Source organism: Hippoglossus stenolepis, chromosome 18 (genome assembly GCF_022539355.2).
Source record: "Hippoglossus stenolepis isolate QCI-W04-F060 chromosome 18, HSTE1.2, whole genome shotgun sequence".
In the NCBI taxonomy this organism is placed as follows: Eukaryota; Metazoa; Chordata; class Actinopteri; order Pleuronectiformes; family Pleuronectidae; genus Hippoglossus; species Hippoglossus stenolepis.
Genome location: NC_061500.1, coordinates 17,757,562 through 17,818,509, shown reverse-complemented (window position 1 = coordinate 17,818,509; position 60,948 = coordinate 17,757,562). Strand labels below are relative to the sequence as shown.

The 60,948-nt window shown below is 41.9% G+C and overlaps 4 protein-coding genes across 10 annotated transcripts; 2 read left to right on the top strand and 2 right to left on the bottom strand.

Annotated features, from left to right (window-relative positions):
* Positions 1 to 1,509: 1,509 nt before the first annotated feature.
* cwc27 (CWC27 spliceosome associated cyclophilin) lies at positions 1,510 to 35,327 on the bottom strand. Its single transcript, XM_035141809.2, has 14 exons — positions 35,096 to 35,327; positions 34,650 to 34,746; positions 34,305 to 34,417; positions 34,027 to 34,170; positions 33,804 to 33,902; positions 33,612 to 33,715; positions 33,245 to 33,314; positions 32,196 to 32,275; positions 32,076 to 32,112; positions 31,775 to 31,953; positions 15,661 to 15,764; positions 8,545 to 8,654; positions 8,331 to 8,437; positions 1,510 to 2,085 (listed from the first exon to the last, which is right to left on the bottom strand). Exons 1-14 carry the CDS (start codon positions 35,135 to 35,137, stop codon positions 1,923 to 1,925), a joined length of 1,449 nt encoding a protein of 482 aa, XP_034997700.1. The 5' UTR covers positions 35,138 to 35,327; the 3' UTR covers positions 1,510 to 1,922.
* A 233-nt stretch (positions 35,328 to 35,560) lies between these two features.
* Positions 35,561 to 40,636, top strand: ppwd1 (peptidylprolyl isomerase domain and WD repeat containing 1). Its single transcript, XM_035141807.2, has 11 exons — positions 35,561 to 35,930; positions 36,055 to 36,157; positions 36,834 to 36,937; positions 37,129 to 37,249; positions 37,358 to 37,805; positions 37,885 to 38,075; positions 38,415 to 38,604; positions 38,693 to 38,874; positions 38,966 to 39,047; positions 39,143 to 39,325; positions 40,425 to 40,636. Exons 1-11 carry the CDS (start codon positions 35,798 to 35,800, stop codon positions 40,566 to 40,568), a joined length of 1,881 nt encoding a protein of 626 aa, XP_034997698.1. The 5' UTR covers positions 35,561 to 35,797; the 3' UTR covers positions 40,569 to 40,636.
* A 105-nt stretch (positions 40,637 to 40,741) lies between these two features.
* On the bottom strand, positions 40,742 to 48,340 carry trim23 (tripartite motif containing 23). Its single transcript, XM_035141808.1, has 11 exons — positions 48,178 to 48,340; positions 47,274 to 47,436; positions 46,438 to 46,559; positions 46,084 to 46,362; positions 45,823 to 46,005; positions 45,525 to 45,740; positions 44,553 to 44,687; positions 44,303 to 44,432; positions 44,073 to 44,183; positions 42,543 to 42,667; positions 40,742 to 42,454 (listed from the first exon to the last, which is right to left on the bottom strand). The coding sequence occupies exons 1-11, from the start codon at positions 48,274 to 48,276 to the stop codon at positions 42,275 to 42,277; spliced, it is 1,743 nt and encodes a 580-aa protein (XP_034997699.1). The 5' UTR covers positions 48,277 to 48,340; the 3' UTR covers positions 40,742 to 42,274.
* A 538-nt stretch (positions 48,341 to 48,878) lies between these two features.
* On the top strand, positions 48,879 to 54,371 carry mzt2b (mitotic spindle organizing protein 2B). 7 transcript variants are annotated; one of them, XM_035141815.2, is made up of 5 exons: positions 48,879 to 48,993; positions 49,184 to 49,393; positions 49,509 to 49,669; positions 52,250 to 52,387; positions 53,688 to 54,371. In XM_035141815.2, exons 2-5 carry the CDS (start codon positions 49,218 to 49,220, stop codon positions 53,834 to 53,836), a joined length of 624 nt encoding a protein of 207 aa, XP_034997706.1. In that variant the 5' UTR covers positions 48,879 to 48,993; positions 49,184 to 49,217; the 3' UTR covers positions 53,837 to 54,371. The 7 variants fall into 7 exon arrangements, with proteins under 7 accessions (XP_034997706.1, XP_034997703.1, XP_034997705.1 ...); XM_035141812.2 differs by having other exon boundaries at positions 48,882 to 48,997; positions 52,253 to 52,387; XM_035141814.2 differs by having other exon boundaries at positions 48,883 to 48,997; positions 52,253 to 52,387; positions 53,691 to 54,371.
* The last annotated feature ends 6,577 nt before the right edge of the window (positions 54,372 to 60,948 follow it).

Sequence of the window (60,948 nt, the reverse complement as noted above, 5' to 3'; positions counted from 1 at the left end):
ACCATGAGAAGTCCAATGCAGACTGAAAGTATTGTCAGACGGTGCCTGGGCCACAAGAGACTCGATACTAAACTGGCATTTATTAAAGAATATTCTATGAAATAGCTTGTTTGGGGAAACAACAGTGCAGCCACTATTTCCTATTTGTTCCATGCATGATGAATATTTGATTGGAATATCAGTTATGTGTCATATTTTGGTGTTTCAGCAGGAAATGAAGGCCACGATGATTTCAGTGACGACGAGAGTGAAAGGAATAGATTCCTCTGCCAAGGAGGTCATTTTTTCATTTTTTGTTAGACAGTAGGATTACACAAAAACTACTGTACAGATTAGGGATCCAGGATTTTATTTTTCACTTCCTTTTTTGTGAATTTCTCAAGAAATAATCCAGACATCTTTATGAAGAACAATCAGGCATGTGCAGAGTGCTAATATCAATGAACAGGTGAAATTTGGTGTGGATCCAGATAATGATTTGGATTTTGTGAATCAAAATAATGTTATTTATTAGGGGTTGTTCTCTATTCAGTTACTGTGCAGTAAAAAAGATTCCTTTCAACTATATCAGAGAATGGATATAGTGCTTGAGTTCACAGAACATTTCTGTAAACATGTTTGTATCTGATCTCAATGTGACGGAGGAAAAAGTGCCTATTTGCATCTTAGGCAGAGTTAGCTGGATAGATTGATACCTCTCATAACTTTGTTGAATATAAATACAGCAGCTGGTTAGTTCAACTCAGCCTAAAGCCTGGTAACAGGTTGGCCTGTTACCATTATCTCTAAAGCTCACTTATTAACACAAAGTAGTTGCACAAACACCCACTTATCTCTAAATAGACTTTTGTACCGTTTTTGTTTCAAAATGTAATTCACAGGGAACAAAAGTGGTGCTGCTGGTTCACCTTGAGAAAAACTGAAACCCTGAAACCTCACAGCAACTCTCTGCTTCTCGCGGTATGAGACAAGACGTGTTTAACGCAATAGGAAAGATCAATGTAAGAGATTAAGAATCTCAGCATATGAAACCGTGTCTGTGTCTGAAATGAAATCCCTCCCAAAGAACTGCCTATAGTGCTCTGCATTTACTTTCTGCCATTTTATTTCGGAGTCATTGGATTTTAGATTTTACACTTTGACTTCACCTAACTGATGAGCTCCCTATAGAAGAAAGATTATTTTTTTTATCTTTAGGAAAATTTGAGGTTCATTTAATAATTTTATTGGGCTACATTTCTGGGTCAATTGTCAACAATGTGTGGTTAATATTCAGACTAACACAAGACACTGGTTGGGTAGTTTTAGTGCATCAGGAGGAACTGGAACCCAATGGATGCTGGTTATAACTCTGGTGTGATGGGGTTGATCTAATGTTCTAAAGTAAAATGAGGTGCTTCTTTTATCTTTTTGGCTCTAAAATGTCACCGTACTTCTTTTTGTTAAGGTTTGTTCTTTTCCATTTTTGTGTATGTTTGATTTAATTATATGCACAAAGGCAATAAAGACTAAAGTGGGAAAATTTTAATTGAATAGAGTCAGATCATTACATGGTGCTTACAAATGTTGTTTATTTTTCTAACAAAGTCTAACGTTCACATTTAAGCTTTAGACGACATAGACAGAAGGAGAATGGCGTAAACAACATTAGACAAAATCAGGTCGCGACCTTAATCATTACTGCGACTACAGTCTTAATCCTGTTGAGTAACTGAGCGTTTGTCTGTGTGCAGCTGTTCCGGGTGAAGAAGCCTTTCCATCACAGATTACAGGGATGGTATGCGCTCAGGTCAGTATCCTCAATCCAGATGTTGGAGCCAGGAGACTGTTCAACAAAAGCCAGGTTTGAAGTGGTGGACAAGCGGACAAGCAGAGTGCTGTATGAGCAGCTTGGGCAGGACCTGACCTCCGACCTCGTGACCTCACCATTTGGCCTTCTTCTCCTTCAAGATCCTCTTGCTCTCCTCTCTCCTTCGTTTATTGACCGGGTTGCGTGGGTCGTGGATCTCAAAAGTGTCCTCGTCCTGGATGGCGGCATCCTTGACTTTTCTGGATTGCTCATCAAACTGCAAAACATGGGCCATCCTAAATCAGACGAAGAGAAGGGGGGGGGGGTGGGGGAGAGTTCAAAGAACTGCGGGACAGGATCCACTAAATCACTGCTCGGTACCTTTTACCTAGAGCCTAGTCCCTTGTTTTTGCTTCGAGCACTTTGATTTCCTCATCATTACTCTCGACAAATGGGAAAACCTTGGATTTGAGGAACCATTTATAAAATTCTGATCGCTGGTAATATATTTTCAGAAGCAAATAATGATTATCATTATCATGTTCATGACAAAGAAGATGAAAATGTGGAAGCTGCAGATGGAAACCAAAAGGGGAAGAACAGAAAGAAAAATTAACAGTAAAATAATAATTTAATCCGAAACTCAAAAGAGATGAAAACACATCCAACAGACGTGAACAAACACATAATTAATTTTAATGCTTGTGTCTATCTGATGGTTACAGGTACAATATTCACCCTCCTTTCAGCTCTGGGTTTGGTCTCCACCAACTCCTGAGGGAAACAAGGGGTTCTTTTGCGGATCTGGTTAATCACAACATTTGCCACATCTGCTGTTTAGTACGGATGAGTATTGGGGCCAGGCATAAGGACAACAAATGAGATGAGGAAGACTTTTTTTCATTTTGGCCACAAAGTTAAAGGTTGAGAATAAAATAAAATGAAATCAGGGCAAGGTTTCTTTTTGAGAATACATTTTAAATGTTGTGAATAAAGTCAAAATATTGAAAATAGAGTCAACTCCTCTGGGTTCATTAACCACTAAGTTAATCATTGATATATTTGCATTTGTTCATTAGCAGCTATTTCAGTTTTTATTAATGCGACCACCTCTTCCAACATTTGTATGGGCCAAAACAGAAACAGAAAGACTTCCTTTGTTACCAAAACCAATTCTGATGAACAATTTCACCAATTTATCTACACAAGGCATTTTGTACAGCCAGTCAGATTCCCTAACGTTAGCAGTTTGATATATTCATAAAACAATCTGAATTTAATCTTGAAATGTTATTCTCAACATTTGTACTCAAATCTTGAAATGCGAAATAAAAGAAATTAATCTTCATATTGTCATTTTTTTTATGCCTGGCCTGAATACTTGGTGCTGTTTAGTTTAGTGCTGAGAATGTGGAGTACAGTGTTTATCAGAGCTTTTCCTGCCTGCTGACAACAAAGCTGATAAGACTGATGAGACTCCACCAGAAAACCTAAACAAGGAGCTAAAGGAGGCTAAGCCCTCTGTAGAGGTCTGAGGAACTGCAGAGGCAGGTTATGTTCATCACTACGACCCCTTTAACTTTAACATATGGTCGTAAAATCTATAGTAAGAAGTATTAATACGCGCAGCTTTTAATGACTTCTAAAAGGCTATGATGATGAAATAAATCAGTACACTAAAACTACTTTTAGCCTTGTAGGATTTCAAAGACACTGGGGTAGCCAGACCAAATGGTTAAAACATGATTTTGATTGACTGACTTATTAATAGCGGTGTTCAAGTTGCAGCAAAGTGGAGCTGAATGGGTCCTCTTACCAAAAGTGGGAAACACAGTATTAGGCTCAGACTCTTGAGACATCTTAGCAGTTAAAAAATGTTGAGTGAAAGCCCGAGTCCCAAGAGAACAGACGGTCATGTGTCTTTCATTTCCCAAGTCAGTTTCTGTTCCCCCGAAGAGAGATTAAAGAATCAGGACATTCCTCACAGGAGATATCACTGTCAGACACTTCACAGATAAAACACAGTTTCTCCCACTGACAGGATCTCTTCAGCTGCTCCATGAATGCTCACAGTAAATCTAAACAACAAAGCAGGAGTGACTGATCAATTGTTAGGAATCCTTTTTTACAGCCACGTCACAGATTACATCTCCCACGATCAGGTCTAAGATCAACTATTGGATACGAGTGAAAGGTGATGGATATTGTTGTGGACGGGGAAAATATTTGGCCATGAAAGCAGCATGGCAGAGTCAGTCGCTCCGTACGCTGCTTTGGTCCAGACCAAAATACCTAAACAACCACTGGACGTCATTCCATAAATATTTGTACAGTTAATGTTGCCCAGAGGATTATGCCTAATGACTTTGTTGATTCCTGACCTTTCATCTAGCGCCATCATTGGGTCAACATTTTAATTTTGCTCTTCTTCTTAATCCACCTTCAGGTTGGCATTTAACATGTTGAGAATAAAACATCTGTATTTGACGGGTCACCGTAGAATCTGGTTCAGACATTCAAGTCCCTGCCAGGGCGAATTGTAATCGCTTTGGTGATGTCCTGACTTTTTTTCGTTTAGCACCATCATCTTGCCAAAATGTCAGTTAGTCTAATGCACTGGTTTACGACCATTTTTGTAACTTCATGAAACTGACAATCCAATATTCATAACCACATGACCACAGCGATTGGCCCACTGTGCGGAGTTGAGAGAGGAGCCAGGGTCTGAAGTTCTCTCTCTGGCTTTCCTTTTATGTTCGTGACATAACTACTACTGTCATTTTTCTACACTTTCTACAATCGAGTGCAACATTATGAAGGTCGTCAGGGCAAAGACTGTCTGAAAATGTGTGCCGTTAACCCCACATAAACACATCTGATTCCCCATGTGGTCGGAAAACATGTCATACTTGTTCTTTTCTAGCGTAAACCCAACAATTAACCTTGTTTGAATACAGCGTCAAGTTGTTCTTCCAAGTATTTTTGGGGCCTTGTTCGAAAGATACTGGAAGAGGAAATGGGGAGAGAAAAAGGGTCCCCAACGTGACTCATACACGGGACCCCTTAAATTGTTTATCTGTTCTCCTCTTCGTCAGTTAGTGGAATACTGACTTCTGGAGGGAAGAGTGACCCTTGAGGATGTCATTGACAGACCATTGATGGGTCATTAAGTAATAAAGAACTATTTTCAGAGACAAGAAGAACAAGGAGTCTTGCTTAAAGTTTTTCAACCCAGTTTAGATGAAACAACAACTTTCGTATCGTTGAGGCCTCGTTAAGTCAAGGCCTTAGTCAGAAATTGTTTTCAGACATAAACTCTGCAAACAACGGACTCTCTCCCGAGTTTGACTTTCACTCATGAACAACTCAGAAGGTGATTTTCCACTCAGTCATGTTCACGACACAGAAATCTCCGGAGCGTTCAGGTGAGGGGTGGAGCAGCGTGTTTTTGCTTACAGCACGTCGACACCACCCCTTATCACCAAAAGCTCTACGTATATAACATTTCAGAGAATATCCGGAGGCTCTCACTCAGACATTTGCGTTCTCATATACAGCCCTTCTAGAGAACTTCAGGAGATAATCTGGAGTACAGTGCAAAGCAGCTACACAAAGAGCCCAGATCTCTACATCTTGAAGTCAGTCTGGGATTATTGAGGAGGAGAACTGGTCCTGTATTAAAGGGGGCAGTTGCAACACATACTAATTTAATAAAGGTTTTTCTGTTCACATCACTTCATATGAAGTTAACTGACTAATAACAACTAGTATTTTTGAAAGCCTCCTAACTTTACTTAAGTACTGTACATGAGTCCCAGTGGGTTTACTCATACTGTTACATGTCGCAACCTTTGAAAATTCTCTTTAAAGTTAATCATCTTTCTTATCTGCGACAGAAAAAAAGACACAACCTTGTGCTGTATTTGTCTGAGTGTGCAGAACTTAGACTATGCATTTGAAACTGGCTCTCCTAAGTCAAGAAACTGTATTTTCTCTATTGTGTATTTTAAGATCTTTCGGGTTTGATGCCTCGTCGACTGTGTGCAGCATGTGGTATGTCTGCTCCCGTCTCTGGCTGAGTGCACACTTTGAGTATGTTTGTGTGCGTGCGCTCTCTGCACTCTCTCCTGTGTTCATTTGAAATCGGCAGGAGTTGTGACAGCTCATCTAGAATGTCATGGCTAGACTCTGGCAGACCCTGTGGACTCCTGCTGCGTGAGCGGGCCGCCTCTGATAATTTGTCTAGCAGTCTCAGTGATGACAGTCCGCCGGCCGCACAGCCTCTGAGCCCCATACAGCTCGGAGACGTGATGTGGAAACCCAGGATTTAGGCCTTATCAAAACCACTCTGTGCTGCCATGATGCAAGGCAACAGAAGCTCCTCTGTTTATTTTTCTGGCTTTTTCACTCAAGTAGGTGATGGAGATTAAGGATTGCAGGAGGGATAGTGAGAGCCGCGGCGGCCTCTTTGCATTGAGACTGTGAACCCTATGAGGTTGTGTGTGTGTTATGGCCCAGACCGAGGGGAGGAGGTGGAGGGGGCTGCAAAATTTGTAGACACAGACACAGATGGAATAGTTTACCTCCTCTGGCCCAGACTTGACTTCCAATGTCTGATCTGTTGTAACCCACATTCTGCTCACAGTGCTCCTAAAGTGGCACAGACTTCCCACTGGTGTTTTTCTAGGACAGCTATGCTACTGCCCCTGTCCCTCCCTCCCTTCTCACCATACCTGCTGGTGGTGGTTGTGGTGGGGGGCACACTGAGGCGACTACGACCAGGGGAGGCACCAAACGTCAGCCAAGGCTTCTCTCAAATTCATTAGGGCCCCCACACACAGACTTCAAGGGGGCTTCTCGAGACTAATAGCAACTACAGATTTTGTTATTCTACATCTCTCACACACAGACACTTTGCTCAAATTCAAACACATGGTATTCATTTCAAACCCTCACTCCGTGTAGTTAGACTTTGAGATCTTTGGTGAAAAACAGAATATGAGAGGAAAACACAGCGTCAGGGCCGATTTCCTGATGGCCAATCTGGTGGCTGCGGGGTGAAATCCCACCTTGACACACACACACACACACACACACACACACACACACACACACACACACACACACACACACACACACACACACACACACACACACACACACACACACACACACACACACACACACACACCTTGAACTTTCACACACATTTATCCGAACCTGGTGCGAGCTCCCGATCTGACAAAAGGTCAGGTTCATCGGTCCCAGCAGAGAAGGAGGTTTTGTGACCAGTTTACTGTCTCATTTATGGTGGTCTGACTATTAAAATAAAGGGTTTCTTTCACAACCTCTTACAATCCAGTGCATCAATAGAATAACACTGTAAACCAGCAGAGGCTGATGAAAAAGGCTTTTTTTGTGCCAACTCGTCGCGCTTGACGTTCATCCTCTATAAAACAATGCGTTTGCCAAACTGCTTCTTGAACTCTGCAGGAGCACCCGGGACTCTGCTACCAATATTTGCTACGGTGAATAGTGATTTAAAGTTGAGCGAGGCTGCTTACACGACAGCGATCTTATTCGGCTCTCTTTGGTGATGCAGTATTTTGCTCCAGGGGGTTTCTGCATTTCTTTGCTGCATGTTTATCATAAAACTACTCCCAAAAATGTGCCTGCACTGAAATTACAATAATTACAAGTAAGAAGTGTTCAACTTTGAAAAGGAAAGTAGTGTCAGACAACGGTGCCTATAAATCTGACCCGTTAGTAAGCATCAAAATCTGATGTCAAACACAGCTGTTGTACAATAAATAATCTCAATTCAGAGTCATGACCTCCTCCTTTGACTCGGCTGGGCTGTGGAGGTCTGGGGCTGTGGCAGTAAATTTGTACTTAAGTAATGCCAGCTGACCTCAAACAGGTTAATGCAGTGATTTAGTTTTGCACTCACGTAAAGCTGAAGGACTTAAGAAATACAGCAAACAAATAATAATCATTTTGGACAATTGGAGTTGATGATTAGATGATTATTTGACTGAAAGATGAATTGACATTGCGGCTCTTTTTTTGTGACCATTTTGACACCAGTTTCTGCTTAGTTTTTTCTTGTTTCTTAAGCTACAAAGCCCGACAAGCCCTGGTTACGCAAAACATTAGCAATCATCAGAAAATGTTTAGAGCAGAAATGATACAGTGTTGCCTCCTCAGAGTGACGATCAGAAACAGGTCCAAACACGGCTCTACCAATAGAAGATTTTTAAGACGGATACTAAAACATCTGATAACCTGTTGGCAAACACATGACATACAACATCTCGCATCTATCCCGTAGATTCATCTCTTTTTATAAAACTGTGACCAAGATTCACAGACTTCCTGTATTAATCACTCTCTGTGACAGACATCCAGGAAAGATCTGGCCTTAAATTTGTGGTCGGGGTTGTGCACGTCTCACTTTCTTTGTCAACAGGCAAATACGTTCCAACATACTCAAGAGTGATAGATGAAATAAAGGAAAAAAGACGATATCAGGCTCACTGACCATCCTTTGTCATCATCTTCTGCCAGCTCCTCCACGTCTACGTCCGCTGGAGCTTCGGTGATGGCCGACGACAGCTTGGTCTTGAAGCGATTGAGCAGGGCCAGTGTCTGCAGGGCAAAAACAACAGACACTGTTCGAACTCGCAGTGCAAAATCAACTATAGCAGGATCCCAGATCAGTCTGTTGAAATGATTTCAAGTTCAGTTATTTTTACCTCTGCCTCTCTGTTTGAGCTCTTCTTCGGTTTTTGTTTCCTGAGATCATCGTACTTCTTTCTTCCCTCCAGGTACTCAGCCACCGCCTCACTGCTTGGCTTTGTGTCCGCTGGACAGGACAGGGGAAACATCGCGGCTGGTTATGATAAACTCATCTAAACTCATCAGAACTGCAAGTCCTTATAATTTATGTTTACACATACTGTTGACTTTTCACATTCAAGAATATTGTCAGGCTGATTCTTTGTGTCAGAGAATCTGGGAGCTTGTAATCGGGGTTGCCTTCTGACAAACCACAACAAACAGTCCTGCCTAAATAATCTACTTTTTGATTAACAAACAATTTGGAATATATATACATAAATACACACAGTGTTTTCAAGAAAAACTATTTAAAAAGCCAATAATGTCATTCATCACATTTATGGTTTCCGAGGAGCAGGGAGTTCAGCCATAGTTTACTGACCATATATTTTTTAGATGTGCAATTTTTTAAAAAGGGGAAATCTTGTGCTCACAGAAATGCAGCCTTCCTAAACCTAAATGACCTGGAAACTATAATATCTATAGTTAGAAAAAGACATACTGAATCAGGATGATTATCCGATGCAATATGTTGACAACTTCTTGGAAATAGAAATACCCCTGCCTCACATGTTGTGCAACTCTTGACTGATGAGCTGCTAAAAATGGGCAAAACATGATCAGAGAGAAAAGACAGAAGGAAGTGAAGCTTGTCAAGCTGTGAAAGTGACAAAACATGATAATAAGAAAGGTGAAAAGATGAGGCAACACAGGGAAGTCCTCTTGATCTCCGATTGAGATGCTCTGCATGGACCCATACTGCTGCCAACATTCGCAAAGATGTAGTGGACTAATGCCCCAACCTAGTAACCTAGTAAGATGTAGTGGACTAATGCCCCAACCTAGTAACCTAGTAAGATGTAGTGGACTAATGCCCCAACCTCTCACTTTATCTTACTCAGAGATGACCTACATTACTGCTGCTACCTTATACATAAACCTTATGCAACAGATCGGGGGTAAGGAAGGGGGCAATGTAAGGCCCCTTTAATCCTCAACCGAGACAGGACGCATGAGCATATGTGCACTTCGTTCGCTTGGTTTGAGAAAAGATTCAGCGAAAGTCACTACGCTACTTTGAGAAAAAATTAGAAGGGGATTGGTATTTTCACAATTGTGCAAGGAATGTCTTTAAAAAAGATTTTTGTTTGAGAATTATGATGTAGGAAGTAGGGCTCCAACAACGAGTCGGTAACAGATTAGCGCTTCAGCCAAACAATCAATCTAAAACTATTTTGTTGCTTTGATCTGTGTGGTTCTCTGTGGTGCACACAGAGTCAGTAAAGTCACAGGACTGGAGGCAGCGCTAGGAATCATTTCCCACAGCACTGTCGTCCTGTGCAGTGGCTGAAAAAGTCTCATCATGGCTGAGCAGAGAGACAATCAGCATGCTGACATTGGTGTCTCATGCTGTTAATGTGCGTCTGTAAATCTCCCAGCTTAGACACTCGGGCAGTGAAGTCACAGAGTGGCAGACGGTGAGCATAGTCTGCTGGAGCCCTTTCTTTCCACAACAAAATGTGATGTCACACACACACACCCCCGGGACAGCGTCACCTCTCGGGCCAAACTAGGCCACCCCTTGACTGGATTCTCTGACACATTCAGCTGCACAAAATAAATGATGCAACAGAGAAAACACTGTTATTTAGTAAGAGCAGTCAATGTATGATTATTGCCCTAACCCCTTATCACAAGCCTGGCTGTGAAAAGTGCAGTGATTTACAATATCTACTAATTACGAAATACAACACAAAACAAAGCATAAGACACAGAAAATCTTTTGGAGGGAAAAACCTAAACTAACCTCAGCTTACACAGTCTGCCTCGCCAACCAGAGACTAAACAAATCCTATTAGAGACAAATACAGTATATGAACTTAAATCAGTAATACCATTAGACTCTAGACTGTAAGTCTATTTTCACTAGGCTGCTCAGAAAAGTACAGACACTAGGATATTAAAGGATGAGGTCAAGATCTTGGGAAACCTGTTTATTTGATTTGTTTTGGAGCTTTAGATGAGATGATAGATAAAGCTCTCACATTTGTGTGCTAAATATAAAGCTACAGCCAGGAGACAGTTAGCTTAGCCTAAACATTGTAAATAAGGGGATCTGTCCAAAGTAAAGCAAAGTGGGAAAAAAGGCTCCTCTTAAGCTACCTCTGTAACACCTTATATATATATATACACATTTTTTTTTTCATCAATACAAAAAAAAGGCCAATATAAAATGTGAAGTTTATTGATATATATGGCCCTTTCCATGGTTGGAGAAATTCTACTTATGTAATAAGTTATTTACCAGAAGTCTCACGGCTTTCTGAGTAGAAATAGTAGTATTTTAGGAAAAAGTAAGTTCACCTCAGGAGAAACGTAACTGAAAAAACAAAGAGCCTCAGTTCCACGGGGTGTTTATCATTTCAGAAAACCATGTAATTACTCTTATTTCTCTGGGCTTTTTGGCTGCGAATACTCCAAATACTTAGCAGTCGCAGCCCTGGAAATCTGAGTTCCACACTTTCCCCACTTCCCTCGGTGTCCTCACAGAAGTCTGCTCTGCCGCTCGTGGGGCAAATCTTTTTCCAGGGATTTATGAGACCAACAAGTGATCTCCCTCCGTCCCTCTCCCACTCTGTTGCTCCGCTGCAGCCTGTGACATGCTGGATGCTGACTGATGATGCCCTGAGGTCCTACATGGCGAACACACATCACCCTCTCCAGCTGTTGTCACTAACTACTATCTTTGGGTTTGATGGCCTTTCTAACTACATTCCTCCCCTCTCCTGTCACCTGGGTTCAAGAGAGCTACAAATCAAGCTGCTGATGTCGTAGCAACCCACGGCTATTGTGCACGACCAAAGCCTCTCGCGTAGGATAAAAGGGTCGCCTTCTCTCTTAAACAACCAACGGCTTTTACAGAAAAGTCAAAGCAGCACGGTACCGCGATCATCAATCAAAAAAACATAAAAAAAACGTTGTCAGGTAGTGCTTTCACGTCAACACCAACTAAATCATCTTCAATTATGCAACAAAGGAGACCGTTTATGGACATATTTCAGAGGTGGCCGATTAGAAATAGCTATACTTGTCAAAAACTGTCAAGTGCTATATTGAAATTGCAAAATAACAAGCTAAACCTAATCACGGGGTAATTGGCATTTCAAATACCACTCTGCCGCAACATTTCTTCTAGATCAACAACATGACTGGCACCAGTGGAATAAAACATTCAGAGCAGAACCTGTATAATATCTAAATGGGATAAAGACTGTCGCCACATAATTTAGGTTGGGTATAGAATGGACAGTGGTTTCAGAATGGCCCTCTTATTTTTGGCTGTGGTACCCGGCGGCCATGCCAAGAAAGAGAAACCCAGACTACTAGAACATGCTGTAATTTATGTGATGAAAAGTGAAGTGATGACGGTTGAAAAAAGAATTCAAAAAGGTTATAAGAAAAAAGAAATGAAATGTGTACTCTAGCCAGTGGTAAACTCTGAAGAGACTCTTTGCCTTGCACTCCAAAATCAAGAGGACTGTTATGCACATACCAGCCATATGGAGAGGGGGGAGGGCTGCATCCAAGGATGGGGATTGGACATGGACTGCCCTCAAGCAGGAATGTCGACCATATAACATGTAATATTATATAATATTGCAACTATAGAAAGATTGTACCATTGCAGAGAAAAATCATGATTCTATACTTTCTCTTCTATGTTTATTTTATGTACCCACAGGCTGAGAACACAACTACCAATTAATTTGCCAATCAATGGTTTCCATAGCACAAGTTGACATTTCGACGTTCATCCTCAGATTGAAGGAGCAGGGACGAGAGAAGGCTTCTGCATTTTTGCTTGAACAATTACTCCAATTCAGAGGTTTTCAAAGTGGGAAACTGCAGAGTGCTGCCTACTATTACATTAGGTATTACATTAGTTATCAGAAGGAGATTGTGTACAATAGCATTAATGTGTGTGATATAGTTAAATAGACAGTTTGGAGATTTTAGTTGTAGTTTTTAAATTGTACTTTTGGGGAATTTGACAATTTTTCCTACTTTCCCAGAGTCAGAAACTAAAACAAGCAATAGAAAAATATTTCTTTTATGTCTTAGGTGCAGTCTGAAGTTATGTCAAACAGCAATATTAGGCTGCCTCTGCTCAATTGTTGAGATCAAAAAAGATCATCACCATTTAATTAAGGCATGAGAAACTAGGCAAGAAAACTGATGTGGGGTGGGGGGGCAACCTTTTCAAGTTCTGTCTGAAGGGGGACCCACAGGCTCAGACTTTGACCTTGGTCTTTAATCAACTAATTGTTTAAGCTATAAACTGGATTAAAACACAATAACAAGGGAATCCTAGTACTCTTTGAAAATCCTGACCTCTCACTTTGCTGCAGTGATGTACAGGTGTACCCCAGAACCCTGTGACATCACTGCTGGGTGTGGTTACAGGTGAAGAAAGCACAAAGCAGCATCAAGGCCTCAGACAGCTGAGAAAAAGATCACACATTAGCTTCAGTGGTGCTTTAGCCTGAGTGATGGGCAACCCGTGTGAAATAAAATGGACCTGTGTAATAGAATGACATAAAACAGAATAAGTAAGAAGATTTTTATGTGGAATAAATCACACGCTTCTCCATGGGCTAAAGACCTTGCAATCTTTCACTATACATGTATGCTTTATATACTGTATACTTATGTTATAAACTTTATGTAACCTTTTTAAATGCACTGTCCCAACCGTGGGAACCTTTGTCCTCGGTAGCCTTTCTTTCAGCGTGTTTTGGTCTGGGTCGGACTCGGTCTTCACACAACCTTGACAAATTATACATTGTTTGAAAGCTGTAACTCTCCTGATTCTATCTGTCCAAAGCATTTTAGGATCCACATATCACAGCAACAGCTGTTGACACAGTACTGGTTTAGACTTGTGGAGCTACACTGTTTTCCACAGAAGAGGTGCAACTTCAGTCCTTATCCCCTATTGTTTATACCAAAAAAACTGATTAGACAAAAAAATACCTTTCTACCACATTTTTGCTTCTGTAACAGTGGTTCAGTATCTCATTCTGAGTTTGTGGTTGTAACTTTTAAGCAGTGTAAGTTTTACACCATTTGAAGCAGATTGGTGTAATGACTGGAATATGGTATGTTATAAGAATAAAGTATGTTAAGAAAAATGTTTTTGAAAATCTAAGATGCTACTATAGTTTTCTCTTTCACCTAGAAAAAAGGTTGGAAAGAAAACCAGTTGGCAACAATTTGGTAATTGATTAAATAATTTTTCCCAGGAACAAATCCCCACACTCTCTAGTTTCAGCTTCTCAAGTGCTGAAAACCTTTAGTTTGGGTTGTTGCTGTCACAAAATTCAATAACTCTCGGGCTAAAGTAGAAATTGTCATCCTATTCTATCTTCTGACATTTTAGAAAGTAAATCATTGATATCTAAATGGAAATATGAAAATTAACCTTTTTAATTCAAACCTACACTGACCAGATGGAGAGGAATGTGAGTGAAATGATCAGTGGTTGACCTTCACAAAGCGGTCAGAGCGGAAGCAGGAGAATGAGTAAAGCTTTTAGGGACGTCAGTGTCAATGTGATCCTTAATGTGTCTGTGCAGCTTCACCAGAGGGACGAGATAAAACGAGCCCTCACCACAGTGTTCTTCTGCGGCTGAGCTGGGATCCGAGATTTATGGCAACTGAGTAGACATCCGTCTCCCCTGCAGTGGCCATTGGCCCATGACATCTAAGAATTACATCTAATGGAATTAAGTTTCGCTTCCAACACCGAAATGTAATGAGGAACTCTTAAAAAGAAACTCCTGCCTGTGGCTAAGCTACCACTGAAGCCCAAAACAAAGGTCCCTGGCAGAGGCTAAATACCTTGTAAGATAATGGAGGGGCTTAGGCTATTTGCCACTTGGTGTAACTATGTGGTGCTGCTACGACCTCAACACTTGAGTTTATAACTCGATCGGTTGAGTTGTTTGTAGAAACTTTTAAATCTGTGCAGATATAACTATGGGCAACATGTCGAGTCAGAGACACCAACAGAATCTTAGCTAATCTCAGGATTTTGTTTTGTGCTCTTTCACCTAAAAGCAGCACCAAAATCTTGAGCCATTCAGCAGCGAGCCATGAGCGGACTCAGTGTCTGTGTTGAAAAACATCAAACCATCAGTGTTCACGGAGACAAAAACAATGTTTGAGCAACAAAATCCCGTCATGGTCTCCAGTAAATATTGGCTGGTAGTAATCCCATAGTTTGGCTGGTCCCTGCAGAACTCCGCTCATGAAAACTATTGTGTTTGTTGCACAACAACACTCTCTTACACTTACACACTTTTACACACACACACACACACACACACACACACACACACACACACACACACACACACACACACACACACACACACACACACACACACACACACACACACACACACACACACACACACACACACACACACACACACACACACACCTCTGTGCCTAAGTGGTTTTTGTCATTTTAAAAAATGTGTTTCAGCAACAGCAAAAATCCAAAGATTGACGACATCATGACATACTGCAGTGTTGTGGGGGGTGATAGTGGTGGGGGGCAGATTTTTATGGAATGACACTTACCAAGGCTGTAAACTCACAAACACACAAACAGTTTAAAGTGCAACTACAGCGGACACTCAACTATTTCTTCACCCACGCAATTTTCTGCGAGCTGTAACACAAAAATGCAGACGCTTGGGGGGGAAAAATAGACGTCTGCAACTAATTGACAAAATCAAGGGGTTGCCTGTCTTAGTGTCCATTAGCAGGGAATGTAGCACAGACCACCTTCTTAGAGACTTGGTTCACACTTATAGCAGTCAAAGAAAATCCTAAAAACATCTAGTTGTGTTAGGAGAAGTGTATACGAGTGCATTATCAAACCACAGATAAATTCACAGTATAATGGGGAACAGTAAAACACATCAGTTAGTAAAAACAGGGGAATAATCGTGCTCACATACCATCCTTGACTTCCTCGACTGGCGGTTTTAAACTTTCCTCTTTCCTTTGCTTGATGGCTTGAAGATCCCTCTTCAACTGTCGTGACTCTTTACGTAAATCGTCACTGTGAGCAGAGAAGTCAGGTTTAAGGTCAACATCTACATTGTTACTGTTATAAAGACTTACACCTGTAACAGGCTCCTGCTGTAAAAGATGCATATACATGATTAAAAAAACACACACAATACCCTGATTGTTTCTGATCTCCAAAAAAAAACATGAATTGTTCTGAAACATTTAGATTCTCTACATTTAATGCTCATGGCCAATTATGTGGGCATGTAAGTGTCAGAATGAAGAATGTACATTAAAACGCATGTTAATGAATTTGATGGAGCCTTAACAAAATAATTGTTACCTCCTCCAGGCTCCTGGAAAGCGCTAGAAGGGATGTTGAGGTTGAGCACACTCAAGTCAGAAAAATGTCAATGTGTTTCTTGTTTAGGGACAAGTAATCGTCCATGTAGCGCTGCTCACTCAGAACAAGGGAAATGACTGACAGCGGAAGACATTTCTAACCTATTAAAATGTTGCCACTCAGTGGTGGTAATATACTGTATATAATTACTCTCGTGACCTTATTTCATGCTTTTCCAATGTTTAAAATAATTTTCGAACTTGTTTAAAATGTATTAACTCCCCAGACGAAGTTATGTTTCACCTCAGTCTGTTTGTTGGTTTCTTGGATTGTTTACAAGCAAGATTAGATTAAAACCTACACGGATTTCCACAAAACTTGGTCAAAGGATGTGGTATGGGTCAGGGATGAACCCGTTTAATTTCGGTGTGGATCTGGATCAGGGAGTGGATCCAGGAATTATTTTTAACATTGTGAGATAGGGTGTTTCACAACATTCTCACCATTTTCCCAGGGAATATCTCATAGTAATTAAGGGAACTGATATCTATGAGTGTGTGGAATTTGGTGCAGCTTTATGACTGTGACTTGGAGGAGGTATGTGCTCTACTAAGTGCAACTCTATTTAGACATTTCTCGCAAACAAAACATTTGGAATCGTTACAGAGGTTTTGAGGTCAGAAGAAAGTACAAAATCTGGGCTGTGAAGTCCTGAGTCAAGTCCAACATCAAGCTCCTTTGTTTTCCGTCCCAATCTGTGCACTCTACACAAAAAGAACTGCAACTCAATTCATTTTATTAGTCATGAATTATTGCTGCCTAGGTCTAAACACAGTTGAAAGTCTTGTTTGAGTTTCACATCAAGTCTTCAGGTCGGATCAGATCATCAGATTCTTTAGTCCCAGTGACTTTGTACAAAAGCACATGCACACACTGAATATAAAGCAGAGCACAACCCTTTGGAAGCCTCGGGATGTTATTGCAGTTAATTGTGTGCAGTTAACTTCATAAATGTCTCGTGATACTTGAAATACACAACCGTCAAGTGCTGTTAGTGACAGCAGTAATGAAAAACTTTATACCTTTCCCAAAGTGGCACTACATTAAGTATTACAGGCGCCATAACCTTTACAAACCCTTATAAAACCTTTAACTAGATGACAGGGGGAGGCCAAAGCACATCTTCGCTTCCTTGATTCAAGGTAGCATCTCTTGGCTCGAAGCCCAGCACATTCAAGGCTAAATGCAAGTCTGAAGTGAGGCCAGCGATGCTGATTATTGTTCCCTTTCACATGATTGAGCCTACTGCCAGTTGCAGCGCAGATCTGTTATGTTAGGAAATGATAATATTTTTGTACTGCCTGACAGCTCTGTTTTTGTCCCATTCTCTTACGGAGCCACAAAGCACAGGTAAGCTGCACAGTCTGGGCCCCTGGCCTAGAAACATGTGAGGCGTCTCCAGACCAAACAATGGCTGCCTTTGTTTCTTACATCTGCTCCTCTGGACTGACATTCACTTATATCCATCTCTCTCTTTTTATCTGGAACTTTCTTTCTCGTGTTTGTAGCTTTCCAACACCCATGTTATCTGACGTTGTCTGTGGCCAAGCATGGAGGCATCAAACTGAGTGACATTTTAACTCTAAGTGCCTTTACAAATATTAGCAGCTGTGGCTGACTTGATGTCATGTCTCCTGCTCGTTAGCTTCCCCGCTGCTCCTGAAGATACACATGAGGAATCAGTCAGACATGCAGTTGTTAGTCCTCTCCTTTCCTGAAGAAAAAAAAAAAAGGTTGCAGCTGAATCCAGACTTGAGCTGCCAAGAGCAAAAGTGGTTGGCAGGGTCAGACTTGGCCTGTGTGAGGAAGTCTCCTGCTCAGCTCTGTCTAGAAGCAATGACAACAAACCTCCTCTTTTCTGAGACATATTTTTACATACAGTATGGTAATGTGAGGCAGATGTGACAAACCTGAGGTGGGCTGAAAAACATAGTAATTCAAAGACTTCAAACTGTCATTCACAGTATCACATGGATAAAGAGGTGAAGCCTGGCAGGGTTTTTTTCTTTACTTGTTACACCTTGATTCAAGACAGAATATTGGCATCCATATTAACTACATATGGCCACTTTCTCTTCTATTTTTAATGTGTAAATACTGCTGTAGGTGGGAGCTCAGTGAGTCTGTAACGTTATGCTGAGGCACTTCAACTCTCTTTGGAGTATGTCGTCATCATCATCTCTTAAACTTTTTAAGGACTTAATGTGTCTCTATAAAGAACAATTTGTTCTGTAGGATACTACACATCTTAGCCAGTTGGGAGAACACCAGTTAGACGTGTTTGTCAGCATCAACAAAGGGTGTACACACTAATTTCTTTAAGAGAAAAGTTGTATATTGCACCTTCATTCATTTGGCGTGAGTCATATTATAAAAGAATAATCAGCAGAGGCAGAGATGTCCTGACTTTCAGCTCCTAACATGGTACAAGCTTAAAAAATGCTGGATCCTACACTTCCCATTGTCAGGGTTTCAACAAGGTAAATTCAAGGCTTTTTAACATTATACACCCATGTCAAGTACGAAATATATAATAATATTTTGATAATATCTGAGTCCCAAAATTACTTACACTTCCCCATAATTGAAGGTAAGGTGAAGCAGCTGATTAGACTATAACCATCGAAATGCCACATTATCACACGAACTACAGACAGAGACAGAAGGTATCCTTACTCATTCCCACAACCAAGTGTACTGTGATCAATTCTCTTTAAAAAAAAATGACACATTAAATGAATGGTAAAATAATTAAGACCTACTTAGAACATAATATATCTTACATATCTAAGACTTTAAGGCCTAACATTCATGATATTGAATTGAATTCATAATGTTGAATTTTAGGCTTTTTATGACAGTGGAAATCCTGTATAATGCAACTTTCTGGTTAAGATTTGCTCTCCAATTATCAGGCCCAAACCTGACTGCATTATCAAAGAACAATGGTGGCTGTAAGTGGTTATATAATATTGGATTTCTGCTCACAAACTATGATCTCAAAAATGACCTGAACTGACATGTCTGAATTTCTGAAAAAACTTGAAATAAATACTAAGCAATTTTAAAGCTATTGTAGTTGTTGAGTTGTCAATCCCCTTTATATAAAGTACACTGCATACACACACCGTTTTGATTGTTTCATCTTCTCCTTGGAGGCTTCTGGGCATGACTTCTGTGTGCCCTGTGTGTTAAATTAACTCGGTGTCAAGTATGACTCCAGGCTCTTACTTGAACAGAGAGCTGCCTCTTCTCCAGGACTGAGAGGCGAGGTTTTATACACACACACGTATATTCTGCAGAGAGGAACGCTTTGGACTGAGTGATCATTTTCTGCCTGCCTTGACATGCCGCCATTCAGAAAACAAGAGACGTATCCAGGGCAACGGCCAAACAATCGGCTCCACAACCCCGCTGCCAATAAAGAGAAAGAGGCCAGAGAGGACAGGAAAAGCCCCAACAACACCTGTTAGGACACACCTTGGGGCTCAGAAAATTCCTCAGGACCCTCACATCACAGCACTGCAAATTATTTTGCTTCCAAACACTTTGACCAAACTGGATAAATCACGTTTAGTTGAAATCCAGAGTATATATATTCCAATTGTTCAGGCAGTGACAGTGATTTTTGAGGATAATACCAACATTATTGTCAATGTGAAATGACATTCACACTTTTTTAACATTAAAGCTAGGGTTGGTAATCCTGGAAAAGCAGGATACACTTTGAATAAATGCAAGTGATACGTCCCTCCCATCAACCCTCTCGTCAAAGCTACGCCCCCAAAATATATGAATGCACACTACCTGTCAGCTACTAGAAGCCAACTTGTGGGTCACTCGCTAACTTCTGACAATCATCTCTGCTTCAGTAGTGGGTGTCTTTCCAACTTTTGAAGAGTCTGCTCTTGTGCAGTAAGAGCAAGGGCAGGGTGCACAGTGGCAGGAAAATCGGCTAGTGACCGATAAGTACGTCAGCCAAACATTTCATTTGGACTGAATAATGATGATTGGTAGTGTTTATTACAGTCCTGCGAGTGCCACGGACACCACGGCCATCTATTTTTAGATGACTTTATCTATTTGGGATTTGGGGTTTCAGTAACCACCTACCAACCCTACCTTTAACAAATAATATTCTATAAAGAAGCTCAGAATTTGGTTATTTTAAAGATTTGCAGAGATATGCACTGAGAAGGTTGAAAGTTGAAAAATTAACCAGTACTATCTGATGGACAAACTTTAAAACGGTGACACCGTTTCTAAATAACAACACAAGATACACAAGATGTATCGGTCATAAGATAAACTCAGGCTCTAATTCAAAGACTGAAAATGTACTATTTATACTATCCTCATATTCCTGCGTTGGCCTGTCTTTAGAACTTACCCAAAAACTCTGGGGGAAAAACCACTCGCGCGTTTTGTTATAGTTCCTCTAAGTCAGAAACGTCATGCTTGAGCGACTCGATTGCGCTTCCTGGGTTTTGTGTCGTAACAAGGAACTGGAAGTCTCCTACATGGTCTTGGCCCCCCGTCCCCCACACTTGTTACTTCCGGGTTTACACCGGAGGCAGCGAGGCTGCGAGGCAGCGCAGCGCCGTTCCCAAACCGGGCTGTTCACACGGGCCAGGCATTTCTCCGCTGGTCAGCCCGCGATTGAGCTGGGAGGCTGCAGCAGCTGCTCGGGAGCGACCGCCGCTCTCCCGTGCGTGAGCTGGAATTTGTGTCAGTGCCACACAGCAGCAGTGTGGAGGACTTCCGCAGTGTTCAGCGCTACTGTAACCCCCGAACCCCGACATTCAACGGGTACAACAACAAGCGGAGAAAGCAGAATCGCGGGCTGACCTTATATATACAGTCTATGGGGCTGACCAGCGCGGAGAAATGCACGTCCCGTGTGAACAGCCAGGCGGCTGCGCGCTTGAGAACGGCGCTGCGCTGCCTCGCAGCGGTCTTCCACACAGCCAGCAGTGTGGAAGACTTCCGCAGTGTTCAGCACTACTGTACGCCGGGTTACAGTAGTTACGCGGGTTACAGTAGTTACGCGGGTTACAGTAGTTACGCCGGGGTACACCGGACGCGGAAGCGCAGCTGCGAGGCAGCGCAGCGCCGTTCTCAGCGCGCAGCCGCCTGGCTGTTCACACGGGACGTGCATTTCTCCGCGCTGGTCAGCCCCATAGACTGTATATATAAGGTCAGCCCGCGATTCTGCTTTCTCCGCTTGTTGTTGTACCATGTTGAATGTCGGGGTTCAAAGTAAATGATGTCATAGCCCCCACCCCCCACCTCTCTTTCTCTCTCTGTCTATCTGCTTGTGTGCTTGTAGTGGATGGGCAGAGGGGGACATTTAATTATGTGATTGGGAAAATTAAAACTCCAGGACAACAGAAGGGGAATACAAAGTATGGGATGCATATTTGATAATTTATATCATATAAAATATGTAATTTATATCGTTTAAAATCATGGGGGGAGAGGGGGGAGGGGGGAGCTGGCTCATTAGCATTTAAAGGAACAGGCACTCAAAACAGGTCACTCTGTGGAGGGCTGTTTTAGACAGGGTAAAAAGGGTGCTGTTTTATATGATCCTTGTGGTATTTTGACCAAAGTATGTTACAGACATTTCATTAAGACCCCAAGGAACCATATCAACTTGTGGTAAAATGGGCATGCTATGTCCCCTTTAAATAATTAATTGTGATAATCCTTCAATTGTTTAAGTAATTTCATGATCAATTGGGCCAACCATTTTCCAGCCCCAGCATCTGAAATGACAGAGCTGCGGATTACTTGTTTAAAATGATTATAAATGTTACATCTTTGATTTCTAGACTGCTGATTGGAATCAATTAACACAAAATAATCAATATATGGACGTCACCTTTGGCTCTGGAGAACTGTAACAGGCACTCTGTCAGCTATTTTCCAACATTTAATAGACCAAACAATTGATAAATGAATATTTGCCAGATTAACTGGTGAGAGAAATTATTGTTAGTTATTGTCTCATATGTTGTATAATTTTTTATTCAGAAAAAATAAACTAATGTCAGATGAATGGTTAATTTAAAAATGGCAAAACTTGACTAATGCTACCAAGGAGCGAGGTTAACATTAGAAAATAATATACAGCACCAGGGTTTCACCAATCTTGAACACGACCCTTTTGCACTTCATCCAGGCCACATTCAAGCTTAAAGCCTATATAACATAGGTGTGTACTTAGTGGACATGTACACATTAATAAATCAAAGCACATTGCACCATACACACTCATTCTTGCATAGAGATTTGTTGTTGATAAATATTTATACACAAGAACTGCCAGGAGTAACTTGACTCAACTAAACCAACAGCAGAAAAACTAACCATTTCCATTACTTCTCGTTCTAAACTCGACAAATACTAAAAAACATGTATTTCTCCACACAGTACATGCATCTACAAGGATAGAAAAACTGGAGATAGAAAAAACTTTTATAACGGATAAGCAGTTAGTAAGTCTGTTAAATGCACAGACTTCCCTTATAAAACTGTTTTCTTTGGCAGTTATGTTGAGCTACAGTGACATCCTGTTTACATAAGTGATTGATTTTGATTGGACAGTTCTACAGATGTTTTCTGAGAAATGATCACTGTGGTTTTCACTCTCTAACACACTTCAAGTTTTCATTCTGCAACTGTTAAAATGACAAGATGGAGACGAGCTAGTGGTTAATAAAAATGTAGGATGGTCTTAAATGGTAAACGGTCTGTATTTATATATTTTATACATATTTTCTAGTCTTGATGACCACTGAAAGCGCTTTACAGTGCAGTTTCACACTCACACACACACACACACACAGTGCACCTATGTGCAGCACTTTCTCTACGAGAAGAGGCAATTTGGGTTTCAGTATCTTGCCCAAGGACACTTCAGCATGCGGAATGGGGAAGACTGGCATCGAACTGCTGACTTTCATGGACGACCGCTCTAACCCATGAGCCACAGCTGCCCTTAACACAAAAGAAATGATTTAAGACTGCAAACCAGTCCAGTCCAGCAACATCTGAGGGATGACAGGTAAGAAGATTTCATGGAGTGAACCCTCTGCCTGGGACTCACAATCTGCCCCCTTTCTCTGAAAGCCACCCAGAAGACACTTCCACCATCTATGAATCCAGCCCGCTGATCATTTCAAAAAATAACATGAAATGACTCGGCTGTTATCATTAGCTGCCAGATAAACAGACTGAAATGAATCCTTTCTGCGACTCCCTGCCAGTCCCTGCGGCCCGGCACTACCTGGGGGCTGCCAGCTACTGTCACTGATTCCCGAAAAAAAACGAGTGAAACCCAGAGAGCTGTGGATGATTAACTTTTCATAAAGAAAGCATATGAAGTGATTGGCAGTAGACCAAGAACTCTCTCATGATTCAGAGCCTTGCATTTAATACTCCAGTGTCTGGCAGGAGTCTGAGGCTGACACAGGAATTCGACAACCTTAAAAATAGTACAGTGATGACTGTATGGTTCATCAAAGATTCTGTCGTTTTCCAAAATGCACAAAACAGGCGTACTTGCCTTTTTTGGATTTCTCTGTAGTCTGATTTTCCAGCCTTCGAGTGACTTTGAGAAATGTAGTAACTGATTAAATCAAACTATTTTCAGTTAAAATATAGACACTGCATGACTGTAACAAGGGAAGTGTGTATTTGAAAGTAAAATGTACCACATATTACTTCAAGGATGGCAGCAGCTTCTGCCCGCTATGGTGGACTCAAACCAGTCTAATGACTGAGCAAGTGATGTGGATGAATGTGCTAGAATAACAAGATGGCTGGGTGAGCTCCCCTCAGGGGGCACTCCATGGCTTGGTCACAAGCCAAGGAGAACTGTGAGCTGGAGTGGAGGAATCCAACCTCAACACAGGAATTTGCATGACTTTGCAGAGTGATCTAGACCAACACATTACCCACGCAGTGGACCAAGGTTCCTCTGGTAGGCTGGTTCATCTGCCTCACAATTATGTAGTAGAGCCTTTCTCTTAATTAGTCAGGATGTAAGATAGAAGTGAATCTTGGACAGTATAGAAGGTATCTCTTCTTCACAGCAGTTACATTCAGTTGTACATTTTTTATAACTTTCCCTTGTTTGAGCAGTAAAGAGTAAAACGTTCACACTGTCAAATGCTGACTTTGATCGGAGTCCAAGTGTTCGGCTGTTTTTTTTATTCATTTTCAAACTCCCACATCCTAGACATGCATTGCTGTCTGAAACTCATTCCAGCGAGCAAGTGCCCCATATGGGGCAGACATGCTACAGTGGGCCAGAGATGTGTAAACCTGGAGGTTCCAAAACATACACAATCCTGCTGCCAAGAACTGGATTATTTCAAGCAGTTTTCTGCACAAAAGTGGCGGCGAAAGCTTTCTTGATCTTCGTCACCTTTGTCTAAGAGCGCGTTGGGTTGTGACCGATGACGAGAGACAGGTGCAGCCAATTAATACACGGTGACACCGGCATCACGGAAACGGCCACTTGGTCCGAATAATTAGAGCCTGACGTCCCATTTGAGTTGCACTGTCCACAAGGATAGAATAAAGCCCTGTAAAGTGAACAAAGACCAAATATAGAAGATGAAAGATGAAGAAGTGCAATGACTAATCAATTTATTTGTTGATTGACAGATTATTAGGCAGCAAATATATTTTTATGATTAATTCATTGTTTGTCATTTTTTACAAAAACTGATCTGCTTGCAACTTCTCCAGATTGAGCGTTGTCTACTTCACTGCTGTTTTCACTGAAAACTGAATGCATTTGTTTTTTGGAATGTCTGCCGACAAATGATGGGACATTAATAACAATTTGATTAAGCCAACAGAGGCTCTGGGCCAATGACGTGCATAATTAGCAGATTAGTCCACAATGACAACAACCATTAGTAAGCACAGTTGGATATTATAGCTTGTGTAATCAGTAACTGTGGGAGATACAGCAGTTCACTGCTTTGATCATTTGGATTATTTCCTAAATGAGCAAATAGAGTGATATATGTTCAGTGGCCACTTTATTATGTACACCTGTGAACAAAACAGTTCATCCATAACTCTTTACCTTCACATCTATAGTATTGTTCAGTTCTGACACTTTCAGATGCATATTTATTAACTATATTATATTATGTTGTTGTTTCATTAAGTTGTACTTTGCAATGATGTTGAATTAGTGTGTCCATATTTTGCCAAACCCAATTACAAACATATGAACCTTGAAACACATTTAAATGTAATGCAGTCCAGTACAATGCCACCACCATCGACTAAAACCTCAATAAAAAAATATAGTTGAATTATTACATCATCCTATGTGAATTAAGAATTTGTGTCAAATATATTGTACTGGAATACATTAATCATTTAATTGTTTAGGTGTAACTAATGGAGTGGAAAAAGTAACTCAATATCCTTATTAATACTGTAACATATCCCCCAGCCCTATTCTGTCTCTCTCACACACACACACACACACACACACACACACACACACACACACACACACACACACACACACACACACACACACACACACACACACACACACACACACACACACACACACACACACACACACACACACACACACACACACACACACACCTTATTCATTCAATGAGGTACCGTAAAGGGACATAATTTGCGTGATAACCGTGACAGCAACTTGATTTTTAATACCTCTCTTAGAAAAGTTCCACCTGTACTATTAAAGTCTGCTGTCATATACTGTATACACCATTTCTAAGTATGTGATAACAAGTGATATAACTCACAGGAAGTGCAGTTCTGTCATTATCTTCAGTCTGCACTAAGTGAAAAGCGATTACCGGAGACAGCAGAGGGAGCCAGGCCCTGCTGGCAGAAGCAGCTCACACTGTGTCCCACAGCCATATGGAAGCGTTTTGCTTCCCCAGTCATGCCCCGTCGGGTTTAACAAAAGTGGCGACTACCACATACGCTGCTTTTGGGACTTCATTCAGTACTGTCTCTTATAAAGGAACCCCCCCCCCTAAAGAGGCCTACTTCAAACGTAGCAAAACCAGATTTGATCAGTACTAACATAAAAGAAGAGTCAAACTGTGAGCATAAAAGCTTAACCAGAATTACCAACAACATCAAACATCACAGCTGAGCTGAGACAAACTCGCTGCAAACAGGATCTGTTCTAATTGAGTTGTGACTGAAATTTAAAGTCTAAAAATCCTCTCGGTCAATCATTTGGCAACTTGCTCATGAAGGTAATTAGGTCCAAGCATTTTGCAATCATGGAATATTTCAGTGGAATATCATCTGGCTGCTGGATAGCAACATAAGACAGTTTAGACCTGATGTAATAACTATTTTGGTTTCAAGGAGACTCCTAATTTCAAGGTTGTCTCCGCAGCCTTGACTTAAAGAAAGATGCAGCCAGCATCGTAACTTTTCCCCCTGAATGAGGCCTGAGCACGCTGCAGACTAAAGAACTGTCCTTCACACATGCACGTTACATGCTGCACATCTGAGTGTGGGAGGAATTAAATGAATGAACAAACAACAAAAGTCCTGCATTAGCAAAGTTAATGTGACAGAACTGGGAAAAGTGGATGCTTCTAACATCCTCTATCCTCCCCCCCCCCCCAGGTGACGAGTTACCAGTTGGTGTTCCTCCTTGTGCACAGAGCAGCTGAAAGCCCAAAGCAACAGTGGGAGAGCAGAGCTCACCCTGCAACAATGCCCCCTTTGTCCCGGACTAACACTGTACCTACCAGCCTGCTCTTTGATTCCCTGCCAAGACAAACCACTGTGTTGGGTTACAGTTCTTGTAGCAAAACAATCTGCGCTTGTGTTTGATATACTACAGTCTGCCTGCATTGGGCTGGCTGTCAGTCAGGACACACTCTCACATACACACACACATTCACACACACTGACTGGGGGCCCGCTCCTTATCCCATTAGCACTAATGAGAGAAGGGTATGATGATGTGTGTTGAGGGCTACATGTTAAGAGGATATGAAGCAGAGATAACTGGCCAACCCATAGCATCAAAGAGAGATGAAAGACAAGCTCCGTTCTGCTCGGGTCATTTTCATACTAATGTTGCATCACCCACGCCGTCACCTTCCACTCTCACATTCATTTCTCTCACACTGCTGCCTCAGAAAGAGCCACTGTTTGCTTCTACTTCAGCACAGTAAGTAATTTGCGTTGGGTGCCAACATTCTTGTTTCAAATAGCAGGTCCACTGATGTTGGTCCAGTGAGCCACAACTGAGATACGAGTGTGCATGTGTGGAAGTGAGTGGACAGAATCAGAGGTGGAGACATTGGTGGGGGTGACAATATTGTAGGTGGGTTTCCATCCACCTTGACAAGACCCAACTACACTTCCTTCCAGGGAAAGGCTCTCCCACCCATGACCTTACTATCACCATCGAAAACTCTCTGGTAGCTCCCACCCAGGCCAGAAGGAACCTGGGTGTGACACTCGACAGTCAACTCTCCCTTACTGCCAACATTACTGCAACAACCCGCTCGTGTAGATACACGCTGCACAACATCAGGAGAACACGTCCCCTCCTCACTCAGAAGGCGGCGCAGGTTCTGGTCCAGGCTCTTGTCATCTCACGCCTAGACTACTGCAACTCCCTCCTGGCAGGTCTACCTGCTAGTGCCATCCGACCTCTGCAGCTCATCCAGAATGCAGCAGGTCGACTGGTCTTCCACCTACCTACAGTAAGTTCACTCACACTACTCTGCTCCTCCGCTCCCTTAGGACAGGACATGGTTAAACCTTACACCCCAGCCCTCCAATTCACTTATTGTAAGTCGCTTTGGATACATGCATCAGCTAAATGAAATGCAATGTTATGTGCACGTTTTCAAATTACCCATAAAATAATGTTGTGGAATTGCAGGAAATTCAGAAAAAAATAAGAAAATATTGCATAAAGTAAACTTGGTTCAGGTGGAAAAAAAAAACTGCAAAGTGCAAATGGTAATGATCTTGAATCCTAACGTACATAAAGCACGTGATAATTATTGAAGCCTCTGCTCCATTGAAGATATTTAAAATTCGTAGCAGCAGGCAACACCATCAGTGGAGTGATGAGGAGGATGTAATCTTCCTCTAATAAATACATGAAATAAACAGAAATGCCATATTTCCGACTTTATACACTGTCAAAATATTACTGCCGTTCTTTTGATTACATCGTCTCAATGGTTTAATGACACTGAAATACACTGGTAAAATAGTTACACCAGCTGTCTATCTTGATGAAATAACTAGTATTCATAAAATAAGGGTGGATGTAAACATGCATTAATTGGCTTTTGCCGATTGGCGTGAACTTGCAATTTGCACGACAGAACTGCTTAAGACTTGTCCTGACATGGAAGTTGAGTTTAGCACTGTTTAGCCTGTGAAAACTGTTGTTTAACGTCTGCTGTGGCTCTGGAGGAGCTTTGTGGAGTCTGAGAAAATAATCCTGATTATGTCATAGTGATGTCATTGGGGTTATCTCTGCTTGGGCTTTAGCCCTATATTTGTTTTTACAGAAAGCGTGCATAACGAGCTAGAGCTGATGGTTTTTAAAGGAAGCTGTCATCTTGAAATATGCAACTGAGCTGCACTATGGGAAATGTAGGATCCATATTTGTTGAGCTTGACCCAAATAATTGGTTAATTAAATAAAGAAAATATTGATTAGTTGTCCTTGCTATGGGGACCTCTTTTAGACTAAAGGATTAAAACGATCTGATAAACGGTTTCTCAGTCCATCTATGCATAATGCATCAGAAATATATTTTCTTATATGTTGAACATGTGCCAAATAACTACAGATGAGCTGTAATGAGCTGTTATTTTTAACGATTTAGGTTTGTCTGTCCGCATGTCCGTATACAAAATTCAGTTTGACTCAAAGATGAACTGATAACATTTCGATGGTCAAAGGTCAAGGTCATGGTGACCTCAAAAACAGGTTTTTGCCCTCTTGAAGGATATCTCACGACTGCTTGGAGGGATTTCTTCAACTTTTGATCAGTTATCACTTGGACTAAGGTAAAGTGATTACACTTCAGTGGTCAAAGGTCACAGTTACCTTAAATCTGGAAAAACAGTATGTAGAAATATGTACACGGAAACTGCACTGTTGCACATTGTGAGGACATTTTTTGCTGGTCCTCACAAATTCAAGTGGTTGTTGCGTAAAAAGAATAAAACTTTATATATTACTTATCAGTGAACATGACTTAAACCTGAGTCATGTCCCATGATCCCACGCTGCTTCACAATGTCATCAAACTAGGTCCTTTGTTATTGTTTTGAATAAGAGAACCCTAAGAGAAGTTACATATTGGACGTTTAAATTCTTCTTTTTTTAAACTAAGGTTTGATAAATCACATTTTTATGCATCTGTGCCGGCGACAGCCAGTGGATTCAGGAGGATTGTCGACTTGACATCGAAAGGTTTCAGTAGAAACCGTGAGGACTTTGTCTCCTATATCCTTCTGCTGCTGCTTGTTCTTTGTTTACTTGTTTGACGATGTGTGTTCACTCTCCTCTGTCTCGTGCTCCACCTTCACGTTTTTCATCATCTACAACTGCTCTACCTCTCTGCTGCATCCTCCCTCAGTTTGAGGCAGCTTCCCCTCATTGCTGCACTCTTCCTTGATCTGAGCCAGCTCCACGACAATGCCCCTCTCTTCCTCAGACTGAGCCAACTCCTTGTCACTGCTGCACTCTTCCTCGGTCTGAGGCAGCTCCAGCTCTCTGCTGCATTCTTCTCTGGTCTAAGGCATCTCCAGCTCTCTGCTGCACTCTTCCTCGGTCTGAGGCATCTCCAGCTCTCTGTTGCACTCTTCCTCGGTCTGAGGCATCTCCAGCTCTCTGCTGTACTCTTCCTCGGTCTGAGGCATCTCCAGCTCTCTGCTGCACTCTTCCTCGGTCTGAGGCATCTCCAGCTCTCTGTTGCACTCTTCCTCGGTCTGAGGCATCTCCAGCTCTCTGTTGCACTCTTCCTCAGACAGCTCCTGACCTGCCTCTGGTGTTTCACATATGTCCTCACGCTCATCCCCAGTGTCCATTTTGGCAAAGGAAGCGGATTTGTAACAAAGAGAGTGCTCCACCTTCTTCATTAAGTTTTACTTAAGATTGTCAAACGCTTAGCTATTGTCGGAGCTGTTACTGAGGGTTGTTATCTTAACAAATGAGACTGTGGTCTTCTCAGTTGAAGGTTGGTGAGCACTGACCAGTATCCTCTGGCGAATGAAGTTGTTCTGTAGGTTGGCTAGTTACGTAGATCAAGGAAACAGTGTCTAGTTAAGTAGTTTAACGGACATCTACTTAACTAAATCACACAACATGGCTGCCACTGGGGGTTGTTGTTTAGATCAGGAATTCTTTCAAATTTGGCACTCCTGTTTACTTGGACTCGCGGATTAATTGATAATATTTTGGTGGTCAAGGGTCAAAGGGCAAGGTCACAGTGGCCTCTTGAATGTGATATCTCAAGACCACCTGGAGGGATTTACTTCAATTTTTGATCAGTTGTCACTAAACTCAGATCAGCTGATCAGATTACAGTGATCAAAGGTCACGGTGACCTTATATGAATCTGCAAATCAAAATTATGTAGACAGAAACTACACTGGTTGACGGAGGCATATATCTGCAGAGCAGGGTTTCTAGTTTTTAATGTGTGTGTATCAACACAACCAACTTGTGTCAACAAATTTATCAGAGGTTTTTTTAATTCGATAGAATCCGAACACTTCTCCAATGTGACTGTTAATGAACAGCAAACTAGATTAGAGGTGATACACGCGCTCTGAATCAGACCTTTTTTTTTTTCTTTAAATGGTAGAAAGCACATCAATCCAACCGCGACCTTATCAAAGAAACCAGCAGACAAAACATGGCTGTTCTGGGAGGATTTGCTGCACAGAGAGGCAGTAATTAATACACGTTAATGATTGTTTTTGGTGTGTCTCATCCCTACTGCTGTCTGAACATTATACAAATCATTCTCCTCTCTTCTAGATGTGTTCTAGTGTATCTGAACTCTATTAAATGTACTCAGTGGGGAGCTGAGACGATTGGCTGAGAAAATTGACCATTTAGGGGAAAATCAACTACTTTGGAAAGGGTTAATTCTTCAACATTTTCAGGCAGATAATGCCAAACACCGTCTGGTTCCAGTTCAAATCGGTTGCTTTTTCTCATCATATATGAACATATTTGGGTTTTGGACTGTTGGTCAGGCAAAATACATCTGATGTAGATCTATTACACAAACTCTGCTGGTCATAAAAACATTCTTCTTCTGAACTTATTTTCAGGGTATTGTTGTAATGTAAGAGCAGAGAGATTCTCAATGTGCTTTTCTTCACTTCTCTGATTTACACAGTTCAACACTGCCCCTGTCAGGTTGTTATGCTGCATTACAAGTACAAGAGCAACGTCAGGACAATGCTGACGCTGTGTGGCCAGTGCAGTGGCCAGATAGACGATTTAATAAACATCCCATCTGTTTTACATAGTTTATATTTCTTTGTGAAGTCAAAACCTGTAACAGAGAGACTCAGACTAAGAGTTCGAGCACAGTAAAGAATCATGCGGTCATTACCTGCGACTGGTCTTTTTCCCGCGCTCCTCCTCACTGGGCTCTGTTGTTTTCTCCGTGCCTTTGTCTTTCTTCAGCTTTTTACTGACCAGCTCTCTCATCTTCTCTTTCCTATCTGAGTCGTATTCTTCATCTGCATCCATGTCGCCTTCAACATCATCCTCAGCCTCGTCGTCATCTGTCTGCGAGAACATGTGAAAAGACCCAATGAAATTTAAGTGACACTGGTGGGGCAAACCAGACATTTTAACATTTTCAAATTAAAGGGATATCCCTTTAACATTAATAGCATTGTCTGACTTACCTCAGGAGTATCTCCAGATGTCTCTTTCTTTTTCTTCCTTTAAAAGAAGGAATATAAAGTAATGTTTTAGGGACAAATTAAGGCTAACATAACTATTACTTAATTAGTGATTGTGCATACTTATCAACTGCTGGAACAGAGCTCAGCCTTGGATCATCTTTCAGAAGGTCGTGGCTGCTTTTGCTTTTTCCCTTTAATGTCTGATGAAACAATGGTGAGCAAGTGATTTTGTTTTTACACATTTGGAATGAAAAAAAAGAATTTCAATGCAACATCAAATCCTTAAAAACCTCTTTCATTACTATGGAAATTGGTGAATGTATGGGAAACGGGCCAAGAAAGAACCCATAAACTTCAGCATGGATACAAATGAAAGGGGGTTTCAATGAGATAGAGCGTGTTTTTGACATTTTAACTCCATATTCAGGGGACTGACAACTATGAGTTTGGGCAATTTGGTGCTGATAGAAATAAACATCAGTATCTTCCGGATTTAAATGTGGTTTCATAATGGGTGGGGTTATTTTCAGCACCTGTAATTCCCATTAGTGAGTAGCAGAGATAACATAATGTGGCCTTTGCCTTACGTTTGTCTAAGTAGTAGGCTTGTCTTGTCTGATTGACATTTTATTTACTTATATGGATTATCCAATACAATACAATTGCCCAGCTAGACTCATCAAATGGGGTTGACACATAATCATTCTTCTTGTGCAAGGTATTTAAACATCTCACTATCACCAGATCAACACCATCATTGGCCAATAACTGAGATGAACCAATCAGGACCTTGAATGACTTAGTGGGAAATGTAAACCAAGGTCAAACTATTAACTAAACTTTACAATAACTGCACAATCAAGCAAGTAGGTTTTATCCAGAGTTTACAGCCTAAGTTCTGCACCAACAACAATTCAATCAATTTAAATAAGATTTTAACGTGTCTAGTCCAAAAATATTTTTGTCAAATGTGTGGCTGCTCCCAGATGTTACAGTTTCTAGAGTAACTGATGAAAACTGGTATTTCCAAAGCAATGACTATGTTCAGAGTGTTTACTCAGTAATGATATTACTCAGACATTCCCTGTGGTTGTAACTGTCATAAATGTCAATTGCAGAGGAAGATAACCTTTTACTGTCTGACACAGACAAGTTTTGTAATTCAGTACCTGGCTGACTTGATTCACCATCTCCTCTTCCTCTTCAGCTTCCTCTCCAAACGATAACAGACTGAAGTTCCTACAAACATCAAAATACTCTTTGAACAGAAGCATAAATAACAGCAATACTTAAACAAATTGTAAACATAACCATGTAGCAAATCATATCAAGATATCAAGAACCTTGGTTGACAAATTAAAATATCTATTTTTACACACACACACACACACACACACACACACACACACACACACACACACACACACACACACACACACACACACACACACACACACACACACACACACACACACACACACACACACACACACACACACACACACACACACACACACACGAAATCTCAGCACTCACTTTGTGGCTTTCGACTGTGACTTCTTTGCCTCCTCTTTGTCTTTTTCCTTTTTTCCTTTTTTAGTTTCACGAGGTATAATGTCGTCAAAAGGAGAATGAAGCACCTGGAAAAGACAAACGATTTTGTGTGTCAGTGTTTCACACACGGAGATTCAAAAGGAAGAAGTTAGCAAGTTAATAAGAAGAAAATACCTCAGCAGTTCTTATTTTATGGGGATTTAGAGGTCTTTCATCATGGTTACATTCAACTTCTGTTAATCTGAGCAAATTATAAACTGTGTCTCCGGTGACCTGTGGTTGGAAAAACAAACGATGATCAATAATTTACAAGAATCTGACCAAGCTGTTGAAAATGCATTACATTTTGCTCAGGACAGAAACATTTAAGTGAATCACTTTAGTTCTTGAGATTTACCTTGCCAAATATGGTATGCTTATTGTTGAGCTCATCTGCACGTCCCAAGGTGAAGAAGAACTGACTGCCATTATCATGAGGCCCGGCATTCGCCATGGCAACCAGACCTCTTCGAATGAACCGCAATCTGGAGTGAAATTCATCCTGAAAGTTTAAAAAAGGACACAGGTTGATGTCTGATTGATCATCAGGATTAGCAAGTTAATATGTGCTAAGAGTGATTTGCACATTATTATAGAGAATAATAAATAGAACATGAAGTAGAGAAGCAGTCTGACCCTGAATGGCCGACCATAGATGGACGCTCCACCTGTCCCTGATCCAGTCGGATCTCCACCTTGAACGATGAAGTCAGGCACCACTCTATGGAATATTGTTCCATCATAGTAACCTAGTGGACAGAGAGATTATCATTTTCCAGGCATGCGATTTTTGCAAAGTTTCCTCATAATACCCGAAGAGTTTCCTGAAAAGAAAATGTGAAATGTAACAAATCTGGAGAGCAATAACTCTGGGAGGGCAGGTTTTACCGGGTGAATGATTTTGCTGTAGCTTTACAATATGTTAGAAAATAAATGCGAGTCATTTGTCTGGCAGTGATTTACACATTAGTTCATTTGTACCTTCCATGCACAGTTGCACAAAGTTCCTGCATGCTTTAGGAGCCTCCTTGGACCACAGCTCAATGTCGATATCACCCGCTGAGGTCTTCAACAGGACCTGAGGAAAAAAATCACAGGGAGAGAGAAGTCGGTGGGTGAATTCAGGAGGAAATCCTGACTAGATTTTTCGAATCTACACGTGGTCTGCAAGGCAAATCAACTGCTGTACAACCCGAACATCCCATCAGACACAAGTAACGTTGGTTGTAGTGAATGCAATGAGGGTTCCAGTGATTTTATTACAATTCCAGCTTTCAGGACTGCAGGCCGTCGCTACATTTAAAAAAAAAAAACAGACGTCCTGAGCGTAACGAGCTGTAGAGTTAAAGTATATTTACTGAAGGCCTTTCTTAAAAAACACACACTAAAGACAGCTATTGCAGTCAAAATGAAAAAGCCTCGCTCACCTTCCCGCTCGTTGGAGGCTCTTGAATGTAAATGTTGCTCATTGTGACTCTTCGGCTGCGTTTCCCGTTGATGCCAGAGAATGGTGGGTTCTCTGCTGCTTCTCACAGACACTGAACCTATGACACGGTAGCTAATGTTGTTGGATTAGTTTGGTTTACAAGTGTCACACTTCATACTTTTCTGTCCACAGCCATGTTGGCTACCGAAGTGAGCTTATTGTTTATTCCTGAGAAAACGGGGGACTCGGAAGGAAAACAATGACAAACATTTGTCGTTTTTGTTTCTTTAAAACAATCACAATCTAAACATAAAAACAAACTAAATATAGTTTTAGTTTTATCCAATTATTTTGTTACATGAGAATCGATATTTAAACGTGCTACTAACAGGTAAGTCCCAAACTATATCGCGTACTCCCCTATAATTGACTGTTGGTTTGACCCATGTGTTCGACGATAACAAACCCTAGGAAACAGCCAAGTAGTTGTGTTCCGCTGCATATCAGTCCGCTGAACTCTGATGCAAACTTTCTTTTAAAATCCATTATGACCAAAGGTAAAATGGTGAAAATATTTTTTGGGCTGTAATGACCTGTGTGAAGAAATTAAGGGAGGGTATTCACAACAATAAGACAGAATTCAGAAGTACGTCCGGACGGAAGTACCGTAACTGTGATAGGACCGCGCTGACGATCTGAAGCGATGGCGGAGTCAGAAAACAATGTGGATTTAAAACGAAAAGCAGATGAAAGTCCGGATGCAGAAGGAAATGGAGAAGAGGAAGAATGGGTCGGGCCGCTGCCCAACGAAGCCACAAAGTCCAAGAAAAGAAAAGGTTTGTTTGTGGTGGTTTATTATCTGGTTACTTTGCGTTCTTATCAGACTCCCGCTAATCGAAGCTAATGAATGCTAACCAGAGCCCCCGGCTATTGTGGGATATCTTTGTTTTTTGTTTTCAGTTTTGGAATATGAGCGCGTCTACCTGGCCAACCTGCCTTCCGCTGCCATGTATGAGAGGAGCTACATGCACAGAGACGTTATCTCGCACATAGTTTGCTCCAAGTAAGTCACTCTTCAGTCAACTTTAGCTCTGTGGTGGTAGAAGTGTTCAGATCCTTTACTCATTCAAAATGTAAAAGCAACAGTCCAAAAGTACTCACACGTCAAGACCCTGTATTTAAAATGTTATTTTCTTCCAAACAAATGTACTTAAGCCATCAGAAGTAAAAGTGATCAGTTCAATATGCAGGAACACTCTTCCATAATGTTATAACATCCATAATATTCTGGATCTACCCATTATATGTAGCTGTGACTCTCTCTGGGCGATTAACTATCTACACATGGAGGGGCACATCACTGGCTTACATGCAATAGTGTTTATGTTCTTGTTATTATAAACGGATTTCCTGTTCCCAATACATTGTCTCATAAAAACAACAGGCTTGTTTGCCTCACATGGAAAATTGACAAGAACAGACTTTTCTGTGGTGTAAAACTATCATTTATTATTATTATTATTATTATTATTATTATTATAATATTGTATAATCAGTCCACCTCAAACTCATTCACAGCCCAGAGAGACAAATTCAATACATCAGTTAGTAGCCATAAAATTGTCACAGTAACATATACAGGAAGGCGGTCAAGACACTTTTTTATTTATAAAGCCCATAATTACAAATTTTTCTCAAAGAGATTTACAAGGACTCCCTCTTAATCTCTCTCTTTTCAGGACAGACTTCATCATCACAGCCAGCCAGGACGGCCATGTCAAGTTCTGGAAGAAGAGAGAGGACGAGGGAATAGAGTTTGTCAAACATTTCCGGAGTCATCTCGGTATGAACTGAATGGATCTGTCTCTTTTATAACGATCTACATGGTGATGGGCTAAAAGGAAAGACGTGATATAATTTGTGAATTAATTGTAATTGAGGTAAAAGTGGGGGGGGGGGAAATGGTGGTATTTATTTTGAAGTCATATGGTCCGGCCCTAATGAGCAGTGGTATTATCGTCACATTTTCCGCAGGTTTCCTGGAGTGCATTGCAGTCAGTTCTGAGGGGGCTCTTTTCTGTTCAGTCGGTGATGATCAGGCCATGAAAGTATTTGATGTTGTCAATTTTGACATGATCAATATGCTGAAGTTGGGGTGAGTCTAAATTAGAAATACAAGTGTAATTCAGGTGTTATGAGTTCACATGAAGGCACAGTGATAACTCTTTCTTATTAATACATGATTTTTCTCTCGTCTTGGAAGCTTTCATCCAGGTCAGTGTGAGTGGATCTATAATCCCGGAGATGCCATTTCCACAGTGGCCTGCTCGGAAAAAACCACAGGGAAGATCTTTGTGTATGACGGACGGGGAGGCAGCGATTGCCTCCATGTCTTCGACAAAATGCATTCCTCGCCGCTGTCCCAAATGCGCCTAAATCCCAAATTTAGAGTCATCGTTTCTGCAGACAAAGCGGGGATGCTGGAGTACTGGACCGGCCTTCCAAGTGATTTCAAGTTCCCCAAACATGTGGACTGGGAATTCAAAACAGACACAGATTTGTATGAATTTGCAAAACACAAAACCTATCCCACCAGCCTTGCGTTTTCTTCTGATGGAAGGAAAATGGCCACAATTGCCTCTGACAGGAAAGTCCGGATCTTCCGTTTTCTGACAGGAAAACTGACGAGGGTGTTTGATGAATCATTAACGGTGAGCTCTAACACACGTTTCAGCTTGAATCTTTACTGATGTGAATTCACACGTTCATCACACATGCTTCGTATGTTAGATGTTCACAGAGTTGCAACAGATGAGGCAGCAGCTGCCTGACATGGAGTTTGGGCGACGAATGGCTTCGGAGAGAGAGCTGGAGAAAGTGGATGGTATCCGGTTGACAAATATCATCTTTGATGAGACCGGCCACTTTGTGCTCTACGGGACCATGCTGGGCATCAAGGTCATCAATGTGGAAACCAACAGGTAGGAAGTAATAGAATGAAACGCATCCCTGTTCCCCATAAAGTTGTTTCACCTTCCAGATTCTGATATATATAGCATCATCTAGTTGGTAGTTGATGTTCTAAGCATTAGCCATTCTCATTAAATGTGTGGCATTTGATTTTAAAAGTAAAAAGTGTTGATTTAAGAGTAAAAAAGTAGGTTCAGTAGAAATACTCTGATGTGTCAGCATTTTGTATATTATCAGTAGAGTTTTACCACAGTTGAATAAATTCAGTCTTTGTCTTTTCCACCACCTTGTTGTAAAGTACCTGGTGGATGTCAAATGTGAAGTAAAGTCTCATGAATCTTGTTCCCCAGATGTGTGCGGATCCTCGGGAAGCTGGAGAACATTCGTGTGGTCCAGCTGAGTTTGTTTCAGGGCGTCGCAAAGGCCTCGCAGGTGGCCCCCACTGTGGAGATGAAGGCGTCTGATAATCCTGCCTTAGATAACTTAACGCCTGACCCCACCATATTCTGCACAGCCTTCAAGAAGAACCGCTTTTACATGGTGAGATAACATGACATTCACTTCAAGATCATAAAGCTTTATTGGTTTTCTGTTTAGTATTTATGTTAAGGCATCTTTTTTTCTCAAGTTCTCCAAAAGAGAACCGGAGGATACAAAGGGCGCCGACTCAGACCGAGACATCTTTAACGAGAAACCTTCCAAGGAAGAGGTTATGGCTGCGACTCAGGCCGAGGGCCCCAAGAGAGTGTCTGACAGTGCCATCATCCACACCACCATGGGAGACATCCACATCAAGCTCTTCCCAGTAGAGTAGGTTTTCAGCTCGCACATGATGGTTTTATTTGGAAATTATCTTTACATTGTACCAGTTATTAACAGAACTTTGCTCTTTTGTTTGTAGATGCCCAAAAACAGTGGAGAACTTCTGTGTTCACAGCAGGAATAGCTACTTTAACGGTCACATATTCCACAGAGTGATCAAGGCATGTCTTCTTATCTGTTCATCAGGCAAAACACACCCCGATATCAATCTCTGCATTGTCTGCTGTGTCTTAATCTTTGTCTCTCTTGTGCACAGGGCTTTATGATTCAGACAGGAGACCCCACAGGCACAGGCATGGGAGGAGAGAGCATCTGGGGAGGAGAGTTTGAGGACGAGTTCCACGGGACGCTGAGGCACGACCGCCCGTACACGCTTAGTATGGCAAATGGAGGCCCCGGCACCAACGGCGCCCAGTTCTTCATCACTGTCGTACCCACTGTAAGTTGTTAGTAGTTCACAATAGATCATCCAACGTGCTCTTACATAATGTGCTGGATGTTATACAGGCTGTCAGCCACATGTTTAAATAAGAAGACCAGGTCATTTCCCATCTGGATCAAACACTGTGGCATAAAAACCTAAAGTTTAATATGTACCAAGTGGTAAAAATTATGTTTTCTTATTTTAAGAACACTGTAATATATTGATCTTTTAAAGGAGAAGTTCCACATTTTGGGATACATGCTTATTAGCTTTCTTGCTGGGAGTTGGATGATGTTTGTCCATTAAATATTCTATTACATCCAGGACATAATTAGCTTAGCATAAAGACTGAATACAGGGGTAAACAGAACATTATGTCAGACCAGTTTGTAAAAATGTTGTAAGAAATGAGCAATAGACCCAACCATTCTTTCATGCCAGTTGTTTGCTGTATTAATACCCAGCAAAACACTTAACCCACTTAAAAATAGATCTCAAATGTTAAAGATCTTTTTTTAAATTTTTTTATTCACACCCCTTAAGAGGGCCTCATAAAGCTTTGGCAGGCCCCAGTGGAGTTCAGGACCAAAATGTTGGGAACCAGTGTTCTCCATTGTGTGAGTAAGATTAAGAAATGAATTAGAATCCCAAACTGACATCTTGTTCAGCTTGAGTGTTGTATGAATGGGCAACAGAACCATTCAACCATCCACCCTCCCTCTTATCTGGGGGTCGCAGGGGGCCTGGAACCAATCTTAGGGCTGAGAGGTGGGGTATACCCTGAACAGGTCTCCAGGACCAAGTGTATAGGGGTGTAACAGGTGAGCATTCTTAATGCTGACTGTCATTAATCATTCATTTGGCCATAAACTAGGTTTAAAAATCCATTGAACTTGTCTTCCTTGATACATTTATTTTCACAAGTTGGAACATAAATGTATCCAGGATGAAGTCTCGAGCTGTGCCCCTGCTTCCATGGCTCACCGCAGCTGCCACATTTTGTGCTTCAATCTCCTGCTCTGTCTGAATACAGCTTTAACTGACACCTAGATGAATCCAGCAATGAGTCCATGCCTGCTGATTTAAAAAAAAAAAAATGTTTTCTGTTCCGCAGCCTTGGCTCGACAACAAGCACACTGTGTTTGGGAGATGTACAAAAGGCATGGAGGCCGTCCAGAGGATCTCCAATGTGAAAGTTAACCCCAAGACCGACAAACCATACGAAGACATCAGCATCATCAACATAACCATCAAGTGATTGTACGTCCATATTTGTGTACATGTTTTTTTTTTACCAGATTGACTAATTAAAGACGTTCAGTGCGATTGTAGTCAGGATGTTATGTTTTAGAGGTCGGTCACCAGTCTCCTTTCTGCACAACGAAGCAGATTCCAGTGCCAAAGATAGAAAAAAGCTGCCAGCCAGAAAAATAAGGTTAAGTAGTTTATTTTACAGCAGAACATTATGAATAATTTACAAAAGCCATCATTAAGTCCACTGGTAACAAAGGTTTTAATGCGCATTGTGCTTCTACAGTTCAAAAACAAATGAAAATGTTTTCACAAACTATGTGGAAAGGCTTTTCACACGTGCATTTTTTTTTATTTGTATTTTTATACATAGGTACAAGTAGTAAACATTACATAGCAATGAATAAAGATTAAATGAAAAACTCAAATGATGGTTCCTCAATAATAAGACAAGTGTCAGTGTTAGGTTTTAATGTTTCACATTACATTCCTGAAGGCTTCAGATAAAAGGTGTACCATCTTGTTAAGCACTCCAGACACATGATCAGGACTCGTGAGATGTTTAAATAGGAATATTTTCACAAGACGTGTTGGTTTGCTGCGAGTTTAATACTCGAGTCGACTAAGAAACAGCAGAGACTTCATTTGCTTCCAAATGAAAACCAGTGAGGCAGCGGACAAGTGCATCTGTCAAATCCTGCGCGCAAGACCCTCCACAAAACAGGCAGAGTCGGTGCATAAAAACGGGTTTTCTCACACGGCCCCCCCCACCACCACCCCCAAAGTAACATAAGTTCAGTAAACAGTTTGTTCTTGCAACAGTAAACACTACATTCAAACCAAAACTCTTACTGGTGCGCCATTTCAAGACCAGCTGTGGCATTTAAATAGGTTCAAACACTTAAAAGATTAATTTGCACACGCAACTGAAAGACCCAAGAAACATTGACAGCTATTGCTTACATTAGATGACGAGGTGAAGTGAGAGCTCGGCTAAAATCGGAACATTAGATCGTCATTTCGAAGCCGCTGCAGATCCTCTGGGCTCAATATGACCTTGGTGAACGTTTCTGTCCCATCTCACTTACCTGCAAATACACTGGATTTAACTAAAAAGGGAGGTGCTGTTATTTCCCAGGAGTAATCAATACTGTCACTATAATAAGGACGACTCTGCATTTTGTTGAGATTGCTGTTGCACTGTGATGGCCATGATGAGTAACATGTGACATAGAGAACAGAGATACATTCCACTCTGTCAGGATATGGAGCATTTCTAACATTTGACTGGACCTAAGTCAACTAGCTATCGATAAAAGGGTTAGAACGAAGAAAAGCGAAAGTAACAATGTGTTAGACTGTGTGCCTAAGCTGCCTTAGAACTGAAGCAGGATAAGAGGTTGTCGTACTAACTCAGGTTTTTGTCCCGTTGGGTTTATTTCTCAGGCTGGTGCATGTAGGTTGGACAGGCTTTCAGATAGCTTATAGTTTCTGTGTTCCCATTAAATGAGCCTCAAGAGAGTATTAACATCTTTGTTGTCTTTGCTCACAGCGGTGAACAAAGAGGGAAAGATGATGAGAGAAGGCTTAAAGCCACGGTGTCGTCTTAAAAGTTAATGCTCGGAGGTCGTGATACAACTGATGGAGAGAGCTCGGGGGCTGGGGTTTGGCCGTTTAGGGGAGAGTCAGTAAGGAGAGGCAGGGGACTGACAGTTAGGCTACGTCCAGGACACCAGCAGCAACCAGCTGCCTGGAGAGCCAATCCAAACCCTCGTGGAGGCCCATCCCGCTGCGGGCGTCGCAGCCCTGGATGTGCCAGCTCCTCCCACAGCACAGCTTGTGTAGGCTCAGCAGCTCCGTCATCTCCTCCACTGAGACAGCGCCGGGAACATCCTTTAACACAAACATCATAAAAACTGAGGATCAACTCAGAAGAAAGGATACATTCACATGGGGGGGTGGTGAGTCTGAAGTCCATTACCTGCTTGTTTGCAAAGATGAGCAACAAGGCGTCCCTCAGCTCCTTCTCTGTCAGTAGTTTGGCGAGCTCGCTGTGGGCCTCCATCAGTCTGTCTCTGTGGCAGCTGTCGATCACAAACACCACCGCTGCACAAGCGCATACATAAAGTTAGGGTTCATCATTAGCTACCACATTTTTAAACCACCATCCAGTGGTAGAAACCATTTGTACATTAAAAAATATACCAAAATAAGATCTTTAGCCACTCGTAAGTATGTATGTGTGGCTCAGTTCACCACATTGGTTCTGCCGGAAATATCTTAATGACTTGGATTGCTGTGATGTGCAAGAATATTCATGATACCCAGAAAAAAAACCTTACTGACTTCCCCTTGCCTCTAGTGCCACCAGCAGGTCAAAGTTATTAGTTCCTTATCTTCTGCAATATCTCAAATATCTACTTAATTCCCCTCCATTAACATTGGCACTGACCCTGTTCAGACCTGGTATCCATTGATCCAATCTAAAGTGCACAGTGCTAAGTTCAGCTGTAAAACACACCAAAGACACATTGAAGACACGTTTTGAGATTCGATCATGTGGCCACATTCTTTTAACGCTAATGTGTTCTGGGCTACATGTGAGGAACCGCCTACTCAGCTGACTTACCCCTGACCTGTACGTTTCAAAATGAAGTAAAGTATTTTTACACCTCTCAGTTTTCCCACATACACTGAATTATTTGTTGCCATCACCACAACTTTACCCCTGCTCTCTATGCCATGCCTGTGACATCTGATCACAGGAGACACATTCTAATGCCTGGTGTGAACTGATGAACTCGGAGCTGTTCGCTTGTGATGGGATCAGAGACAGATTCTATACAAGGTCTGAACAGGGCCAGCACAGAGACAGACACCAAGAATGTTGATAAAGAACCCAGTTCTCTAAAAAGGGATCTTTGAGCATCACAAACAATAACAGTCAGAGACATAGTATAATAGAAAACAGCTTGAGGTGGTGCATTTTCAAATTCACTGTGAATGTGAAGTTTGAAGCTGCAGCACCATCTGTCTACAACTCAATAGACATGTTGACATCACCCACTGAAATGTGCCAGGTAGTACATCCTCTAACTGCATTTTTTAATCTTGCTGTAAAACTCATGTGCTGCATTCCATTTCGCTGTATAAACGGCGACACTGCTTTATTTCTGTGCTGACTAAGTAAGCTCAGTCCTACTTCGTGCCTTTGCTCCAAGACAAGACCTAATTTACAGTGTCTTCCTGTCACAAGGGTCATTTTTTCTTACTGAAAAGAAAGACATATATGAAGTTCATAAAAAACTACACGTGTTGAGCTCAAAAACTGTTTAATCAAGTGCACTTTGCCAGGGTGGATTTTTATTCCAGCAAAATGTGTCTCGAGTCAACTATCAACAGGGATCTTTGTTTTCCATGTTCTCAATGCTGCAGAATATATTACATTTGTTGTGTAACATTTAGACAATATATGACTTTATGTTTAAAGAACGTAAAGTGCATCCAGTACCTTGAGTGTTGAGATAGTAGTGTTTCCAGAGGGGTCTGAGCTTGTGTTTTCCTCCCACATCCCAGATGGTGAACTTCAAGTTCTTATATTCAACTGTCTCTACATTGAAACCTTAAATTAGGGTGAAATAAAGAGATTTAGACAATGCTGAGGAGATTCGACTGAAAAATAACACAACATTTCTAAATAAGTGAACGGATACATATTCATTACACTGCAAATGTACTTACCGATAGTTGGGATGGGTTGCATGAACTCATCTTGTTTCAGCTTGAAGAGGATGGTGGTTTTTCCTGCTCCATCGAGCCCCAGCGTCACAACACGGATCTCCATCTTTGGACCAATGTGGACCCGGTTGTCCTAGAAACATTTGGAATAGGTTGTTACATAGTGGAACAAATTCAAGCCCCTCACATTGAACATGATTTCTTGGCTGATCGATGGGGACAGGGATGATTTCGAGTGGGGGACGGCATGCACCTTAGTGAAGGTGACAGGGATGCCAGCATCCAGCTGAATGTGATCTGCCAGCTCAGTGAACTGGTGCTGCTGCTTCTGTAGTGTCTCCAGCAAACAGTTGATCTCCTGCTTTGACAGCACAACTCTGCAGTCGTCCTGCAACAGAAAAGAAAGAGCAAACATCAGGACTAAAAGTGAACTGAGGGAGTGAAGGGGTCAAGGTTTTTTATTACCTGCACCTGATGAGAGCTAACCCAACCCTCTATCCCTGTTTACAACTTTTCGATGAAAAAGTCCACCGTGTCATTAGTGACAGCCTCTTCTTTATGACCAAAAACAGTTGGCAGGGATGTATAAACAAATACTATGCATGACATGTAAAGGAAAAAACTTGTAGGTAAACTATATTATGAACACTGTATAGCTGCTTTCAGACATGCACTGAACTCCTGAGAGGCTGTATGTGTGAACCCAAATGTCCGAGAGCCGATGTGAGAACACAACAGGAGATGCCACTTCCTCTTATTGTGTCACATCTGATGCTTTTTACTCAGACGTCTCCTGTTGGCCGTTTTCTTTCATTCAGCATGAGCGCAGATGCATTGTGGGAAACAATGAATCCACTATATAGGGAATAAAATTCTTACTAAACATTAGGACAGCGCTATAAAATGGCAACCTCACCATACAGTGAGTAGTGAGTGATTTCAGCCATTGACCAGAGCCCTGGCCAATTCTAAGTAATAGTCAGAGAAAAATATAGATGATTTATATTTCAGAAATGTAGATTCTTAACTTGCACTCTCTAGTGCATATGTGTGTGTATAAAAGAGACTGAGAGGGAGAGAGCGAGAGAAAGAGGTGGAGTAATCACAGCCTAGTATTGCAGGTCAATGCATGGTCTCTGGGTCGACTCGTGCATCACTACTGTACATCAACCCGAGACTGTAGACTTAATTCTTGCCCTGACAAAAAGTTTGTTGTGCTTCCTACCTGCTGAAGAGTTTTCTCACAGTGGAGGCAGGCGGTGGACACCTGAGACAGCAGGATGGTCATGTCCTCCTGCTGCTGCCTCAGCCAGATCAGCCTCTCCCTGACGTGAGCGTCCACCACGCTCAGCGCCATCTCCTCCTGCCGACACAGAGTCTCGTGGAGGTCTGCGAAGTAAGCTCGCACGCAGGAGCGTGCACTTTCTGCTGTGCCGGGGACCTGATGGAAAATGCAGAGAATTACATAAATACCGGAAAGAAGCTAAATCGCTCATATTTGAGAAGGCCGCTCTCTGTCTTACATGTTCAGTGTGTGCCATGCCAATTCCATCCTCTACTATCTGCTCGCCACCTTCTATTAGCTGCACGATGCCCACCAGCTTCCTCGAGTACTCGGACACCTCGTCTGTGAAGGTGCGGATGCAGTGGGCCATGTCCAAAATGGATGCACGGATCTGATTAGCTTCACTCTCAAGAACGGCATGCTGAAAGGAAAGCTGGGGATGAGGATGTCTCTTCGGGTGAGGATATCTAATATTAGTTTTGAGCATGTTTTTAACTACCTTATGTCCCTGGTGCTTGCCGTACTCCTTACACACACAGCACATGAGAGGCCCAGTCTGACAGGGCTCCTCCAGACAGACAAACTCGATGGCGTGGACCTGATGCTGTAGGCACAAGGTCTTCTCATGAGGCTTGTCCGCCAGCGGCACCCGGCGGTGTTTGGCCAGGGTGCGGGTGGAGTGGGTGAGTTGTGAGCACTCAGCACACAGGTGGGTGGCGCACACGGTGCAGTACATCGAGGCCGTGTGGCTCTCGTCCTCATCACACCGTATTATGCACTAGATGAAAAGAAGAATTGTGAATGAAAGGTGTCATATACAAAGCTTTCAGCGCCTGTAGTACTGTTTCCTTACCTCTCCCATGCCTTTCAGAGCATCCTCCGCCATCCCAGACTGGTTGGACGCTCCATTCTGGAGCCGCTCCAAGAGTTCGAGCAGAGCAAAGTTCTTCTTCAGCCCCCAAACTCCAGAGTCCCCTAAACAGATGTAAGAGATTAAAACACTGACATTGGGGGAAAAAATTGAAATGTAGCACTTTTCCTCTGTGCAGAGTTGCTCTTTTGTCCGGTGTGAATCCAGTGCAATAACACATCTATTAAAACATGAACAAGAACTGAATAAACCCATTTACAAAATTGTCTCATTAAACCTTATTATGAGCTCTGCTTTTCTCTTAATTTACTGGTGTTTTCCAGCACAAGTCTGTTGATTCCAGAGGAAAATCCATACATAAAAATTGGTAAAACCATGAATGAACTGGCTTTAACCCTCAGATATTATTTTCATCCAACTTGGATCCTCTAGACACCTTTTAATCAACTTTGCCAAATGTTCATGGTGCACTTCCCACTCTGTAATGATGTGAAACCTGCAGATCTCTGGATCTGGCTAGATTCCATAGGAAGATGAGTCATGGAGAGATGCAAAAAAAAATCCTCAGAACTTTCTCCAGATAGAAAAACAATCTCAGATTCTACTTCCATGTATAAGCATTTTACATTGCATTGTGCCTGTATTGCTCAGTGTCTGGTGTGTCAATGTCATCACTGTAATGCTGTCTAATTTATAATAACTTTTCAATATTTAAACCCTGTTCAACATGACAGGTGTATGAAGGTCATGCATGCATTTCAGACAGGACATGAATATGTTTTCATGTTACTATAGGAACAGGAGATCCTCTTTCTCACCCAGCTCCGTGACCTGTCTGTCGAAGGGGCAGCGGACCGCTCTGCCATGAAGGGGCAGCCGGGTAAGACAATCGTGGCACACTGTGTGTCCACAGAGCAAAAGACGAGGGACCTTGTCCCCCTGCAGAGAGAAGACGTCCTCACACACACCACACTCCAGCACCTGGGAATGAAGACATACAATATTGTTAAATTCCAGAGAAGCCCTCTGCGTGTGTGTCTGTATCAGCTACTGCTCTAGAACCAGTTCTGACATTAGAGGGGTGGAGTGTTTTAATAGCTGGCACCGATTTCACAACCCTTACAATGACCCATTGAGATTAACAGACAGCCACTGAGGTTGATGGCTGATTGGTGAATATCTTCAGTTCGTCTACAGTGAGTTGTATAAAGATGGATCACGGTGAGATAATTCACTGACATCAATGTGATCACAGCAGATCTGAGACCTTCGCAGTCACCTCGACCCGCCACCCTCCTGCTGTGATCTTTAAAAGAATCGCATGTGACTATTCAGAGAGAAGCAGGTTGTAACTTGCACGCACACCGAGCAGCGACTTTTCAAACCGATCACGTTACTGAGGAGCTGCGGTGAGGCACAGTCAGTGCAGATGAACCTGTGTTAGCAGCCTTAAACAGCAGCCCTGTGGTTGACACTGCACGCACATCAGCTCGTGGTGAAACCCGCAGAGCTCTTCTGGTCATACATGTTCACTAACACAGCTCTGATCGACGGAGGATGAGTGTTTTGTATCCGACGCCACCAACGCCAACGCAGCAGCCTTCACCCAAAACCAGCAGCCACGAAGGCAGCCTGCCGTCGACCCCTCGAGTCTAAACGATAAAACAACATGGCCACCACATGCCTCCATCTAGCTGTGAGCGTTAGTGAAGGAGTTACAACCTTGACCGTGCTTCCATGCGCTGCCCTCCCGTGTCGGGTGCAGGGCTCCATCGTCGCCACAGCGCCCTGCTTGTTTATTCCTGCTGCGGCAGCGGCCATTCTTGGACGACAGCGCAAAGGACTGAGCAGGGCCAAGAGCACAATCCCGCAAAGACTTCCGGTGTCGTTCTTTAAGCCCCATCACCGTACAATACCGTTATTTCACTCAGTTTATTCCGCAAAAATACAATTTAATTTACTGTATGTGACATTTTATTGTATCTTGGTATGATATCGATGGTTTTATAAGTGAAATAATAGCGATTTGGGCTATTATCTTATTCTATTACGCATGCGCAATGCAAACTAGTCGTGTCGACGCTAACAAGAAGCAAAACGTAAATATACTAAAATAACCTGACTTCCTGTATTCAGACACATAATAAACATAAGAGGAACATTTAATGAATGTGTCAATTCATCTGCTTAAATTATTTATAATCAATTGTCATAGAAATAAGGGAGCAATGAATAGTCAAAACATGTCTAAAGTGCTGATTATGTTTTAAATTAAAGGGCTTGTATATTCAATATTTAGAAAACAACAGCAAATTAATTTGATAAGTAACCATCACAGTCTGTGGTTACCATAGAGATAAATTAAAGAGTTAAAAAAATAAAAACGTCAACTTCATTGAACCCCCCACCACCATTACGAACTACAAGTCCCATAATGCAGCGCGGTTGGTCATATGGTTATGACGTATTTTTCGCGCGTCCACCCCTGTTCTGATCAAGAAGACAGCAGCAGAGAGGAAGCTCATCGCACGTCTCTCAGTGGGTATTTATACATTTTCACTTAAAAATAACTTTCCCTGTGTTTTTAAAATGTGTTTCCGGTCTTTTCTCGTGTGATTGATGATACTCGCTGAGGAGGATGAGATATATCTCTGCCATGTTTTCATTCTGGGCGCCCAGCTCACTGTGTTCAACGTTAAACCTGTGTTTCACTGTACCCGGTGGACAGCCACACGTCCTCTGCTCTCAGGCATCCACCACTGATGTCTCAACAACCGCAGCAGACTCTGCCCTCCGCCCCGGACTCCCCCGCCCTGGTGGTCACCTCCAACGTGCAGAAATATGCCATCAAGAAGAAGAAGGTGCTCAGCGTTGAGGAAGCGGAGCTGTATGAACTGACCCAGGCTGCAGGACTCACTATCGACCAAGAGGTGTTCAAGTAAGCGCACTGGTACCCACGAGGAAAGCTGACTGTGGTGTGTGTGTGTGGAGGAATACACAGAAGGGAAAAGGCTGTCTGTCTGTTTCTCATGCTCCTCTTCCCGTCCTCTCAGGATCATAGTGGAACTGTTGAAAATGAACGTGGCTCCTCAAGCGGTCTTCCAGACTCTGAAGGCCATGTGTGCGGGTCAGAGAGTGGCCGACAGCTGCGGCGGAGAGTCCACTTCAGCTGCCTCCCACACCACCATTACCACAGCCCCCACAGAGCCCAGAGGTGAGTGTCTGGACAGCAGGGAGCAGTGGGAGCAGTGGCAATTAACTGGCTGCATCGCAGGTAGAAAGCCAGAAGGTCTTTGTCCGTATTGTGGCGGATGAGGTTTCTGCTCAGGTTGAAGCATCTCATGCTGGAAACTGCAGAGTCCTGATCCAGGGCTGTGCGTCAATATCAGAACATTTAAGTCACAGATCTACTCGTAAAAAGGGGGCGGTTGCTGAAACACTACTTTTTGGGATGACAGAAAAATATCTTAGCTACTGATAAACGTCCACTTGTAAAGAAACAAAACATGATTTATAGTGATAAAGGATTGGGGATGTTATTTTTCATTAAACTCAATACAAAAACAGATATGGCCTCATCCTGATTAGAGCTCTGCTGACATGACATCACAACGAGTTAGAAAAGCTGTTAACGCACCACAATTGGCACTTATATCAAATCAATGACTTAATTACTAATTAATGTATAGATCATTTAAAGTATTGGGTCCCAACACAATCAATTCAGCTAATTATGTAGGATGTATATCTGATTACAAAGCTAAAATTCAACACCGCTGAAAGGCTGTGAGTGCAGGGCTGCCATCATCCTGGTGATAAGTTAATGTGTGAACAACACATTCCCAGTCAGAGTAATGTGAGGGTTTCCTATTCTTTCCATTTTGTTCAAACTACGCCATCACATTCAAAAGGCTTTGTCCAAAATAACTCAATATTGATTGAAGTGCATTTTATAGATGTTAAATGCCAATGAAGATCTAAAATAATGATGATTATGAGTGTGGTGTTGGATCAGTTCACTACTTTTTATAGAGCAAATGAGTGAATAAGTTGTGGTGCACAGCCAAACTGAGACCTTCAGACCTTCCCTCTGAAGGTCTCATTTACACCCTCTCCCAGACAAGAGGCTCCATTTTACAGGTTTAATTAAAAGCTTTATTGGCGGCTGCTTTCTCTTTAACCTGTTAGAGTTCTAGGAGCCTGGTATTGTTCATACTCTTCCATACGGAACAGAATTCATCATGACTGTTGTTAACTGCAACTCAATGTTATTGTTTCCTTGCACTCGAGATGGTGGAAATTGAACCTTTGCATTCATTTGGGTGAAGAACTTTACATATCTAGGCCAAGCCTCTGAAGCTCCAGGCTAAACCCTCACTGTTTATGCACTGCACTTGAACACTCCATTCAATAATAGAATATATCAATTGATGTAATCTTAGACCCCGTTCAGACCTGGTATTAATGTCTGTGCTGTGGTCAGGGTTAAGGTCAGTGCTCCGATCCGATCACTCAGACCACAGTCAGAGGTGGTCTGGGATGCATGTGGCCACATTCTTTACACGGTGTGAAAGCAAATGTATCCTTGTTCACAATATCAACACTAAACACCACAAAGTGATTTACACTTCTCTTAATTTGGTAAAATCTTTCTTTACACTGCTGCATGAGATTTACTCAGCCCCGACTGACTCCTCTCTGTCTCTGAGTCTCTCTCTTGCCCCCCCCCCCCACCCCTGCACACACAGACACACACAAACACTGTGACATGGGACACATTTGCAACAACTCAAACTATCATTTGGTCTTTGCAAACACAGATTTCATAGATTATTACTCGCATATAGAGCGGGGAAGTAAAATAATCCTAGTCATGTTTTCACCTGGGTGTAATTATCTAATTTGTACCAATTGTTGTTTTCTTCAACCTAGAATGAGCCCTTTATATTTAAATACTTTATATTTACATCAGGGCCGGGTCCCCTCTACAGAGGCCGCCATGTTTTTTACAGTAGCCCAAACTGGACAAACTAAATACCTTTTGAGTTTTTATGACAACTGAAGGCTGCCACAGGTTCTCTTTCATGTTAGGAAGGGGAGGGTGAGGTGAGGCGTATACAGCTGCGACATGCAACTTCACCACTAGATGTCACTAAGTTCTGCACACTGAACCTTTAACGCTGTGGTTTGTGATTGGATCTCTCAGGACAGATGTTAATACCAGGTCTGAACAAGGCCTTAGTTCCAGATAACGGTTGACGTAATACAAACTATAGCAACTGGAAACTCTCAGTCCATTGTCATTTCATATCTGACCAGGCTACAAACTGGCTGAAACACCACTGGATATGTGCTGCAGCGGGTGTAGATCCCTTTTAAAGCAACATAAAGGGCCCAGCTTTCAGAATGTTTTAATGTGTTTTGTTTTTCTGACGAAGTTTACCTTTCACTTTACTTTTGTATTCTCCCTGCGCTCTCTGCTTCTCCCGTCCCTCTTCAAGCATGTGAAACGCTCACATTCCTCCACTGAAGCACTGTACGTACTGTAGCAGAGGTTCTCGTCCTTCACTCTGCGTCGCCTAATCCCCCCCACTAACTAAATTCCCTCTTCACTTCACCCCATAATGAGCTTTTGCACTTGAATGGCGGTGAACTGAAGACCAAGGTTATACACTAAAAGGTCTGATAAGCTGATCACCACTGTGTGCGCATCACTTTGCTTTCTAATTTCCTTTTTATCCCCCATGAATTCTGCTTTTTTTTCTTTTCTTTCTGTCCCTCTTGTTTCCTGAAGAAGAGGACACTTTGGTCTCTGGAAAGAGCCCTAAGCCTCTTGCCGCTCCCCCCTCAGCGTCTGGCCTCAGAGCCACAAGGGTCAACACTAAGATTGTGGTCTACGGCCCCCAAGACTCTAGCTCTCCTCACTCTCAAGGTCCCCTCTGCTGCACTGTGTCCCTCACCTCCATCTGTCTGCTTGCTTGCCCTTTTTCCTTTCTTATTATAAATGTCGGGGTTTGTGCCGACACTTCATTCTGTGTTTTGACTGCTTTCCCCATTTCATGACTATGCAGAGTGGAACATGTGTGTATGCATGTGTGTGTACATGCACGAGTGTGTGAACTGACAGAACCTGAACATTTTAGCACATTTCATTATTTTTTTGTTTTAAAAGTGGCTAGGAAGTTGAAAAGAAATCCTCCAATACCAGTTAATGGTTGAAATGCGATTCTTTTCAGAAACTTTTATTTCCGGGACTCTTTATTGATTTAGAAATTCAAAAATTAGTCTCTCTGCATGAATGTTGAACAGAACAGAAAAAATTTAATTCACTGCGTATTTCACAATAATTGAGGAAAATATAATTCAACTGCCTGATTTTCAGTGAAAGCTGGACTTTGACCATATATTGGATTTAACAATCTCCTGGGGAGAATTTATATTTCAGAAAAGTAGTTGGACAGTTGCAGTTTTTGTGCTCCAATTTCTTTGGACTTTAGCACATTTTGACACACTTGGCTGCTAAATGTTTCTTTGGCAGCCAAGTGTCCTTTCAGACTGAGGTGGAGTTGTCTGTCTGTGTGAGTGAAGAAGATAAATAATGGGGCTTGAAGAAGAAAAAGCAAAAATCTATCTCTGTTGGCCGGTGCACACAGGAAAACTAGAAGAAGATGAAGGAAATGAGAGATTTCACTCGAGACAAATCATCTAACGTTTTGTGATTGTGTCTTTACTGAACTGAACAAGAATTTTGAAAAAAAAATGATTTACCCCAGATATGAAATTGTAAAAAAATCTTAAAGCCTTCCCATTTAGTCTGGTTGTTGCTGTTTGGTATTTACTGTATTAAAATAGTAGTAGTTTTTACTAAGCCTTCTTGACATTACATATTGAATGAAGATATATACAGACCCACGTTAACTCTCCTCAGACTCATCCATCACAGTTCATAATTTCGAAAAGCACTTTCTAGTCACTTCATGGTTCATGCTACGTTCAGGTGTGCAGTGTACATGTGCAGTAATATCTCAGCTGCAGTTAAGAGAAGGTAAAGAATCTGTAACCATTTTCTCTGACGTCGTATGTGAAATGCATATTTTCTCATCTATTTTCCTCGTCATCGTCCTTTACATTTTTGAACGTGCCATGTTGCTTGGAATAAACATAAGGCTGCAGTCAGAATAACTCCACCTCCTTCTGATCTTTCATCTCATCATATGTTTTCTTCCTGTCAGCAGTGCGCAGTAAAGCTGGAGCGAGCCACAGCGAGAAGAGCAGAGAGGGCTCCAGCCAGAGAGTGCAGCGGCAGCCCAGCGCCACCAGAGGGCAGAAGACCAAGAGCTCCGGCAGCAGCAGTTCCTCCTCTCAGATAAATTCCACATGAGACTCAGGTCAATGTGACATCATTTGTAAATATATACTTTTCTTTGTGTTTAACTTATCTTTATTTTTTACTGTGTAACCTGTTTAAAGGGTTGGTTTACCCTTACCGCAAAAAGCTGTTTTATTTGCCTCTGCCTTAATTCAATGGAGCTGTACAGAATTGTTAGAAATTTAAGAAATTAAAACATTACTTTAGTTCCAATGAAAACTCATCACAGTGAGGTCTGTGAAGAGCCACAGATATCTGAAAACCTTCAAAAGTGTTAAATGCACGACTCGATAATAGTGTTAAGTGAGAAAATATGGAACATTTTGGGTAAACCCATCCTTTAAAATTCTAACATAATAAGAAATAAGAAAGTCTTGAGTGTCTCCTACTCATTATTGTTCTAGCTGTTGCTACTGTAAGGGAGTCAAGCCTTTTGTCACCTTCTAACATTCAACAGGCCTAAAGAAAAATCATAATGTTGTTATTCAATGTGCTGCTTTTTATAATAGTATAAATCTTTGATAAATCCAATAAATGATAAACCTTCTGAATGTCTCTTTTTTAAACATTATTACTTGTGAGAGATGCACCAATCCTGCTTTTCCCCCTGAATAACTCAATAACTCAACAGATTCTAATTCTGATACTATTACACACTTAAAGATCAACTCCAGACAAGTTTTGAGGAAAAATACCTTTGAATAATAACTGTCTGGCGACACTATGCCTGTAGTGCTGAGCCTACAGAGAATTATGGAGCTTTCATAGTGAGTTTCAGCTCATAATCAAACTCTGTGTATACTCTACATCATCTGTGAGAGTTTAACATCCAAGTCAATAATTAAAGTAAATGTGTGAAAATCACTGGAATCACATAAACCTAATGTAAATGTAGGTCAGGGATTGTTGTGGCACTTATAATTGAATTGGTTGCCGAAACAGTATTTGATGTGGATTTGTCCAGTCCATGTCTGATGCCCCATCTGCTTTTTATCTGAGCTGTTTCCCATAATGCATCTGGCATGTTTAATATTTGTTTTGGCCTATTAAACAATCAAACATATGATTTTCCATTATTCCATGACTTTCCATGGAATAATGGAAAAACCGGTAAGCGCTACAACCACTCCAACAGCAAAAGTCAAGGAAAGATGAGGCTTCTCTCTCTCTCTTTGCCAATTGGTCAACAATTACCTTCACAGATCTCAGTGCAGTGGTAGTGTCTCTCCTCTTGGACGCTGGATGAGTGCAGCTGTTATGTCTTTCTATTCCTGAATGGCTGATAATCGGCTCTGAACCTTGAGGGAGGCAGGTTACACTGGGATGGAGATGAGACACACATCTGTAAGTGTCCCTTTTCGAGGAATGCTCACTGCTATTGATCTGACTATTAATGTCATGGTCTCATTGATTTTTATTTTCTTTTCTTTTCTGTCCCTTGATAGTGAGAAGTGTAGTAGATACGCCAGCCGAGCACCTTATTACATACTCTATAATAACACAAGGTAATTCCTCCCTTTGCTCTCAAGCAGCCTCAGTTTCTTCTTGCGATGGATTCCTCAGCATGGTGGACACTTTGCCATTCTTCTCCATGTTGATTGCATCACGTAACATCTGCAGATGCTGCAGGTCCATGCTGCCAATCTCCGTGTTTCACCACGTGCCAGAGATCCTCCACTGGATTCACATCTGGTGACTGTGGAGGTCACTGTCATGTTCATAAAACCAGTTTCAGGCTTTTACTTTGAGGCATGCAGCATCACCGTGCAGGAAGGAGCCATAAAGGGACGAACATGTTCAGCAACAACACTCAGACAGCAGATCTGGATCTTCAGGCTTGTGCGCGTCCGTTGTTCTGAATTGTCTCACTTCTGTCACATGGGGGCAGTAGAAGCACACTGTAATTAAGGCTGTCCCTTAGTGGGCCCGAGTCTGCTTTTCTCAGCCTTTCCAGAAAGCTGATAGCTATCGTCAATGAAAGTTAATCTCAAAGGAATGCGTTTTGTATATGTCGACTCGGTGCATTTGAGACAAAGCATCCACTCATGCACAGACACACTATACCTCAGAGGTGATGCCGAGACAGACAGAGGAGCTAGTGTGTGTGTGTGTGTGTGTGTGTGTGTGTGTCTGTTAGTGTGTGTGTGTGTGTGTGTGTGTGTGTGTGTGTATGAGGCAGGCTGCAGGGCTTTATGTAGCTGCAGGTCTTTTATGTGGCCGTTTGTCCTGTTTATATGTTCCTGCCTCTCCTCTGCGCTCTGCATTGATGGCAGCGTGCCTGTAATTGATGGCACCATATTGCTGTGGTGTAGCAGGTTTAATGGGGCTTGACAGAGCAAGGGAAAGCAGCATGCAACCAGGGAGGGAACTTAACCCCTTCACACACCACCCCACCCTCCATCCGTGTCCCCCTTTCCCCGTTCTCCACCGCCGCCCTCGCCTGTTTCCCTGGCCTCGGCGCCCCCCCCTGCACATCGCCGCGTGCAAACCCCAAACGAGAATACAAATGGGCCTACTGTGATTAGCTTGTTTACGATTCCTACTGTTATCAGTGGTCATGGTGATGGCATTTTGGTTCATGATCAAGGAAGCTCAGACACCCCTCTGACTCCACTTCCCGGAAAATAAATACTCGCCAGCTGCTGGTGCTCTCCACTGTTTTGCTCGGAGGAACCTAAATGTGTTTGACAAAGGTAAACGGCCGGGAATTTATTCCTTCAAACTCGCTGCCGGGCTGAACTTCCCGATGCGGCCTACAGGGGCCAGTGTGGATCCGAGCTGCCGACGCGGCCTTCCAACTATACCTCGGATTTCCATAAGCATCTGGTCCAGCTTTTTTTTTTTGGGGATGTGTTTATTTCCTTATGAGGGAATTTCATAGCCAGACTCTTCCAATAAACGGGGAGCGCTCTCCGTCACTCGGATGCAGCTCACATGTGAAGTTGGGCTCGCGCGTGGACAACGCCACACGCGCCATTAATCAACGGAGACGATGGAATGACGCTGTTGTGCGCGAGGCCGCGGCGAACAGCACGTTGAAGAATGAGCCAGTCAGAGCTGTTGGCAATTCATTAATGTAAGGTGTTGGTCTAAACCAAGTTCTCACACTCTCTCTGTACGAGCTGTTCCCAGGTGACAAAAAACTGGGGAGAGACACTATTTTAAGAGCCGGTATCACACCTCTCTTTCTATTTCTCCCCCTTCACTTATATTCCCTCCTGAATTTCTTTCTCTGTGCAGCGCACTCGGCTGCTGTGTGGAGGAATATCATCCACTTTTCCCCCTCTCTTCTCTCTGTCATCCCCCTTTTCTCCCGGGTATTATCCCATCCCGTGAACTCTTGGACCACATTTCTCTCCAAATTTATGGGCCACTTTCCCCCTCACTTGTTGTCTCTCTACATTCACTCCCTGCTCTAACCCCGTCACTCTCCATCATCACACACACCGTCCTCCTCCTCCTCCTCCTCCTCCTCCTCCTCCTCCTCCTCGCCATCACCCTCCTTGCCAGGCTCGCTGCAGATTGGCTATTTCCTGCACGCCGCCCAGCCCGAGCCCTTATCAGAGGCAGAGTGCTGATTGTTGGTCTGTCTCTCAGGCTGACTGACAGTCCGGGCTGCGCTGCTGAAATGCCTGATTTGGTCAATGTTTGTCTGTGGGGCCTTATCTCCACACCTTATATTAACTGCCTTGACAGTATGTGCAGGCAGTCTCTCTCCATCTTGTTGCACCCCCTCCCTCATCCCTCCACTCACTGTCTCTATCTCCATTGACTCTCCGCTGCACCGCTACAGTCTTTCAGGCAAACATTTTCCTGCTGATCCTCCTCTTCCATCATTCCCTCCTCGCTCGCAGCTGGATCAGCATCTTAAGCACCATGAATGCCACTTCATTATTATTTCTTATTTCTTCCAAAAGCAATCATGGCCACATACTGTTAGTGGCATATTGTATTTAACCACGCACGCAGATATTTCTTGGTTGTATCTAAATATTCACCTCTGACATTTCTGCAGCAAATTGAATACAACGGACACTAACGAATAAAGTTTGAATTCACCAGAGACAACTATTTCCAGTAACAGTGAGTCTGTTAGTCTGGATAATCCAAACATCTCACTGTGAAGTGTTTTAATTGGAACGACTCAGAAGAGAAACTCCTCAATGCTGTGACCTGACAATATGTACTCAGGTCATGATTTGAAATCTCTCACAGAGTCTATAAATGTTTTAACTGCTTAAATCTTTCATATTTTATTTCTTCGGTTGTGTGTTTCAAGTAGTTTGTTTTGGAATTAAATCATTCGAAGTGCTTATTAACACAACACAACTAACCTTACTTAAACTCAAACAAATAGCTTTGTCTCTGTGTTTCCTGCACGTAGAGTAATCACAGTACACACTTCTCTCAGGGAAACTTGCTAAGGACTCATTTGCAATTTAAGCTTTGCTAAATAAGCATGAGATGCTGATACAAAAACTGCAATTCAGGTCAAGGCTCTGAAAAAATACAGTAAGTGGACCTTGAGTTGAACATGAGGCCTTCCTGTTCTGTGTGAAAGCGAAAAAAACAACTCAACATGCTGAAATATTATACTCTTTATTTAGTTATTTATTTAGTTAAGGCCAAAAAGTTGTGTCTAAAGAAGTTGAATCTGTCTAGAAAATAGATAGAAAATATGAAAATCTTTGTTTAGATTTTGGCCTCAAATTCCTAGAAAACATACCAAGGACTCAACCTCAGTGTCCTCAGTTATAGCTGCTGCTCTCAGAAGGAAATCTCAGTGAAGGACATCTTGAATAAATAAAACTAAATTACAAGCCACCATGCATAATAACATACTACTGGAGATAGGTGATAACTTTTTTAATTGTAATTTGGCTGAACTGTGCTTTCAAGGCCTCACTTGCAAAGCTGCCTCATTGTGGTAAACAGAAATACATACATTTAGTAAAATCTTCTAAATCTCATTCATACATTTTCTTAATCTCCCAATGAGAGAATAAAACAAAATGGAATCCAGACTTTCCTAATAATGTAAGCGTCACCTGCACTGTCCAGCAGACACTTGATGAGACATTTATTTGACAAGACTTGTAACTTCAACTTGGGGGGGGGGGGAAGCATTGTCTGGTAATATTCTATATTTGTCAACAAATCTCACAAAAAGACTAAAACCATTAATGAATGGGTTGAACTGACATGTATTGTCAGTGTATCCAAAGCAACATGATAATGTATTCCTCTGTGCCGCAGAGCTCCTGTGTAGTCAGAGGAATGAGGCACACGTCTCCCTTCATCACCATGAACACACACACTGTAGTTTATTTTGACTTAGTCGCGCACACACACCGTCCTGCTGCAGAACAACAGAAAAAGTCCTCGTTAAATGCACTATTTACATGTGTTTGAGCAACATTTGATAAACACTTCAGTGTCCGGCTCTCCTTGGAAATTATGAACCCTATTATTTTAATGAAACTTTATTTATATATATCTTAATGGGATTTGTAGACATTAACAAATATATCAAAAGTTACCGGCTCTTCCAGTTGAGTTCATGTTGTTAGGATTTAGAGGTGAGGAGGTGAAGTTGGTCATACACCTGTCTGGATGGCTATCGATACCTTTGCTGCTGTTTTGGTGTCTGACAGTAAGTTTCTTCAAGTAGTTATTGTTGTTTTACCAAAACACTCCCCACCAGACTACATCATTGTCAGAGTGAGTGTAATTACTTGGCTAAATGTATAGAGACTAACTGACAAAGAGTTAATCCACACGTACATAGAGAATAAGAAACCAAAAGCTCTTCCTGCTTTTTGTCAAGTAGCGCTAATCGACAGAGACTGAGGAGGTAAACATGGCCTCTTAAGCGTTATTTATTTATTCACTTTGTTAGCAAGAGGCTGTTCATTCCGTCTGTTAATGGCAGCTGTGGGAACGAATAGAGTTCACACTCACTTGGACCCCTATTGTGTGGCAGGCTGTCAGGTTACACACACACACTGCCGCACACACACACACACACACACACACACATACAGACAGTCTGCACAGCTGCCTGCGAGTTGTGTCGTGGATGAATATTCTTGTGAAATGACTGCGTTCCCTGTAGTTCAGGATTACAGGAGGAAGGTGCATCTAAGCTGTGTCAAACAGTCAGCCCCCGCTATTAGGGCTACATGTAACTTTGCTGTTTAACTGGGGGACTTAACATCAACTATCATGTTTTCTTTTCACAAATTGATGTTCCTCAGCCCTTGATCCGCGGCTGTGTCGAGGCCTATTTGGAATTCTAGTGCAGGATAGGACCTTTGTAAAAAACAAAAACAAATAAAAAGTCCTGCTGGCTCTTCTGATTACTTCTCGAGAAAATTATTAAAACGCTAACAGTAACTAAAACAAAAATCATGTTTTGATGTACCTGCCTCGGAGGTTTCTGCCTTCACCCCAATTCCCCGTAGGTGAGGGGAAATTGTTTCTGTTGGTCATAGCAGTGAAAACTGTTTTCATTGGAGCTACCGTTATATTCTGCCTTTTAACTCTTGTTCCTCGTTCCATGATCGGCAGTGGTGTGCATGATTTTGGGGTCTTTCTAACAGTAAATGATAAAGAGAAGGCCCCGTATTATTATGTTTTTCTAATGCAAATGAATATCAGGAATAATAATAAATATTGTATGGAGAATTAATAGAACAATTGCAATGGCTTTTAAAAAAATTGTTCCCGCATGGCACGGCTGTCACACTCCACACTGCACTTCCTTGGGTCCAAGTTTGAAGACGGTTAGGTGACTGCTTGTTTGGAAAATCGTAAGACACACAGACAGACAGAGATTCCTCCCTTTATATTTTGGTGATTTACATAAAATTCCAAATGATTTCATTCATCAAGAAAAAAAGAGACAATCTTTATGTGCTTTTGTAAAAATTTGAAGCTTTGGTTGAGGTTTTTCCACTTTATGCTACCAGAGGTTAACTCCACTACATTTCATAGAGATATGTTGTATTATTGTTAGTCATTAATACTCTACTGAGATTATTGTTTCACTTGAATTACCAGTTACATTACAATAAAAGTAAAAAAACAAAAATGTGATGAGCGTATAAAATATGATAGATTTA

Coding starts and splice junctions, on each gene's coding strand:
- ppwd1 (XM_035141807.2), top strand. CDS start 35,798: ATGGCGGAGTCAGAAAACAATGTGGATTTAAAACGAAAAGCAGATGAA. Junction 35,931..36,054: donor AAAGTCCAAGAAAAGAAAAG/GTTTGTTTGTGG, acceptor TTTTGTTTTCAG/TTTTGGAATATGAGCGCGTC. Junction 38,605..38,692: donor AGAAGAACCGCTTTTACATG/GTGAGATAACAT, acceptor TTTTTTCTCAAG/TTCTCCAAAAGAGAACCGGA.
- mzt2b (XM_035141810.2), top strand. CDS start 48,909: ATGGTTATGACGTATTTTTCGCGCGTCCACCCCTGTTCTGATCAAGAA. Junction 49,670..52,249: donor AGCCCCCACAGAGCCCAGAG/GTGAGTGTCTGG, acceptor TGTTTCCTGAAG/AAGAGGACACTTTGGTCTCT. Junction 52,388..53,687: donor TAGCTCTCCTCACTCTCAAG/GTCCCCTCTGCT, acceptor TCTTCCTGTCAG/CAGTGCGCAGTAAAGCTGGA.
- trim23 (XM_035141808.1), bottom strand. CDS start 48,276: ATGGCCGCTGCCGCAGCAGGAATAAACAAGCAGGGCGCTGTGGCGACG. Junction 47,437..48,177: donor CGCATGGAAGCACGGTCAAG/GTTGTAACTCCT, acceptor CTTCATTCCCAG/GTGCTGGAGTGTGGTGTGTG. Junction 46,363..46,437: donor CTCTGAAAGGCATGGGAGAG/GTAAGGAAACAG, acceptor CTTTTCATCTAG/TGCATAATACGGTGTGATGA.
- cwc27 (XM_035141809.2), bottom strand. CDS start 35,137: ATGAGCAACATTTACATTCAAGAGCCTCCAACGAGCGGGAAG. Junction 34,418..34,649: donor TGTGCAACTGTGCATGGAAG/GTACAAATGAAC, acceptor TCTGTCCACTAG/GTTACTATGATGGAACAATA. Junction 32,276..33,244: donor TGGTGAATCAAGTCAGCCAG/GTACTGAATTAC, acceptor TTGTTTCATCAG/ACATTAAAGGGAAAAAGCAA.